The 72,089-nt window shown below is 38.0% G+C and overlaps 2 protein-coding genes and 1 non-coding gene across 4 annotated transcripts; all 3 read left to right on the forward strand.

Moving 5' to 3' along the window:
- The first annotated feature begins 10,027 nt into the window (after positions 1-10,027).
- Positions 10,028-11,644, forward strand: LOC127132194 (peptidyl-prolyl cis-trans isomerase CYP19-3). Of its 2 annotated transcripts, none has more exons than XM_051061088.1 (2): positions 10,028-10,184; positions 10,941-11,644. In XM_051061088.1, exon 2 carries the CDS (start codon positions 10,959-10,961, stop codon positions 11,484-11,486), a length of 528 nt encoding a protein of 175 aa, XP_050917045.1. In that variant the 5' UTR covers positions 10,028-10,184; positions 10,941-10,958; the 3' UTR covers positions 11,487-11,644. The 2 variants fall into 2 exon arrangements, with proteins under 2 accessions (XP_050917045.1, XP_050917046.1); XM_051061089.1 differs by having other exon boundaries at positions 10,032-10,180.
- Positions 11,645-11,741: 97 nt separating this feature from the next.
- LOC127134268 (small nucleolar RNA U19) lies at positions 11,742-11,867 on the forward strand. The gene has a single exon (XR_007808020.1). It is a non-coding gene; the product is annotated as a small nucleolar RNA U19 (small nucleolar RNA).
- Positions 11,868-34,773: 22,906 nt separating this feature from the next.
- On the forward strand, positions 34,774-39,122 carry LOC127132195 (serine/threonine-protein phosphatase PP1 isozyme 3). The gene is made up of 4 exons (XM_051061090.1): positions 34,774-35,248; positions 37,241-37,800; positions 38,178-38,399; positions 38,681-39,122. Exons 1-4 carry the CDS (start codon positions 35,074-35,076, stop codon positions 38,702-38,704), a joined length of 981 nt encoding a protein of 326 aa, XP_050917047.1. The 5' UTR covers positions 34,774-35,073; the 3' UTR covers positions 38,705-39,122.
- Positions 39,123-72,089: the final 32,967 nt, after the last annotated feature.

The raw sequence follows: 72,089 nt of genomic DNA on the forward strand, positions 1-72,089 counted from the left end.
ATTATTCACCATTTCACTTCTTCACTTTTCAAGAACATTTGTGTGAGATAATACAAGTTATTTCTGGCCATTCTCATTGTTCAAACACTATCCTCAAGGACCAACAAGGCTGGTAGAATCTCTCTCTTATCTCTGTAGTAGCTAAGAAGAAGCATTGGACTTTCTCCAATAGGTAAGTGCACTTACACTTGAAACTCTTGTTCAAGTATCATTCTTGAATATTTATTGAAATTAAAATGTAGTACATAATGTGTTTGTTGTATGTTTACTACTGTATGCATTATACCATGCTCACGGATTGAGATTTTATTATTTGGAAATTAAAAGTGCAGTTCTGGTTTTTGTCTTGGCACGCTTTATACATTGAGTTTTAGTATGAGATAATGATACCACTAGATTCCTTGCGAAAAATAGAGTAATTTAGGTTCTTACGGTTTTTAATTTCATGAAAAATTGAGAGAGTTATGGTTGTTTGAAGTTTTGAGAAAAAAATTAAAAGAAACATTCAAGAACACGAGGAAGAAGATGATGAATTGGTGTCATTTTCCAGTTTCTGGAATCGTTTTATTATATATATTAATGTTTGTAACTAAGATAATGGATGTATCACCGCTCCAGCGATTAGAGTGTGTGTGTTAAGACTTTAAATGTGCAAGAGGTCTGGGGTTTGAATCCTGCTTGCCCCAGACCTAGTTTTTATTCATTGTTTTTTTGCTTACTTATTTTTGTTATTTTTCATAACTTCAAAGACTCATAACTTGATGATCCCTAAGCCTTTTTGACCCACTCTTTTTGCTATGTGTTCATAATTTTGTCTATTTTATGATGATGAAAAGAAATTCCAGAATTTATTTATTTTGCACATACTTATACTTATCTAAAGTTGATACCTTTTTAGGATTGTTTTAGGATTTCAAATGACCTTCTTTGGTTGATACTTTAATTTTTCTTGATCACCATGACTTGTATGAATGTTGTGCATTATATATGAACCTTTTTTGATGTTGTTAATATGTGCCTCTTGGTTTTTACCTAATTTTTGACTTACTTTAATGCATGTTTACATGTTTATATGCTTTGAACTTTTGTTAATGTGCCATGAACTTTTGTGTGCTTATTTTTCCATTTATCCATGATTCACATGTCATTATTTCATGTCTTGTTGGACCTTTGTGTGCATGTGTTCCCTTGTGTTTGTCTTTGTTTATGTGTTTACAAATGCTTTAAACTTGTAATAACATGTCTTTGTCTGACTTGTATGCTTACATGTTCAAACTTTTTGTATGATGTTGAACCTTTGATTGTGATCATATTAAATCTTAACATGCATGTCTTAAATACCTTAACTTGTTTTCACGATTAAGTCGATGTTATGTCTAAACCATGTCTTACTTCATACATATACATGTTCATTCATACTTATTATGACATCCATATACATGTTCATGTTTTGTTATGTCATTCATTTTTGTTTCTTCATGATGATATATCCATGTAATTCATATTCATGTTAACTTTATACATCTTTGATTGATGTTATTGTATATTTGTTCATGTTCACATGTTGTACATATGTGTTTACATACCGTGCTTGATATTGTTATGATCATGCTTCCATATATTTGTTGATGTCATGCTTGAACATATTCTTCATTTAATTATCTTTGTGGATGTCATGTTTGAACATCTTCTTCATCCTTGTTTGTCATTGTTGATGTCATGCTTGAACATCTTCTTTACCATTTATTTATCTTTGTTGATGTCATGTTTGAACATTTTCTTTATCATGTGCTTATATTTGCTGATGTCATGTATGAACATCTTCTTCATTTGCTTATCTTTGTGGATGTAATGTTTGAACATCTTCTTTACCATTTGTTTATCTTTGTTGATGTCATGTTTGAACATTTTCTTTATCACGTGCTTATATTTGTTGATGTCATGTATGAACATCTTCTTCATTTGCTCATCTTTGTGGATGTAATGTTTGAACATCTTCTTCATATTTGTTTGTCCTTGTTGATGTCATGCTTGATCATCTTCTTTACCATTTGTTTATCTTTGTTGATGTCATGCTTGAACATCTTCTTTATCATGTGCTTATATTTGTTGATGTCATGCTTGAACATCTTCTTCATCTTGCTTATATCTTGTTTATCTTTTTGCCTAAATCCAAGCGAAAGACCTCTTTATTGACTTCATGTCATAGGTAATTTAGCAATCCCTAGTTTCCCTTTGACCTTGTTAGAGTCATTTTTACTTTCAACTTATATTTAAGTAAGAGTTATTTGGTAACTCTTGTAAGTATGTTTGTTATGAACACTTACTTCCCCCTTTGGAACCTTGATCACTACCAAGTGTTCTTTCACCCTTAGTTAGGTGAACTACGATTGCTTTGATTCCATCCTTATAAGGATACGTAGGCACATGACCGCGAAGTTTTGGCGAGCAAACTTAATAAAACCTTTAGGTCCTTCCCAACAAAACATTTCCAAATAATAGCAAACAAATAATAACATGACACAAATACTTTCAAAAGATTCCTATAGGATACTATAGATACTGATGATGCTAATACCTTCCCTTAGTATAACCAACCCCCGAACTTTAGATCTCTTCGCATTGTTTTTACATTGCACAATTAGGGTTTTATTCGATCTTTTCCCTTTCCCTTGGATAAATTAAAGTTCGGTGGTGAACATTTAATGTTTTGTGATTCAAGTTAATACAATAGCTTGATATCCGATTCTCACCGCGACAACTTCCAAAGTATTGTGCACCAAATATCAAGTTCATTGTGAGTAATCGGTATAAGAATATTTACAACAACCAACTTTGAATAATATGAAGCTCGTAAGGTTATTATATTCACACTCTACTTCAAGAAAATTTGGTGCAACTAATATAACAATGGGAATACAACAAAATGTTGGAAATCCACCACAATCTATGGAGGATTTCAATCAATCTTAATGAACAAGATTGTTATCAACCACACAATGACAATGAAAAGAACCATTGAAAAGTAAAGAAAAGAACCATTGAAAAGAAGAAGAATATTTATTGCGGAGTTTTCTCTCTGCCCACGACCTGCGGAAAACTTCTTTATTCACTTTGCAACTGTAAAATTTTGTGAATATAATATTATGAGTTCTCTCTTCTCTTCAATAAAGAATAAGAGTTATTTTCTCTATTTATAGATTTAGGTTAGCTTACCCCCAAAGCCAAAGTTCAAAACTGTAAAAGGCAAAAATAGTTAACACTACTAAAATAGGCATAAGTCGAAATCATGTGTTAAACAACATGTTTCGGCACTTCGACATACTAATACAACTTAACATACTAGACTATTCGACACATCCTTATTTTATTGGGCAGTCTGCTTCAACATAAGGAATTACAATTCAACACAAAATACATGTATTTTGATGGTAAATATATTAGAGACAAAACATCTTTTTCATAATTAGATAGTACTAGTACATAGATATTGAATGGCACCAGCGGTTTAAATTCAAGTACAGTTAGGTCATTCTTGAGTTGCCCATAAATTTCATGGCATAGCTGAAACAAGTTAAATTGCAAAGCAAATGAGACTCGAGCAATTGCAAGTAATGCCAATTAGTTATAGAAGGAGCAATTTTCATGTAAAAAATATTTAAATAAAATGTATATTGCAAAGATTTAAACATCCATATTTTTTCCTTCATCTTAACAATAGAATACAAAGATTTAAAAACAATGTGTAGCTCTGTGTTATTATTTTTTCCACGCCAAAACTTTTTTTTGCCTAAACTGTGTATAGCTTTATACTATTGTAGCTTTGCACAACTTCAAAACATGTGTAACGTTTGCAAGATTAACAATAGACAAAACTTCCTACAAAATCTGCAATAAAAGAGGAAATATATAAGAAGCCATTGAGTTATAACATGGTGAGTTCTACATTTAAAGTTTATCACAATCCATGCCATATATCAACTAGTTTTGTGTGTATCATGAGTAATGTTACTTAATTAAAATTATGAGTTATACCTTCAAAGCTTACTATAATCCATGTCATATATCAACCATTGTGTTACAAATTGTATTTCTTCAATCAATGTTAACCATTTGTTTGCCATAAAAAACAGTCATAAGTACTATAAGGACAAACTAATGTCTATGCTAATGCAAAAGGTAAAATTAAGCTTTGAAAATTCCACCTATCATAAACCATCCAAAAACAAATACTAATAAAAGTATGCCAAAAGAAAGCTTCTCATTTATTTCTCCCTATCTCATAAGTGAGAGATTGTCTTTCCTTTCTCTTGTTTTTCAATTCCTGCTAACTAAAGAATTATTTTTGGAGCTCAATGACATTGAAACCAAGCACCATCATTTCAAAAACACATTATCTAAACTATACACAATCAAGTACAAACACTAAAAAAAAGGTTCTATCTAATTGAAAGATAGAGAGAAAATGAAAGAGTGGAGATTCAAAATTCAAAGGCTAACTACATAAGAACAAATAATAAAAAATATTGTTTTTATTAAAAGTAAAAATAAATAATAAAAATAAAATCCCTAAATAAAAGTGTTTCAACCCAATTTCACATATTTTTATATTAATATTCTTCCACTAAATTGTATTTTTTTTCATATATATATTTCTGGATTTTCAGTCTATATTATATTGACACCTACAAAAAAAAACATTCAAATGAATCAAATCTTAACACAAATTGATCAAAGCACACATTACAAATATTTAAAAACCTCAAATCACATTACCATGTCATAGTAAATAAATTAGATTTAGAAACTCAGGTTTCATTACGAATTCCAGAGAAAAAGAACAAAGTTATTAATTATTATATGTTAAAAAACCCAAAAGCAACAAAGAAAAACATGTGAGTGCATCTTCCGTTAAATTCCGTTATGACTGTTTTCTATGATGTCAAAACTACGATTCTTTAGTATTTATGTATATTGGACAATATTCTCTTATTCTCTACGTACGTTTCAGCATTAAAAAACATACAAGTCTTTGGAAACATCTTTAAAAAGATTTCATACATTAAACATGCATGAAAAATCAAGTTTCATAAAAATATTGCAGGATAGGTCGACACATCTGTGTCATAGGTCGGCAAGTATATTGTAGTATTAAAGTCTATAGCTTTTGTTTCATATGATGACTCCACAGGTGATACATAGGAGGCACATGACATTGATAGATCGATCAAAAATAATACCTTTAGATGTTTGGGATGGAAAGTCAATTCAACCAGATAAAACACACTCTAACTCCTAAAGTATTTGACCCAACACGCTCTAACTCTGGAAGGAATTCACCATACTTCAAAACAAATGGATGATTAAGTTAGATATGAGAATTCTTATTATAGAGAAATATAAAAGTGTTATGGTTCTATTAAGCAAATATGAATTTTCAAAAACATATTTTTTATTACGACGACTCATTTGTCTTGGATATGCATGTAACCATCCTTTTAGGGAGGTAAATTTGTTTCAAATTGAAATTTATATTATGTTTCATTATTGCTTGTATAATCATAACATTTGATACTCATATATTTGAAGAAAGATTTTCTAATACTTTCTACGAGTCTATGAGTCTACCGTAAATAAGTTAAAATGAAATTATTAAAAAATCTAATTACATTTTAGATTTGTTGAGATATTTGCAATTTCCTTTTGGAAATAAAGAAAACTTTATTAAACTAAATAGAAATATGTACATGGTGGCCCAAAGGTCCAAACCCCAACAAGACCAAGAACTAATCCACAATTAGATTAGCAATATGTTTCCTAAGTCTAGGACTGCACCAACCTCTATAGAATAAAGTATCTATAACTATACCCTCAATGTCTAAATTATTCACATTGTTATCAAAGCTCTTATTATTTCTATGCCTCCAAATTTTATAAATTATCTCAGTCGCTGCATTACGGATAAGGCAAGCTCTTCAGCCCTTCCCCTTACCATTGCAAATCATCCACAAGTTCATCATTTCAACCTTTAGGTTCACGGTGAATGTTCATCCACAAAAGAACTTTCTTCCAAATAATACTCAACTGCGGGCAAGAGAAAAATATGTGTTCTGCTATCTCCACTTGATCGCAGAAATTACACTTGTCGTCTGCCAACATACCAAAATGCTTCAACCGCTCCTTAGTAGCCAACTTGTTATGACAAGCCAACCAAAAGACAAACAGAGCCCTAGGACACGCCATAGTTTTATGAAATAAGTACCTTTAATCAACCTTTGGGAACTCTTCTTTGATTTGCTCATAAACTCTTATACTCTCAGACTTAATTTGCATAAGATTCCAGTCAGTCATACTCTGCATAATTTCTCTTTGTTTCATAATGGATTTAATAATCCACGACAATTGCACAGTCAAAAAAGCCTTTCCTTTGAAATAGTATGTATGCATTCACTTAATCCACTAGTTATCTCTCTTGCCACAAAAATTCCAAAGAAGCTTAGCCAAGTTTGCCTTGTGCCAATCTTCTAGGGATAAAACATTTAAACCACCACTGCTCTTGGAAGTACAAATTTGTTTCCACGCCACATGAGATTTCTTCGATATCTTATCACACATCGTCCAAATGAAAGAACGACAGATGGAATCGATAGTCTAGATCACCTTCTTCAGGAACTAAAGGAATTGCATCAAATATGTAGACATAGACATGGTCATGCTATTAATAAGCTGAAGCCTCCTAGCATAACTTAGGAGTTTCGTGTTCCAATGCTTAATACTCAAGACAATTCTATCAACCAACCCCATGTAGTGATGAATGGATAATTTTTTGCTAGTAAGTGGAACACCAAGGTACCTGAACGGAAGATCCCCATCTATAATCGAAGTAATGCCAAAAATCTCCTCTTTGACATTGCTCTCCACCCCTCCATAATAAGCTCTGCATTTTGTAGGATTTACATACAGACTAGTGGCTTTAGAAAAATAATTCATCTTTTCTATAAGCAACTCAATGGACTTACAATCCCCACGAGCAAATAATAATAATTCACCAACAAAACTAACGTTAACAATCTGGAGCTTCTCACATTTAGCATGGAAGTTGAAATATGAAATCTTACTCAACTTGTACACACTTCTATGAACGTATTCCATCACATCAATAAAGAAAATAGGGGATATAGGATCCCCTTGTATGAGACCCCTCATAACTTTCATCGTTTTAGTATGCAATGTTGAATCTATATGAAACAATTGTGATTGCAACCATTAACCATCTAGTGAATTTGTTTGGAAAGCCTAACCCCTCAAGGATAATCTTCAAAGCGAACCAACCAACAACATCATAAGCTTTCTGAATATCTAATTAAAGCATACATCTTGGAGTTCCACCTTTTCTTCTATATCCATGAATCAAATCATAAGCCAAGAGAATATGGTCATGGATATTCTGCCTAGGGAAAAAAGTTGTTTGGCTTTGATTTATAATGCTAGTCATCATAACACCCATCCTACAAGTCAAAATTTTAGAGATGATCTTGTAAATTGTGGTACAGCAAGAGATGGATCCAAATTCCTTTATTGTTCTTCCTGTATTTCCTTTAGGTACAAGGGTAACCAAGGTGGAATTGATAGCAGGATACATCTTATTATTATTATTAAAGAAATCCATAATAGCTGCAATAACACCATGCTTAACAGTACTCTGAGAGGCCTTGTAGAACTCTGCTCCAAACCCATCAATATCAGGTGCTTTTAAGTCACCAATATCCATAAGGGCCCCGACAATCTCATTATCAGTAACAGGTATCTTTAGCATTCTTCTTTGATCAGTAGATAGCTGAGGTCCCTCCCTCATAGCCATAGTGTTAATCCCATCAAGATACTCATTAGCTTTACCCATAAGATTACCATAAAACTCTAGAATTTCATTCTCAATGTCTTCATGATTGGACATGAGGGTACCATCATCCTTAGTGAGGGTTGTCATATCATCGTGACCGTGTTTATCCTTGACTTGAGCATAGAAATGTCTATTATTGCCATCCCCCAACCTTAACCATTTTATTTTAGATATGTACTTGAGAACTTGCTCTTCAATCTCACTCCATTTAAGGACCTCTTCAGTGCTATTTTTATCTTCTTCAATAAGATCATGATTGTCCCTATCATGCATATCTTGAGTCTCCACCAAGTGAATTTAGCCTTCTTCGAGGAGCAAGATGCCTCTATCAGAGGTTTACTAAGATCTCTGATAGTAGCTTAAACCCTTAGCTGCTTCTTCCACAAGACAACCATAAGTTTCCCATTAAGAGGGCCCCTCCAACTATTGGTCACCTCATCATGGTAGTCTTCTACTTCAGTCACACTATTCACAAATTTGAAATGAGGCCTTCTCTTTTGTCTGTCCATCTCATGACTCTTCACATGAAGTAAAGCATGATCAGAAACACTAAGAGCCAAAATGTTAAGGGTAACATGAATGTACTTTTGAAACCAGTCCACATTAGCCAGAACATGATCAATCCTAGAGTATATAACATTCTCAATATTCTTGTTAGACCAAGTGCACTAATCACCAATACTATCCATCTCAAACAGATTGGTTCTATCCATCATGAAAATAAGGTCTTTATATTCATTTTCATGAACCATGTTTTCCCCCTTTTGTCCATAGTTTTCAAAACATTATTAAAGTCACCAATCAAGAACCAAGGGCCCTGCTGGGACAGGTGAATTTGGTCTATGTCCATCCATAACCTCCTCCCGTGTTCCAACTGATTAAGCCCATATACAAGAGTGAACCAAAATAAGAAGTTTCCACATAAATCATAGATTGTGTAATGGATATACTGCACATTGTTAGCAACTTTCCTAACCTCCATTTTATTATTATTCCACCAAATCCAAAGTCAACCATTATCATGATTATGGTAATTGTCCATAAACATGCCTTTAAGCTTAAATTTGTCTATAATCTTTGCAACCTTATCCTCCTTTACTATTGTTTCAATGATCATGACTATCATATGATTAAGATTTAGAAAACGGGAGCTAACCTATTTAATCTTAACCATTTTATTTAGCCCCCTCGCATTCCAAGACACGATCATGGCACCTTGTTTTGACATACTAAGGATCATTCAAAATCCCTAGCAGTCCAAAACCATCTTGACATTGAATATATGTACCGTCATTAACCACTCCTTTTCCATTGTCTCTTCTACTATTTGTAACCCTGGTCCATTCCTCATTCTCACTGTTTGGTTCATCATCTTTGGTCATTTCATATGGTTTGTCCTCCACCCTACTATGTTGAATGCTCATTTTCAGCCTCCATTCCTTACTAGGTTTCACTTGTTTATCACAATTGTGTCCAACTTTCTCACATTTTGTACAGTATAGAGGTCTCCACTCATATTCAATAGATTGCTTCATACGCTTGCCCTTTGAATCTTTAAGGGTTATCTCCTTCTTCAACTCTTAAGTGATATCAACTTCGACTAAGATACGAGCATACAATACTTCGAGCTTGTTTGTCGTGCATTCATCTATAACAAAGCGGTGTACCAATAACCTTTCCAATCTTGCTTAGACTGCAAACTTCCCATAAGTGTAGAGGCAATTGAGATGACAACATATAAAATATTTTGATATATTATTTTATCAAAAGACTAATTAAAATGTAATATATTTTATATATGAAATACTATTTTATTATATTTAATGACGTTACCATCAAATTCGATATAGTTATTCTCGGTGTTGTTTCTCTCATTCTGGTATGATTTCAATTCATATTCTACCATTCAAAGCAGCAAAATATTTGTCCGGATCATAGGATCTAAATTAAACCATCATTTTGAACATGGACCTTCCATCCAAATTGTTATTTTTTAAAATTCAAACATGGTTTGAATTCTAGAATACATATGCCTCAAAAACACATTCCGTATTCTTAAATTCAAAGGACATTTCTGTCAATTCCAAAAATTTCTAAAAAAGTACTATTAGGGGGTGGGAAAAGAAAACGACTTTGATTTAGGGCCACAAACACATGTTCTATTATAAAAAGCCCAGCCACAGAAATACCAAACCCTAAACCCTAACTTCCTATCTATTTATTTCACTACCGCCCCACTCACATTTCACATCTCCTTCTTCATCGTCATCTTCCTCACTCGTAGGTATCTCATTCATCTCTCATTTTCTGCTCCATTTTATTTTTCTCATAGTTTAAATCTGCACATTTCGAAGACTTGCGAGCTTCAATGATAGCTCTTGAGTTCAAAACATGTGCAAAATCAAGTATCATTTTATCTGAAATCCGATCTTGTTGTTTTCTCATCCTCAGGATCTACTGTGAAATGATAACATTTACTCAATTAATTCAATTGATTTACAATCGCTATCATTTATTTGTTCTTGTGTTCAGGGTTTTACAAATTAGGTTTTCATGAATCTGTCATATAATTGATTCAATTCAATCTGATTAATTTATTAAGTATTAACTGTGCTTAGGACGGTCTTGTGCTGATTAGTTCATACATCAGTGCATAACAAATGCCTAAGCTACATCAATCGTTGCCACTGTGATTTTTGTTGCTGTTTCAATCATTTATATGTGAACAACACTTATTCATGGAGGCATACATTTTTAATCCCCATAATCATTGAAACCCTTTTTAGGTTTTCTGAATTTATAACACTTTCAGGTTTTCTGAATTTGAATTAGTCTGTATTAGTTTTCAGTTTATTTATTTAATAGTTTTCATATACTGTTTATATCTAATTGAACTAATTTACAGTACTAGTATAGTTTATATGTGAAATTTTCATGTACTAGTATAGTTTTGTATTAAGAATTAATAATGCCTAATTTACAGGTTTTTAATCATATCCAATAATGATTATGATATTGATTTTTCACTTTGCTCTATTAGGATAAATTTGTGCCCACCATGTCGAAGAATCCTAAGGTTTTCTTTGATATTCTTATTGGAAAAGCCAAAGCTGGGAGGGTAGTAATGGAGCTTTTTGCTGATGCTACTCCTAAAACAGCTGAAAACTTTAGAGCTCTATGCACCGGTGAAAAGGGAATTGGACAATTAGGGAAGCCTTTGCATTTTAAAGGTTCTGGATTTCATCGGATAATTCCAGATTTTATGTGTCAAGGAGGTGATTTTACAAGAGGGAATGGGACTGGAGGAGAGTCGATTTATGGGTCTAAATTTGCGGATGAGAATTTCAGTTTGAAACATACTGGGCCTGGTATTCTTTCCATGGCAAATTCTGGACCTAATACGAATGGTTCCCAGTTCTTTATTTGTACTGCTAAGACTCAGTGGCTTGATGGAAAGCATGTTGTGTTTGGTAAAGTTGTGGATGGGTATAGTGTGGTTCAGGAGATGGAGAAAGTTGGTTCGCAAAATGGTAGGACCTCAGAACCTGTTGTGATTGAAGATTGTGGACAAGTTAAAACTGAATGATAATTTTGCAACATTGTTATAGTTATGTTGTAACTTTTTCTGTTTTCATTGTAAATTACCTTGCAATAAGTTAAGATGGTTTGTGTTTCAAACCTGCTTATAGGTTTGGAGACAATGCTCTTTTTCTTTTATAAAATGCATTGCTCAGGCCTTTTGTTTGTCTTCGATGTTAGAAGGTGTTTGTTTAGCTTAATAGTTGAATGTGATTTAGTAGTTAATGCCCTTTGAGTAGTTACATAAAAATAATCATTTTTATGTTAACTTAGTTATGGGGCAAATATTAATTGAAATCTAATGTTTATTAGATTTCTTTCAAAGATAGGCTTTATTGAAAGGACTGTTTGTTTTCTAGTATCTGTCCTCAAGTAGCCTTTCACATTTGTAATTTTAGTTAAATGTATTTTATTTTATCTTATGCTTTTATGCTTTTGAATACCCTAAATGTGTGTCTTGGAAAGAAACAGTTTGATCAAGTTAGAAATTAAATAATTGTGTAATCATTCTACAATTTTATTTTTGAAATAATTTAACGTAATGCTGTTTTTTCCAATAAACATGACTAAATTTTGATGATTATGGAAGTCTTGGTCACTGTGATTAATTCTCTCCTACATCGGTGCCTGTTTACTCTTTCTCCTAAAACATAACTGATGCTATTAAAGCATCCCTCTCACTTGTTTAGTTTTTTTCCTAAAACTTTAGTTACCTAAGTATTGGAAAGGTAAAGTGACCAAATTATTGATACTTACTACAGATTCATTCCAAAGTAGTTTAAATCAATGAAGAAAAATCTTTGAAGTTGGTACTTAATATGTTAGGGATGCTAAATCTTTTAGGGAAACCCGTTTCTTACCGAATAAAAGCTAAATGCCTAATTATGTTGTGTAGTACTACTCCCTTTGTGCCATATTATTTGATTCGTACATGATCTGTATATAGATCATGTTGTGTAGTACTTCAGATTCATTCAGATACATTAATTAGTTAATGAATCTAAATAGATGTTATAATATGGGATAGAGGGAAGTAGCAAATTATAAAAGTTTCAACCAAGTCCACCTAAGTATAGAATCAAGTGTTGCAAGTTATCGACCTTACAACCGTGTAAAAGGAGCTTGCTTACCTTTTTAGTGGTGCAGATCTTGTCCTCAGTTTTTTAAATTGGTTTCTGTAAATTCATTGATTGGAATGGTATTATGCATTTTACCATATTATTTTACTTCTCAAGTTTGTGAAGCATGAATTCATGTACCATATTATTTTACTTCTCAAGTTTGTGAAACATGAATTCATGTAAATTGATTAGAAACAAGATTGCATGCTTAGTTGCAAAAAATCGATTTAAAACGGCAAAACGATTGCAACAAAAAAGAGCTTCTTAAGCATGCGTATGTGTGTTCCAGAATGGAAAATTAATAACAGTCTTGAAGCAACTCAAGAGCTTCTTAAGCATACCTCTGACTTTTTGATGATGTCGGTCGAATCTCGCCAACTAAATGCAGCGTCCAGCATCTAAATGGTCATGGTTTCACAATTGTATGTAACTCGCTTGTTGGAACATATGTATTTGACATTCTTGACATCCTTTACGTACTCAAAACAATTCTTTTGCACGGTAGGCCATAAATACTTTGTCGAAATGATAACCACGGTAGGCCATAAATACTTTGTCGAAATGATAACCATTTCATTTTTGTCATTTGATGGGTGCCACAAGCTTCACTATGGACATTTGAAACTGCCAAGATACCTTCAGGGGTCTTTTTGAGTAGTTCGTTCCTTATGATAACATAACTTAGAGACCTGTATTTGATTGGTCGATCCCGTTGGATTTTCTAGATATTCAACTATTGGTCTTCGCCAATAAGTATCTCTAAAATCATTAATGACAAAGATCTCTAAATTTTTAGGATCTGCAGATCCCAATTTTGTCATCAACAAATCTAAAGGAGATAACCTCGTTAATTTTACTCTTCCTCCAACCTCAATTAATTCTTCTAACTTTTCCTTAGTTAATTCATTCGCTTCTTGATTTTCGAGTTAAGGGACATGTTGAATATCAACATAATCGAAACACTTAATTAGTCGGTTTACTATAATAAAGTACATTATCAAATTCTCCTTAATACGCCTATACTCTTTTGTAATTTACTTAACAACCAACTCAGAGTCTCCCCTAATCTTGACTCTTCTTGCTCGCAAAATTCAACAAAATTTTAAGGTCAGCTATCAAAGCCTCATATTCAGGCTCATTATTCGAGCAAGAGTAGTCAATTTTGTACTTAAACTTCTTCAGAATCTTATTAGGAGAAATTACTAAGATTCTAATGTCAGTCCCATTTTCATGGCTAGAACCGTCGAAGTCTAATTTCCAAGGTTCTAGTTCCAAATAATTTTGAGATATCTTGACTGTCGCATGATCTACGATGAAGTCGGCGAGCACATGCCCCTTCATTGCCTTTAAAGGAATATATGTCAGGGAATATTTAGTTAAGGCAAGATCCCATTTTTCAATTTGACTATGCAGAATTGGATTAGATAACATATGCTTAATGATATCGAAATGCGGAGAGACGTAAACATCAATGGGTTTTACATTAAGCTTTAACTTCATACAGGAGAAATACAAAGAAAGACGCATCTTTTCTATGAGACTATACCTAGTTTCTGCGTCATTCAAGACTCGACTAAGGTAATAGGTGGCCCTTTCGACGCCATTATCATCCTCTTGTGCTAACATGCTCTTTATGGTCGAGTATGAGGCAAAAATATACAATCTCATGGACTTATTTTTAACAGAAGGAGACAATATCGGAGGGTGCATCGTGTACTCCTTTATTTCGTCAAAAACCTTTTGATGCTCTTGCTGCCACTTGAACTCTTCCTTTTTCAGGCGAAGTAACAATGTGAGCGCTCGAGTCTTGCCACTAAGGTTTGAAATAAACCTCCTTAAAAAGTTGAACTTCCCCAATAAAGATTGGAGCTCTTTCTTGGTCGAATGAGGTTGAGTCTCCATGATGGCTTTAGTCTTATTTTGGTTTATCTCAATCCCCTTTTTTGGACAACGAAACCAAGTAAATCTCTAGTTTGCACACAAAAAGCGCACTTGAGAGGATTCATCTTCAGCCCGTATTTTCTCATTCTTTCAAATGAATGTAGAAAACGGTAAATAAGATCATTTCCCGACACAGACTTAATGACTATACCCATCAATGTATATTTGCATAAATTGAAGGTGAGAATACTATAGACATGAAGAGGGGGTTGAATTGTGTATGTTGAAATTTACTTCTTTTTCTTAAACCTGTTTATAACCTGAGATGTCAAGTTCAGATTCTGATCCAAGTAAGAGTCTGGATCAGATCAGAGTCTGACTTCAGATTTTGTTGCAAATCGGAATGTAAATGCAAAAGTAAATAGAGAGACATATAATAGATCATGGTTCCTCTCAAACTAAGAGTAGTCTAGTCCCCTTGCATCACAAGAGATTTTTATTATAATCACTTAGATTGTAATTTGCTCAGTCAAACTAGAAAGAGATTTCTACTCAGGCCCTCAAGCAAGAGACTTCATTTCCTGAGCAACCCGTTCAGGACTTCCTGCTTAATCCCATGGAAATAGACTTCTGCTCTTCCCTCAAGCATGAGAGTTTAATGTTCAATCAATCCTTGAAAGAGACTTTTTCTCTGTCCATAAGCATGAGACTTCAATGCTCAATCTATCCAGAAAGAGACTTCTTTGCTCAAGCACCCAACAAGATACTTCTTTACTCAATCTAACAGAAAGAGACTTACTCTGAGCATAACGACTACAATCTTCAAATTCGCTTAACAAAAGAGTCTGGTATTAAACTTGTGTTTATGTGTGTGCTTCTTAGTTAAGCAGATACAAAAAGGTTACATATTGTTGAGCGGAATATAAGTTGATTGCTCCTAAGTGTAAAAGATTGAAGTTTTCAATCTTCTTCTCTTCAAGTACATATTTCCTTCTTTGTTGTGCCTTTCTGTTTTGGTGATCTTTTTGACCATTTTCACGCAACTCTCACACACTTAACCCTTATGGTTATATTTTCCATTTAATGTGAGTTTCTTTTATTTGCATTTTCTATATAAACATAGTCTCTCTCTATCAACCAATATTATGAACTAGTATCACTTCTTTGTGAACACAGTCACATATTCTTCAATCCCATTCATTTTTGGTCAAAGACTTTCAGTGTTTTCAATCTTCTTCTTATATAGATGATGGGAATATATTCGTTGAAGATTGAAACTGCCAATGATACAAGTAGTCGTTGAGGGTCTTTACATAGAACACATGAAGTGTACTTTAAACTCAACTAGCATAAGGACGTTGAGAGGGGCAGAGTAGAGTTCAGTGCAGTTGAAGAGATCAGGGCCTGAAAAAATACTTTATCTTGATTTGACATAAAGTAGTGCACCGTTGTCATGTGTTCTTCTTTAGATAACTTCTGACTGGAGACTTCTTGTAGACGTTTGTTGAAGCTTGATCTGATTCATTGTTATATTTATACTTAACTTATTGAATTCGAGGATTTTTATAGAATTAATTAAAAAAATGATCAAAAGTTAAAGTATGTCTTCAGAACCTAGTTGGAATGATACTTCAGAGTCTTGGATTCAAAGGTTCTAAACTTGCCTTATATCAGAGTCTTGATCAGAACTAATTTGGATGAAGACTTTCAAAGTTGTTGACTTGATATGGACAATAATCCTTTGAAGCATGATCTTCAGAACTGCTAATGACGCTTGTTAGGAAGTTGAAGAGTCATTCCTTATGATAGAGTCTGCTTGCTTCAAATTGCTCCAGTCTTCAGAACCTTTTTTATCATTGAATAAGGTTGGTCATCTGAAAGACTTGAGTTGACTCTTCAGAGTTTGAAGGCTTTAGTTTGATTCTGCATATTCAGAAAAATCTTGCCTCTCTTTAAAGATTCTTCTATGTGATTAACTTGATTTATATCAATGTTAATTTCTTTTGATCATGCACACTAGAATAACCATCAGTAAACTTTATTATTCTTTAAATACTTTGTTATCATCAAAACCTTTTAAGGGCATGAACAAATATTGTTCCAACAATCTCCCTTTTTTGATGATGACAAACAAATGTATTTAAGAATAATGGTTGATGATATAGTTAACACAATCTAACATCAGAGGCTAATGTTTGTAAGCTCCTCTTAAGTTAGACAGCCCATTAAGGTGAGGTTTGTAAACTCCCTCTAAGTATGATAGACCATTAAGACGAGGTTTATAAGCTCTTATTAACTCATTATCTATGTTAATTATATCCTTTGATTTTAATCAACAAATTCTAACATCAGGGTCTGATGTTTGTAAGCTCCCCATGAGTTTGACAGACCATAAGTTGAGGTTTGTGAGTTCTTCCTTTTGTCTGACAGTTCATTAAGGTAAGATTTGTAAACTTTTTATTAACTCTTTGTCTTTGTTTAATTAAAATTAGTTATTTAAGCTTAATAAGATAAACTACTCAAATATATAAATAACACAAAGCTTATAAATCATAAGCCGTTTTGGCAGAAACTGCTTTATTCAAGTTCTGATGCTTCAGTCTCTTCTTAAATACTCTATTCATTTTCTCTCCCTTTGGCATTATCAAAAGATTTGAAAAAAAAGAAGAACAATAAAACTTAAAAAGAAAATTTAAAACAGTTTAAATGCACCGAATTTTGAAAGAGTTGGAAATATTGAAATATTTGAAACAATTTAATAATTATGACAACAAATGAAAAATCTGACACCAATTGAAAATTTGAAACTATTAAAACTTTTTCAAAAACAGAAGATAATTTAACATAATTTAAAGCTTTTTCAAGAATATGAAAGAATTTATTTACTTCTTATGTTAAATCACTACCGTTTCAGTTTTCAAGGAGTAATTATGATCCAGTATGGCATGCTTAATTAGTGATTGGCTTTGAGAATTTCAAGATCAGAATCTTAAACACACAAAGTGTTTGATATTTCGAAATTTTGTTATAAAATCACATGTTCAAGCCAAAACACAAATCCTCATTCACTCAACATACGTCTGTTTCAATATGAACACAACTTTTAAATAATTTACTCCTCATATTATTTCAAAGGCTCCTCTAGTCTCTGATGCAACTTCTAATGAGAAGGTCATACCCTCTGAAGGAATTTGTCCAACCTCTCTTCCTCAGGAACTGAAGCCACAAAAGAAGATTAATAGGAAGAAAAATAAGTCCAAAAGAATAAGAAGATTAAGAGAAGTGTTTCATTTTGGTTCAGATGAAGAAGAGGAATTGGATTTAGAATATGGAAACTTTTTCTATGCTTGGAGACCTAGAGATGATTACGATTAATGTTATAAACATATTTTTGTAATCATTCCCTTATTTCAATGTAGTTCTTTTCCCTTTTTAGGTTTCATACCATCCTTTTAATCTTAGTTTATTCCTTTACTACAAATTGATTTAAGAAATCCAGAATTCATTAAGAAAACAAAACACAACACTCTTAACTTGATATTTCTTTTTCATTTGATTCATTTGATACATCCTATTAACCACATAAATTTATTTGGTTATACAATTAGAGGCTAAGAAAGAATACATCAAATTTACCTAAGAATCTGAACATACAAGTTTTAAGCAAAAATTGAAACAAATGACTCGAAACAAGAAATAAAAACTATGCACAAAAGAGAAACTAAAAATTCTCTAAGAGCAAGTTGCAAAATTGGAAAAGAAAAGGAAATGAATATAATTTTTTTTAAAAAGAATCAAACAAAAGCAGCTTAGAAAGACTGCCGAAGTCTAGTGGAAGAAGAAGAAAGAGATGAAGATGAACTTTCCTTAAGTCCAACATGATCTTCACCAACAACTTTTCAGCCCAAGATTAAATGAAACTTCATCCAGACATACAATTGTTCCTTGTAGAGAGACGTGTTCATCCAGAACCCGTTCAGAAGGAATGAAATACCATTTTCTCTCAAGGAGAGATAATGTTATCTTTGCTCCTCATTAACATACATTAGACATTTTACATTTTATCCTTCAAGATCAGAAAGTCTACTTTTATAAATGTTGTTCTTTCTCTTTCCGTTAAAAAGGATTGTACCATCTTTCTGACTGACAGCCTTACACGACGTTTGATTAAAGATGATAGCATAACCATTATCACTAAGTTGACTAATAAACAATAGGTTATGCATCAGACCATCAACTAAAAGAACATTAGTAATATACAAAAGTTTACTGTTACCAATAGTTCTAGAGCGAATGATCATTCCTTTCTGGTTTCCTCCAAAACCAACGAAGCCTCCAAGCTTAAGTTCCAAATCTTGGAACATAAACCTTATGTCCGTCATGTGTCGCAAGCATCCATTGTCCGGGTACCATGACTGGTGTTTTAGCGGAGTTGTTAAGGATGTCAGCAACATAAATTATTTTATCCTTAGGTACCCACTTTCTGGGTCCTCTCTTGTTAGTTTTCCCAGAGTTTCTTACAACTTTGGATCTTTTAGCAAAAGGATAATCATGAGAGATTTGTGCATGATACTTAGGTTTCAAAACAAAGTTCTTATCCTTTGTATGCTTCTATGTGTGTACAGAAGTATCAAGCCCAATGCCAGGAAGCACGAAATGCACATAGAGAGGTTTTGGTTTTACCTTCTGACTTTCATCAGGTTTTATAAATTTTGTACAACCTAAACCTTTCTTGTCATATTTACTAACTCCATAGATCAAGGAAGACATTTTGCTTCTATCTATGATTTTAGCCAGAAAGTACTAGAATGTTCTGTCATATTTAATGACAAAATAAGTACCAGAAGCTTCTGAGCTTATTTCCTCCTCTAGTTTTGAAATTTTGCTTTTCAAAGTAGTCATTACTTTATAAAGAAAATACGTTTTCATTTAGAGAGGAAATATCTTTCTCAATCTCTCTCCGAGTTTCAGAAGAAAATACTTGGACTTGTTTAAGGTCCTTGTATTTACTCTGAAGACTCTAATACTTTTCCAGCATTTCAGAGAGACATGATTCAATATCAGAACGATATAGGTTAGAAAATACCACTTCAGAATCGGAGTCGAATTCTGATTCTGATAATACCTTGTCTTCTGGTTCTTCAGAACTTGTGGGATCCTCTGTAGTTGCCATAAGTGCAACGTTGGATTTTTCTTCGTCAGAATCTTCTTCTTCAGATTCTGAGTCATCCCAAGTAACCATCAGCCTCTTCATGACTTTAGAGGAATTCATCTTGGGCCTTCTTTCCCTTTTCAGCTTAGGACAATCATTTTTGTAGTGGCATGGCTCCTTCCACTTGAAGCAAATAACTTCATTTCCAGGACCTTGCTTCTTCTGTCCAAACAAAGAATCGAAGCGACCAGGAGTCCTTCTGACGCCTCTGAATTTTCCTTGACCATTTTTCTTGTGTTTCTAGAGTCTGTTGACTCTCTTTGAGATTATTGACAGCTCATCATCATCTTCTGAGTCTTCATCAGATCCTTCTGATTCTTCCTCATCTTGATAGGCTCTTGTCTTCTCAGGCTTGGATTTTATAGCAACTTAAAGAACTAACAAGTTCTTCAAGACTGATCCTGTTGAGATCCTTTGCCAGCTTCAAGGCAGTTACCGTAGGTCTCCATTTTTTGGGAAGACTTCTGATAATTTTCTTGACATGATTAGTTGTAGAGTATCCTTTGTCCAGAACTTTAAGTCCTGCAACAAGCATCTGAAACCTTGAAAACATAATCACAATTGTTTCATCATCTTCCATTTTGAATGCCTCGTATTTCTGGATTAATGCAAATGCCCTTGTCTCCTTTACTTGAGCATTTCCCTCATGAGTCATCCTAAGAGAGTCAAAAATAGATTTGGCAGAATCCCTATTTGTTATCTTCGCATACTCCCTATAAGAGATAACATTAAGCAATAAAGTTTTGGCCTTATGATGATTTTTGAAATTTTTCTTCTGTTGATCAGTCATAGCACTTCTTGCTATAGTATTTCCTTCAGCATTTATTGATTGAACGTAGCCATCGACTACAAGATCCCAAAGTTCAACATCATAACCAAGAAAGAAAATTTACATTCTATCTTTCCAATAGTCAAATTTCTCACCATAAAAGATTGGTGGTTTTGCATTGTAATGATCTCTTTCATTATTATTAAAAACGTTAACAACGACCATTGTTTCTCACACAAACTGGATCGATACTGAACACTATGAGGTGTTGACAAATCTTTTATCAGAATTAGAATCAGAGCTCTACACTAGTTGAAGGTGTGAAAAACATAAGAAAATAGGGTTTGAATTGGGTTTTACAAGCGAAAGCTTTTTCCGAAATAAGAACACCACTAATAAGTTACTAACAAAGAGATAAAAACACAAGTATTGTTATTTTGGTTCGCTTGAAACTCAAAGCTAATCCAGTTCACCCACCAAGGTAATTTTGCCTTATACACAAGGACTTAATCCACAATAATCAACATATTATAATAATCACAAAGAATAGCCTTATTTATCTTCTCAAGGATCCAACTATACCTTAGTCTCCTTAAGGACTCACAAATAACAACCTTCTTTGTCTTCTCAAGGATAACCTCCTTAAGGAATCAAACAAGATGCTTCTATGCAAACGGATTTTACACAAATGAATAACAAACACTTAAAGAAAAACTATATACAAAAGAATGGTAACTTTTTACAAATAAATAGATTTGTCAAAATATTGTATGTGCGACATTTTTCTTCAAGTCTCAAAGTCTTACATATATAACATAAGCATAAGATCGTTGGAGGGTAAAATGGGGAAAAGTCGTTTGAGCAATTTTCCATTGTTAGATGGGAAAGGAGTGATACTGCGTATTGTCCTTCACCCACAAAATCAATGACATGTGTGATGTATAGTATTGTCCTTACCCGCGAAATCAGGTAGTGGAAAGGATGTTCGATTTGTACTATGTACTATTTGATCATGTTCCCATTTTGATCTTATCTTCAAGTTATGGCTTCTGATGAAAGTTGATGAAGCATGAAATGAAGAAACATAAAGATGGATTCAGAAACTTCAGAATCTTTGGTCAGAACTTTGACAACGTCAGTAGTCTGGCTTGAGATCTTCAGAGTCTTCAGAATCTTCAGAGTCTTTAAAATCTTCAGTCAAAACCTTGATAACTTCAATTTTCTGGCTTGAGGTCTTCAGAATCTTTAGCTACATAACACAACTTCAAAGGCATGCCATTCTTCAGAAGTTTAATGATTAGAGTCACGTCCAGAAGCATGAACTGAGAGAATATTGCAGCAGGAACATAATGTCTCCTCAGAAGCTTCTCAGGAGTGAATCATGTTGGTGTAAGCCCTAGAGGCCAATACATTTTGGTACTTGTATCGAATAATAAAAGGCATTCTCTTTATTATGGTTGATTAATAAAGTCCCTGGAATAGATAGTCCGTTTAATGTATTAAGTGTGACTTAATCATGAGAACACATTAAACATAAGGACACTATTCCTAAAGTATCCGTAGTCGAGCTTTAGTGTGAAGTGGGATAACATTAAAGCATTAAGACTATTATGTTTGTAGACTGATGATCACATCTCATGGATCATGGATAAAGAGTTATCAAGTCTTAAACATAGGTATGAATATTAGGAGTAATATTTATACCGGATTGACCCGCTATGAGAATACTATATAGAACGTTATGCAAAGTGTCATAAGTTATTCTCATGGTGATAATAGTGTATTCCACTCTTCGACCTGAAACCACTATGGATCCTAGATGTAGAGTCGAGTGCTTTATTGCTGATCCAACGTTGTCCGTAACTGGATAACCATAAAGACAGTTGATGGGTACTCCACAAAGCATGCTGAGGGACATGAGTGACCTAGATGGAATTTGCCCATCCTGCATAACAGGATAAATGTCTATGGGCCCAATATTGAACTGGACAAGGATGACACGGTCTATGCCTTGTGTTCAATATAGACATAAGGGCAAAAGGGTAATTATACACATAATTATTATCACAGATGGTTTTGTCAGATCACTTGACATTTTCGTGTCTTGGGTAGCAGTGATGTGTTGCTAGATACCGCTCACTGTTTATTATATTAAATGCGTGATTTAATATAATTGCCAACGCCGCGAAAACCTACAGGGTCACACACAAAGGACGGATTGATGAGAGATAGAGTAACTAAGGAATATCGTAAGGTACGGTGCCCTTAAGTGGATTATAGAACATCGTAAGGTACGGTGTACTTGAGCAGAATACGAAATATGGTAAGGTACCATGGGCTTAAGTGATTTTGGGCATATTATAAGATATGGGCCAAAATACACTTAAGTGGGCTTTTAGCTTGAAGCCCACACAAGTGGTTCTATAAATAGAACCCTTGTGCAGAAGCAAAATTTGCGGTTGCATTCTTTTCGTTTTCTCTCTCTCTCTCTCTCTTACTCAAAGCCTTCATTCGTACCAGCTAGCACTGAGATTGAAGGAAACCGTTCGTGTGGGCTGAGTAGAGACGTTGTCATCGTTCAACGTTCGTGATCGTTTAGTGGATCTGCATCAAAGGGTTTGATCGTCACAAGAGATCTGCATCAAAGGGTTTTGATCGTCAGAAGAGATCTTCACCAAAGGTTTCAACCGTCATAAAAGAGGTAAATATTCTATCACTGATCATGACCATTCGTAAGGATCTCTAAAGGAGAAATTTTAATTTCCGCTGCGCTTTGGGTCGCAATTCTCCTTCAGTGGTATCAGAGCCACTTACGAAACCATGAATCGGATAGGTGTTTAATTTCTGTATTAATATGATTAAAAGACAGAATGAATCAATTAATTAAACGGGCAATTAAATTTGGCATCATGAGTGTACGAGTTGGATGATTGATGTTGACTATGCTTCGGAATCCGACATTAGTATGGTGAAGCAGCGATACATCGATCGTCCATAGGTTACACAATTGAGACCGATCAACTTATATATGATATAAGTAATCCTAATGCAAAGTACGGTATATGTGATATACTGTTTCTGTTTCATTCACTCGAACACTAAATGGTTGTTTTCCTTTGAGCGATCAATGATCATTTGCTTCGGAATCCGACATTAGTATGGTGAAGCAATGACCTGTTGATCAATCATACCGAATCAACAATCGAGGTGTGTTTGACGGTATGAAATTGGCGCATTAGGGTTGGTGACGGCGCAAGGGTTGTGCTGTCAAAGAGTTGTGAATTTAGGGTTTTTTGGAAGAGGTCCGTAGACTGTTTCAAAGTCCTATTATTTTGGCTGCGTGAAGCTCGTGTGACGAGCGTGTTGATTGTTTCAAAGTTTGTTACTTTGGCTGCGTGAAGCTCGTATGACGAGCGTAACAGGCGTAACAAACTGGATGCGTGACGGTCGTAACACACCCATGACGGTCGTCACACTCACATTGCCTGTGACGGTCGTCACACACCTGTGACGGTCGTCACACTCCCAGAGTCAAAATTTTGGGGTTCCTGTTTTGTGACTACGCAACGGTTGTGTTCAAGCAAAACAATGTCCATTTCAAATGAATTGTTCATTAAAATTTTGGACAGGGGCGCTGCCCCTCCAACCCCGCAAGGGCGCTGCCCCTTGACCCCGTCCGCTGACCGGGCAGCGGAACCCCCGGCAAACTCTGCGTAGTATGATCGGTCGCCGAAATTTAATTTGGTTTTAATTAATTAAAGGAATTGAGATTAATAATAATAATAATGTGTTTATTATTGTTGCCTTGTTGTGATCAGTTATGGCCTTAGTCTTCCTTTATTTTGTTTTGGGTTTTTAAATACGACCTGCGTGTCGTGCCTCTCCTTTTGATCTCTTAATGTAAATTCTTTTCTCATCTCAATCCCTCGTATGTAAAACGAGTTTCTTCTGTAATGTAATGATATGAAGAAAGAGAAGTATTCAATATCAAAGGAGAATAATGATATGAAGAAAGAGAAGAATTCAAGATCAAAGGAGGACAACCTTGAAGATCTTGCTTGGAGAAGCTTAGAGAAGAATTCAATACTAAAGGAGGACAACCTTGAAGATCTTGCTTGGAGAAGCTTAGATCGTTATTAGGTTAGCTTAGGTTCTCTCATTGGCTTGGGAGAACAATTGCGCTAGGGGCCATAACTGTTTCATTGTGTATGTATGTTGATGCATGTGTATGTATGTTGATGCATGTGAGAGACGATTTATATGATAAACAAGCCGGTGAGATCATAACAATTGCAATTCCCTCAAACTAAAATATTAAGTTTATGCTTTCCAAGTTTCAGCACTCATCAAGACTAGTATCGAATAATGTAGGTTTCGCCAAAGCGAGGTGCATGTTTTATATTGGTATGGTGCGATGGGATAATTGTAATATCCAACTGCTAAAACAATGGGTCAAACTTAACTAAACAAATTATGATGATATTATATGTGTTTGCTTTCCAAGTTTTAGCACTCATCAAGACTAGTATCGGATAATGTAGGTTTCGCCAAAGCGAGGTGCATGTTCTATATTAGTAAGGTGCGATGGGATAATTGTAATATCCAACTGCTAAGACAATGGGTCAAACTTAATTATAATAATATCATATATGTTTTAGAAGCAAGAGTTGGGAATAATCCATATGATGGATTGGAATAAGGAGTTGTTCACCCAACTGAAATTTTCGAGAGTTGTATGAGATACAACTGGAAGGAGTTCCTACCTAAATAACCTAGTTTTGTGTAATCCGCCTACGCGGACTTAGAACGAAGTGAAATATGGATCTCGACCCACTAGAAAATCTTCCAACGGGATTTTCCGAATCAAATGATGAGGGTCATTTGTTTTGAGTAAAATAGTGGGAGCATATTTGATTAAAGGCCTAATTAAATATGTCAATGATACTTATATTTTCTTAATCCTTATGTAGATAACCATGACAGCAAACACCTCTAACAACATCTTGCGATCAATCCTTGACAAGGAAAAATTGTCTGGGACAAATTTTCTGGATTGGCACCGAAACCTGAGGATTGTCCTCAAACATGATAAAAAGCTGTATGTCTTGGAGACACCTGTTCCTGAAGAGGAACCTCCTAGTTCTGCACCTAAGGCAGAAAGAGATGCTTATAAGAAGCATGTCGATGATGCCAATGAAACTGCTTGTCTCATGCTGGCTACCATGAACTCAGAATTGCAAAAGCAACATGAGAACATGTCAGCATTCGATATGATCGAACACCTGAAGTTGCTCTATCAAGAGCAAGCAAGGCATGAGAGGTTTGAAGTTTCAAAAGCCCTTTTCCAAAGCAAGTTAGCAGAGGGAGCCCCTGTAGGTCCCCATGTACTCAAGATGATTGGGTATGTGGAAAACCTTGAGAGATTGGGCTTTCCCCTCGAAAAGGAACTTGCGACTGATTTGATCTTGCAATCGTTGCCAGATAGTTTCAGTCAATTTGTCCTAAATTTCAATATGAATGATATGGACAAATCTCTTCCTGAACTGCTAGCCATGTTAAGAACTGCTGAGCAGAATCTGAAGTCAAAAGGGAAGTCCATTCTGATGATCGGAAATGGAAAGAGGCAGAACAAAAGGCCCACTAAGCAGAGTGATAAGGGGAAGGGCAAGGAAGTTGCAAATCCCAGACCCACTGCTGCTTTGAAGCCTAGTGGAGGCATAGCAAAAGAAGGCACCTGCTTCCATTGCGGTAAGACCGGACACTGGAAGAGAAACTGCCCAAAGTACCTGGAAGATAAGAAGAATGGAGTAGAGACTTCAACTTCAGGTATTTTTGTTATTAATTCATCTACTTATGCATCATGAGTATTAGATACTGGATGCGGTTCTCACACTTGTACAAATGTGCAGGGGCTGAAAGGGAGTAGAGATTTGGCAAAAGGTGAAGTTGACCTACGAGTTGGCAATGGAGCAAAGGTTGCTACTTTAGCCGTAGGATCTTATGTATTGACTTTACCTAGTGGTTTTATAATTCAGTTAGAGAACTGTTATTATGTACCTGCAATTAGCAGGAATATTATTTCCATTTCTTGTTTGGACAAGTTTGGTTTTTCATTTATAATAAAGAACAATTGTTGCTCAATTTATTTGAATGATATATTCTATGCTACTGCACAAATGAGCAATGGAATATATGTCCTTGATCTCATAATGCCAACTTATAACATTAATACTAAAAGGATGAAACCTAATGAGTTAAATCCATGATGAGTCACGTTGATCTTCCAAACTCCATTTGCAGACATGCACTATTGACAACAGCTTACACACTTAACCGTATTCCATCCAAAAGGTTAATAAGACACCATATGAGATATGGAGTGGTAAGAAACCACATATGTCTTACATGAAGATTTGGGGTTGCGAGGTTTATGTGAAACGACAAATTTCAACTAAGCTTGAGCCCAAATCTGACAAATGCTTATTTGTGGGGTATCCTAAAGAAACAAGAGGATATTATTTCTACAATCCTTCTGAGGGCAAAGTGTTTGTCGCTCGAACTTGAGTTTTCCTAGAAAGGGATTTTATTTCCAAAGGAATCAGTGGGAGGAAAGTAGAACTTGAAGAAATTCAAGAATCACAAATTATCGATACACCTATGGAGGAATTGGAGCAGGAAACACAAGTAGTTGTGTAAGAGCAACCTGCTCAAGTAGAACAAGACCAGCGTAGGTCAGGAAGGATACGTCACCTACCTAAGATATATGGATCAAGGTGATGTATTACTCATGGATCAAGATGAGCCTGTGACCTACTCATGGAATCTTCGTTTTGATGAAACAGTGAAACTGTATGGATTTGTTAAGAACGAAGATGAGCCTTGTGTCTACAAGAAGGTTAGTGGGAGCATAATCGTATTCCTGGTATTATATGTGGATGACATATTACTTATTGGAAACGATATCCCTACCCTGCAACAAGTAAACTCTTGGGTAGGGAAATGCTTATCTATGAAGGACCTAGGTGAAGCAGCCTATATATTAGGAATCAGAATCTATAGAGATAGATCATAAAATGCTTGGCCTAAGTCAGAGTACATAGACAAGATGCTGAGACGCTTTAATATGAATGATTCCAATGGTTATGTATTTTGCTGAAATGGTGGCGCTGTGAGCTTGAAAAGTTCAAAGCAAGATACAGTTGTTGATTCTACAATCGAGACCGAGTATATTGCCGCCTCAAGTGTAGCAAAGGAAGCTGTTTGGATCAAAAAGTTCATTAGTGAACTTGGCATAGTCCTTAGCATTGTGGATCCCATTGGTCTCTATTATGATAACAATGGTGCTATCGCACAAGCTAAGGAGCCTAGATCTCACCGACGATCCAAACACATACTTAGACGTTGTGTGAGAATATGCAGAGTACCTACACTTGACAATATAGTTGACCCACTGACAAAGCCTCTTGCGCAGCAGAAGCATGATGGCCATACTAGATCAATGGGCATAAGGGGTATACCTGATTGGCTCTAGTGCTAGTGGGAGATTGTTGGTGTAAGCCCTAGAGGCCAATACATTTTGGTACTTGTATCGAATAATAAAAGGCATTCTCTTTATTATGGTTGATTAATAAAGTCCCTGGAATAGATAGTCCGTTTAATGTATTAAGTGTGACTTAATCATGAGAACACATTAAACATAAGGACACTATTCCTAAAGTATCCGTAGTCGAGCTTTAGTGTGAAGTGGGATAACATTAAAGCATTAAGACTATTATGTTTGTAGACTGATGATCACATCTCATGGATCATGGATAAAGAGTTATCAAGTCTTAAACATAGGTATGAATATTAGGAGTAATATTTATACCGGATTGACCCGCTATGAGAATACTATATAGAACGTTATGCAAAGTGTCATAAGTTATTCTCATGGTGATAATAGTGTATTCCACTCTTCGACCTGAAACCACTATGGATCCTAGATGTAGAGTCGAGTGCTTTATTGCTGATCCAACGTTGTCCGTAACTGGATAACCATAAAGACAGTTGATGGGTACTCCACAAAGCATGCTGAGGGACATGAGTGACCTAGATGGAATTTGCCCATCCTGCATAACAGGATAAATGTCTATGGGCCCAATATTGAACTGGACAAGGATGACACGGTCTATGCCTTGTGTTCAATATAGACATAAGGGCAAAAGGGTAATTATACACATAATTATTATCACAGATGGTTTTGTCAGATCACTTGACATTTTCGTGTCTTGGGTAGCAGTGATGTGTTGCTAGATACCGCTCACTGTTTATTATATTAAATGCGTGATTTAATATAATTGCCAACGCCGCGAAAACCTACAGGGTCACACACAAAGGACGGATTGATGAGAGATAGAGTAACTAAGGAATATCGTAAGGTACGGTGCCCTTAAGTGGATTATAGAACATCGTAAGGTACGGTGTACTTGAGCAGAATACGAAATATGGTAAGGTACCATGGGCTTAAGTGATTTTGGGCATATTATAAGATATGGGCCAAAATACACTTAAGTGGGCTTTTAGCTTGAAGCCCACACAAGTGGTTCTATAAATAGAACCCTTGTGCAGAAGCAAAATTTGCGGTTGCATTCTTTTCGTTTTCTCTCTCTCTCTCTCTCTCTCTTACTCAAAGCCTTCATTCGTACCAGCTAGCACTGAGATTGAAGGAAACCGTTCGTGTGGACTGAGTAGAGACGTTGTCATCGTTCAACGTTCGTGATCGTTTAGTGGATCTGCATCAAAGGGTTTGATCGTCACAAGAGATCTGCATCAAAGGGTTTTGATCGTCAGAAGAGATCTTCACCAAAGGTTTCAACCGTCATAAAAGAGGTAAATATTCTATCACTGATCATGACCATTCGTAAGGATCTCTAAAGGAGAAATTTTAATTTCCGCTGCGCTTTGGGTCGCAATTCTCCTTCAAATCAGCACAGAAGTAGAAAGATCATTGCAGTAACAATAATGAACATCTTTCAGAACTTCTAATAGCTGACGCATAAGCGAATTTGGAACACATAATGCAGAAACTGATGACGTTGCACATCATATATTCAGAATCAGAACTGGTTACTAAAGCTACATAATAACAAACCATTAGGGTACCAAAATTGTTCTCACACAAATACAATATTGTTATCATCAAAACTCAAGGTATATAGGCAAAATCAAATCTTGTTTTAACAATACACACTAGAAAAAACCATTAGGGTACAAAATAGTTCTCTAAGAAACAATGCATTGTTATCATCGAAACTAAAGGTTGGATGCTTAACCAAATATTGATCTTACAAATAAGTAGGGAAATTTTTGGGGTATGACAATTACTACAAACTAGAGAATTCCATACCTAGCCAGATTGTTTGGCTTGAAGAGTTTCAGTATGTTAGTTATGCTGATTTTTACCAAATCCTCGATTTCCACCCATTTTGTGAAATAGTCAATTGCCAATCAAGAATTTTAGTTGTCATAGGGTCAAAGAGATCAAGGATATTCATGCCCCTCTATGAGAAGGGTCATGAGAGGATGTCAACATGTGTAGCTCAGACGGGGGAGCATTGTGAAAATCTCCGTGGTTATATCATTATTCATACTTCTTCACATAATCTTTGGCGTCTCGAACCACATGTGACTAATAATATCCATTCCTAAGAACCTTCTTAGCTAGAGCTCTGGTGCTGAGATGTTTTCTGACAATACCTCTGGAAAAAAATGTCAGGCTCATAGGCCCCGCCTATTTGACCCACAATTTTTGGCGGGTAAAGTCGAGGATTTTGGCTTGGTGCCTTAAGTTGGCCTACACCGTCTAACCCACTTAAAGAACAGGGCTAAAGGGTGTGTGTGTGTGTGTGTATATGTGAGGGGGGGGGGGGGTCCGCAGGATTTGTATTAAACAAGTGGATTATTTTGATGTTTTAGTGTGTTTGTTTTAAGTGTTTAGTGTTGCATTTATGTTGTTTTGTTTATGTTAAAGAATATGACATTGACATTAAGATTTGTTAAAGTTTTATTATGTATGGTTAAAAATATCTTTGTCGGGCCTTTGGCATTTGTTCTATGTCGTCCAAAGGCCTAATAAGACAAGGTCCACTTACCCAACCCGTTCCATTGATCCTAAAGTATAAATAACTTCACAAGGGGTTTTCAGGTACACGATCTTTAATATCTACTCTCACTATGATTATCTTGAATCCTAAACTGAATTTAACATCAAAGTGCTAACCATGCAGATACGCTCCCCCCTTTGGTCAATTATATCGGAGATTATCAATGATGTTTTAAGATCAACATTACTGATTTAAGAGGCATCATGATCGTAACCTCCGATTCGAGGTGTCACATCACTGAATCACCTAGGAAGCTTTACTCTACCATAATTTCTACAATCTTCTCCATTTCTGGTTCCACAACAGAATAATGACGTCGTCTGTCGGAATCGACTTCTGATTCATGTGATTTCCACGAGGTCAAGTCTGACTCTTAGATCTAGAATATGAAGCATCTCTAGATAAAGGATCGAGGTTCCCCAAAGTCAAGGTCTTGGATCTGCGGCATTTAGATTCATATAATTCTGATCCAACTGCTCATGACCATTCCTCCTGATCTTGCAAAACCGTGAGATGATGCCACAAGACATCCTTAGCTATAGACTCATATATGCGGTGTTCTAACCATTAATGAATCTTGATCTCAAACCCCTGGCAAGGATGGTTAGTAGATCTCCTCAGATCCAAATTCAAATTCACGAAGCTAAAATCAATTAAGTTTTGTTTCATCTCCGACCGAGCAACATTCCAGATCCGTCTCCGCTCAAATGTTATCATGACTGGCCCATGTTGGGTGTTTCATCATCGTAAAAGTATCACGTTGGGTGTCTCATCATCGTAATGACCGAAACCTAGTCCTGGACAACTACAAAATGTTTGGGATCACAGAATGATAAGGAAGTTACGAGGTGATGGACATCCCGGAGTGCAAGGTGACTCAAGGGATCAGATGGTCGACTGCATATCAAACCTAGTGGAATAAGTGAAGGAAAAATGGCTCTCTATCGATGCCTGAAGTCCCAAACACCCCCGACTCTGATCCAAAGGAAAGACTAGGAAAAAGACCAAGGTGTAAATCAAGAGAAATGATAATTCGTGTATAACGGGAATGTCGAGCATAACTACCCGAAATATTCTACGTGCAACGAAGCCAAAAGAGCATCAGAGATCTGTCGGTCATCATATACACTACACTTGGATATCATAGTCCCCTAGACGACAACCGAGCAAATCGAGTATCTAGAAGTGAGTAGCTCGAAGACCAGAGGCGTTGGTCCACCTCAACCCGAAAAAGCAACACTTGGGGCATCCATTAGAGGATGACGTCTTCCAAGATGGGGACTCCATCTATCCAGATCAAGCAAAAATCGAGTTACCCGGGTAACACATCTTAGGCGAGCGATCAGTATATCCTTGTGGCTAACCATAATATTTAATTAATGTTTTGAAAATTTATTGCCTAGTTATAATTATTGATATGATAGTGAAATGAAAATTATATATTGCTATTATATTCTTGCTGCTCTACTTTCTGTCTTGTCCTATCTTTTGTGTGCCAAAGTGTGAACGCACGTATCAGTGAACCATGGTACAACCAACATAGTTGATGCCCGAAGTAAATATTCCAGGGGTGCTGTCGGAGATGCTTTGCACGTTCGACTACAACAATCAAATACCCACATCACCAAGTGTGCCTAAAGATTTTAGGGGTGTTGTCGAAGATGCTTTGCACGTCTGACTATAAAAATCAAATCCCCACAATGCCGAGCATGTCTAAAGATTTCAGAGGTGTTGTCGAAGACGCTTTGCACATTCGATTATAAAAATCAATTTCCCAATAGTGCCGAGCACACCTAAAGACCATGGGAGTTGTAGAATACGCTTTGCACGTCCAACTACATCGATCAAATATCCTTTGTCAAAGAACTATATGCATTTATGCATAGCTGACACACCCATTTTTTAGATATAGCCCATCCTAGGGACATGAGTGGTGGAGCTTGGAGATGTCCACCTCGATCCTAGATTTGCCTCGGGGGCAAGGACGAAGATATTTTACCTTTGGTTAGGAAATCATCCTTTATAACACAGAGCGTGATTCAAAGCATGGTCACATCTAACCGATTCCATGCCATGCACCTATAAGTATGATTCAAAGCATAGTCGTATTTAACCATACCCATGCCTTATTCATACGAATATGATTCAAAGTATAACAACATTTAGCCGATTCCATGCGAAATCTTTACAAATGTGATTTAAAGTGTAAATGCTCGTAGCTGAACTAATGTCTCGTCGTTACAAATTCAACGTACAAACATATTAAGTCGGACCAATATATCACCTGTACACATACATTTTAGTCATAGCCACACCCGAACGATAATGCATCTTACCAAAACGAAGCATACATTTTAACGCGACACACTTATGAATAAAGAATCCAAACATGACCTCATAAAGAACTTAAGGTTATTTACACTTTAAGCAAATATTAGTTACCACTCTTTGTAGTAGACAAACTATACTAACTATAGGGCTTAAAAGCAAACCCTGGCTCTTCTGTCTCTCATCCGGCCGAAAATTATGATTTACAAGAGCACAATGTGAAACCAAAAGTACAAACATGTGAAAGGTAATGATACAAATAAATGTAAACATTGTTTATAAGCCAAGGATCAAAATCCTAGAAAAATCTTAGAGGAATAAAACAAAAATAGAAGAAAAAATGGGCCAAAAAGATCCTCAAAGGTTAACTCATGTATCCTATGCGCTCGGACCACCCCCTGTGTTCTCTCTAGGAACAACTTGAAAATGATCTAGTTGGTCGACAGTGACCGAAATTCCAAGATAAAATCATTGTACTTGCTCCAACATCTGATCTCGGACCTGGTGCACAGACTCATAGCCTGCTGAAGGGACTCTCGAGATTTCTACCGTGCAACAACCATGTCTTCCTTAAGGCCTTTCAAAACTTTGGCCCAATCATCCTTCTTCTACCGGAGAGCTTTCCGATCCGCTTCAAACTCATGGCACGTCTTCGCCGCATCTTAAGAAGCCTTCTTCCAACGTTTCTCTCCCTCGGCAAGAGAAGCCTTCAACTTTGTTATATGAGCAACCAAAGTTGACTAAATTGCCTAGGAAGTTTCGCTCCAACATAGTTTCTGCAATCTTCTCCATTTCTAGTTTTGTAAAGGAACAATATTGATTAAAATTTTAGTAAATTATGTAGTAAAATAAACTGTAAAAAAAAGGTTTGGCGGGTCAGTCCGCCAATCCTCTAACTTATTAGTAAACATGGCAATTTTTTCTTTTGAGCTCAGATGCCTAAGTTGGTCTGCCCCGCATGTACCCCGCTTTTGGATTGGCTTAAATGGGATGGGTCACCCACTTTGCCACCCCTAGCTGCATGTTACTTCTTCTCCTTTAAGGCATTTCAACGGAGGGGTTGATAAGCCTCTTCTATATAGAACCATGCCAATCATTGAGTATGAAATTGCCATTCTTTTGACGAGGGCGACTTCAATAAGGTTGGTAGGCATTCTATTGTGCTCAATACATGTCATGACGACTTTGGGAGTTTCAATGCTGAGATTCTTCAGCGTTTCTTGGATGAAGGAATGGTTAATGTCAGAGACTCGAGTGCTAAAGAGCTTAGATAAGACACGTGCCTTGGTATTATGCTCTCCAGGGACGTGTAAGGTTTCATAGGATTTAAACTTCATTAATCTTTCTCTGGTCAGGTTGACATACCATAGTAACAATATGTCTTTAGCCTGAGCCTCTTTTTTTATTTGGGATATTACTAATTGTGAATTTGTTTGTAGCTTGATGTTTTTCGCCTTCATTTCAGCTGCTAACTTGAGACCTGCGATGAACTGCATACACAGTCTGGTTATTAGTAACGTGGAACTCAAAACGCAGAGACATTTCAATCATCAAACATGCTTTATTTTCCCGTATGAGACCGACTTAGCATCTTGTGTTATCGGAAGACCAATATGTGAAGAAGATCCATACATGAGCTAGTTCGAACACGTCTAAAGTCATTTCTGATATGAAATCCAAGAACAATTAAGCCTTTAATATATATATATATATATATATATATATATATATATATATATATATATATATATATATATATATGTATGAGCTAGTTCGAACGACGTCTAAAAATTTCCTTTGAATTTGAAGTTCTTCTAGTGGGCAAATAAGAATTTGTCAATTTTAATTCATTCAAAAACTTATTTCATATAACTGAAATAAAAATTGTCTCTTTCTTTTCTTTACCGAAAGTGAATGTGTCCAATTAAGACCCATTCCAAAACAACGGACCTCTACCACCAAAACGACTGTCACTCCCAACATCCCGTCGTCGTTTTCTCCTCCGTTTCCACGCCTCCTTCACTTCTAGTCTTCCGATTTTGACTTCGAACCTTCGCATCTTCATCTTCATCTTCTTCTTCTTCATCTAATCGAATTGACTGTGTCTGCTATTCGTTAACTTGAAGTCGGCGAAGAAGAAAATGGAGCAATCAGTTGTTGACGACATAATCAGTCGACTGTTAGAAGTTCGAAACCGTCCGGGGAAGCAAGTTCAACTATCGGAGGCCGAGATCCGTCAACTCTGCGTCGTTTCTAGAGACATTTTCATTCAACAACCTTATTTATTAGAACTCGAAGCACCTATCAAAATTTGTGGTATTCTTTTGACCTAATTTTCTTTCTATCAATATTGTTTGATGACTTTGTTGCTTGGTGGAAGATTTTGTAAATTCATGTTTTGGTTTATGGTAGTTTTGTTTTTGTGATTACCGTTTGCATGCTTACTTATGAGTGTGTTAGAAGCTGGATTAGTGCTAGGGTTTAATGGATTAATGTGTTTTGAACTTCATAGGGATTAATTTTGTAGAGTTTTGAATCGAGGAAGCTGCTTTGTTGTTTTCTTTTCTGTTTTCTTATGATAACTGTAGAAGATTATGGTGGTAGAATGTGAATTTGGTTCAAATTTGTCCTTGTAGAATTTATGAATGGGAGTGACTAAGGGTATAGTGTGAGTTTTGTGTATGTTTGGTTTAACTTTTGGAAGAGCCAAAAGCAAAGCAATTCTACTGGTGTAGAATTGATTTTGGAATGATTTTGAAGTGTTTAGTTCGTCTAAAGTAGAATTGATTATGTCTCCAAAATTGATTCTAATTTGAAGCTAGAATTTGTAGTTTTTGAGTTTAAATGTGATTTTTATATTTAAATTTACTGTTCTAATCAATTTTGCATGAAGTTATCCAAACACAAATCACTTTACATTCAATTCACTTTTAATCAAAATCAATTTTACAAAATCATTTCACTCGAAAATCAGTTTTTTGGAATTGATATTGTGTGGGTAAAAAACAATTTTTGATTAACAAGAGGAATGCTAGCAAAAGCTCTTGATTAACTTTACTAAGCTTGTGGTATCAATTTATCTCATCTAGTTTTGCATAACTTCAAACTGCAACAGTAAGCATCAAATAATAAACAAATACCAAAGCAAATTTCTTCTAAGATTAGCTACATGAATCAAATGAAGCTAGTCAAGAATGAATCATATATATAGACAGAGTGACAGACCTTTAAATTCAAATCCTTTTTAATGATTTGACCTATAATTTTGTATCGCATTTGTCTAACAATGACCATGAGAGTATTCTACATAGGGTCTACCCTCTTCACCGGTTCTCCTATGAGTCTTTGCCATACATGTCCAAATCACCTAAGACGAGTATATTTTTTTTCTACGATTGGAGTTGTCCTCTCCTCTTCTTCTTTCTATTGCTTTCACAGTTCATTTCTAATTTGATTTTGTCACGTGACAGCTTATCCATTGTAATTTTTGCATCTCTACAACAATGAGATTATTTTCTTGTTGGCTCTTTAGGAGCTAGTATTTAATTCCATACTTAATTTGCAAATCGTGCAAGTTGCAATTAAGCAGGAAAATTTTCCTTTAAATTAGGGTGGTGCTTTTCTATCACAAATTACTCTAGAAGTATTAATCCATTCCATCCACGGTGGGTGAATCTTATGGTTGACACTTGACACTTGTCCCTCTATTTCCTCATCATTTTGTATGATGGATCTAGATATTTAAACTTTGTGGCTTGTGATAATATTAATATGTTCTCCAATTTTATATGTAAGCTATAATTTGTGTCTCTTTTTTCAAATCGATTCTACATGTCATGTAATCTGTTTAAGCTTAAAGGTTTTTATTTTTCTATTTATTTTTATCACTCTCATAATCCTTGCAAAAAAAAACCTGTCCTTGACTGTATTTATACCCAGAAAATTTCAATTGTTGCTTATGATTGACATCATTAGTTTGCTCAAGTTATTTGCTAGAACTTTTGGACTTTTTCTTTGGTCGACTGATGTTGAAAAGTGTGAAAAGATTTACGTACAAAGATCATGACATCTCTGTTACCAACATCATATTTTAGTTTCAGTAAAAAAAATGACGCATTATCAATTGATTTCAGTCGGTGGCCACAGGCCCCGCACGGTGGAATATAACTTTGCTTTTGCTCTATGATCCATACATTGTACTTCCTGATATTATCAATATTGTATAATACTGTACTATTGTAATTGTACAAAAGGAAAAAAATTTGTTTAATGCAATGATTTCTTAATCTCCTTATATTGATGTTTTAGGTGATGTACATGGTCAATATTCTGATCTCTTGAGGCTTTTTGAGTATGGTGGATTGCCTCCCGAGGCTAACTACTTGTTTTTGGGGGATTATGTGGATCGGGGAAAGCAGAGTTTAGAAACAATTTGCCTTCTTCTTGCTTATAAGATTAGATATCCTGAGAACTTTTTCCTATTGAGAGGAAATCATGAATGTGCTTCTATAAACAGAATTTATGGATTTTATGATGAGTGCAAGAGAAGGTTCAATGTAAGATTATGGAAGACATTTACAGACTGCTTCAATTGCCTTCCTGTGGCAGCTCTTGTTGATGAAAAGATTTTGTGTATGCATGGGGGGATTTCTCCTGACTTGCATAGTTTGGATCAGATTAGAAATCTACAGCGGCCCACTGATGTTCCTGATACAGGTTTGCTTTGTGATCTTCTTTGGTCTGACCCAAGCAAAGATGTTCAAGGATGGGGAATGAATGACAGGGGAGTTTCATATACATTTGGTGCTGATAAGATCACAGAGTTTCTTCAGAAACAGGATCTTGACCTAATTTGCCGTGCTCATCAGGTCAAGCTCCTACCTTTATTGCTTAATGTGTTACCAATTTTTTGGAGGCTGAGTTTGTACAGCCATTTCTAATTTTCTATGACTGAAACTAAAATGAAAACGAAGTATATTTCCAGCAATCTGCTTTAGTCTGTCGATACATTTCCAGTATATTGTAATTACTTTATTTTGTTTCAACTGGAAATTGCACATGCCCTTGTAGATATGATGTAACATAGTTTCATGCATTGATCAGAAAAATCTTCAAAAGCCATTCATTAGGTTTGACATCTGGTGCTTCATTTGTTTGTACATTACGTTGTGTTTATATTGTAGAATATTACACGTCATTCAATTACGTTATTATATATTAACTGTTTTTTTTAATGTATGACCAGGTTGTGGAGGATGGATATGAGTTCTTTGCTAATAGACAACTCGTAACAATATTTTCAGCACCTAATTATTGTGGAGAGTTTGACAATGCCGGTGCTATGATGAGTGTTGATGAGACACTGATGTGCTCTTTCCAAATATTAAAGCCAGCTGATAAAAAAACAAAGATCAATTTTGGAAGTACAACCACTGCTAAGCCTGGAAACTCTCCAGCAAGTGTAAAGGTAGGAAATAGTTTAGTATTTTCTGGCAACACATCCCAACTTAATTAATAATACCTATGCAATTTGCGCACTTCAATAGGTACATATCATATGATGCGCCTGACTTGAAGAAGATATATCTTTTGATATAGGCTTATTTGCATAACATGGATTTTTGGGAATATTAATCTCCATAGCAAATTGCCATTTTTCATGCACAACAGCTTGCTTTTGCATTTTACATTGTTCACACTTCATGCATTTATAACCTAAATTTGTCTCCCTCTCATTGTTCATGGCAGTCTTTCCTTGGTGCAAAAGTATGATATAGACTGTGCTATAAAGATTGATGTAACTACTGGTCAGCTTGGTCCTAGCTCCTAATGGTTGCAAGAAAAATCGAGATCCATTTTGTCCGCTACGATATTTGGAATTGTAAAATCCAAGGGAAAACACGATGATGAACTATGTAAACCACTGTTTTTTTGGATACAAATTCGCATTTTGAGATGGAGAGTCATGTAGTCTCTGTCTTCAGTTGTACACAAAGAGTTGGTATATTTTATGAATTGTAAGCTTCTCAAGCATAGATGAATATGCGTCTGAGAGCAGTTTCTAAGTGCTTATAGGAGTGGCGAATGGATGACACACTCAAGGCAGGTAAAACTGAATATGGTTGATTCACCGTTTTTCCCAATTTACCTGTCATTCGGACGGACTTCTGTATGAAATCTTGTTTTAATCTTTGTTTCTCAATCACAAGATATTCTCCCTGAAGAATTTGAGTGGCTGAAGCAGTGATTAGACACACAATGTCTAACAGAAAAAATGAGTCGGGCTGCAGGCTTTGCTTATGATATGCTATGGGAATTTTGTGTTGAAGCAACGTCTCATAACTAGGTCCACATTTTACAAGAAGAATATGGCGATAAGCGTCTTGCAAGGCATTTGTATGTAGGCTTCCTTGCATTAATAACAAAGTGAAGTGTTTCAAGTTTTGTGGAAGTTTAGGTTTCCATATCCACTTCCAAGGCTCTTGCTAGGTTGGACCTGCAAAATCAAAGGAATGAAAGTCAACCATTGAAATCCACTAGTAACTGAATAAATACCTGTGAAGAAGACTGCAACCAAATCTTAATGTTCTGAGGGACCCCCTTTACACTAAGGTTGAGAAACAATCTTATAACTCACCCCAATGACAATGTTTCCTCCTCGTGAATTGATGAGTAGAAGTATCAATTTGATCACACATCCCATGAGTGATCCTTAAATTGTGCAAAGAGTAAGGGGTTGATCAAATCCTATGGAATTTCTAAAAATGCCCTATTCGCATCGTCTAATTTTTAAAATTTGAACATAAACATTACAATGAAACATCTAGAATAGACAAAAATCCTATCCAGATTTGAAAATTTGGATGCATGACATATTACAAGAGTTGTTCATTTGAAAAAGTCTAGAATGTGCACAAACTTTGTCTGGATTTCAAAATTTGGATAGTCCACTTATTTTAAGAGAATTCAAGTTCATTTGAAATGCACATAATGCACAAGAACCCTATTCGAGTTTCAAAATTTGGACGAACTACATATTAGAAGAATCCTATTCGAGTTTCAAAATTTGGACGAACTACGTAATATTATTAGAAAACTCGAGTTCATCTGAAATGCCTAGAATACACAAAAAGTTATTTGAATTTCAAAATTCCTATCCGGCTGGACTTTGAAATTCGGACCTGTTTTTTCCTCCTAAAATTTGTGTTTTAAATGCAATTATATTCTAATTTTGAAATTTAGATGCACCATAAATGACAAAAATGATATAATATTATCATTAGATGGTGAATTTGGATTTTAAAATCTGAATGATTTTAATAGTATTTTTGAAATACTAAAAATTTGAGGGTATTACTATGGATGCAAAGAGCAATCCTTAGAGTAATTAGGAAGAGCTGAGATTACATATTAGGCTAAAGTCACCCTTTGAGGTCGATTAAGTAGTTTGGTTTTCCAACTTCTTATTTGCTAGTAACAGGATCCAAGAAAAAAACAAAAATCTTTGAAACCCTGTATATTTTCCTAGTTAATAATTGTGGGAAAATGAACGATAAGAGCACATTATCCACTCTATTCTTAGAGATATTAAAAGAAGACATGAATCTGGATTTTTGAATTTTCATCAATCATATGGCTTGTTGAAAATCTTGATCGGAAGCCATTTATTGACTTACATGGACAAATTTCTCATGCAAAAGAAAAAGAGAGACATGTGACGACTTTGTTGTGAATTCGTTAATTTGTTTATTATATTTGAGTTATACGTTTGGGGCTCGTATTAAGGCTCATAAGACTCATAAAATATTTATAAATGTATTTATAGATTGTCCATTAAAGATATTCTCGTATCGGCAATTGAAATTGAACATGATCCTTATATATTATTCATCGAAAAGATTAAACTTCTTATAAATTATGTCAATTTATTTATTTGTTTTCTTTTATTAATACGATTGTAATCGCTATAATAATAACTATTTTTTTTGGTATCAATACGCAACACATTTATTTAAAATCCAAAAAAATATTAATAATAAAGTTTAAATACAGTTTTAATTCCTCTATTTAAAATTTTAAAATTTTTAATCCTCTTTTAAATACTGGCATTTTGGTCTATATTTTATATATATTTTTTAAAAATTTGATCTCCTTTCAAATTTGCATTGTTGACACTGCAATTTCTGACGTGGCGTTGACTTACATGGACAAATTCAAAAAATAATTATTAATATTATTTAATATAATTAATGAATTGAATAATATTTATTAAATAAATAAATAATGTTCCTATGAGTAACAACTTGTTGGAAATAAAAAGAGTTATACAGATTAAATAAGATGAATGAATCAAATTTGCAAAGCTAATATGAAAAAGATGTAGTTAGTAACATACATAAGATTATCACAAGATTCAGACTTGTCATATCATGTTTATTGAAATTGAATATGGAACTTGAACTTGGAGAAGATAGTTTAGTTTTAAAAGCAACATAACTATGATCCCAAGCATTAGGTGAAGTGGAGGAACATTTACTGAAGTTGAATCTGAAACTTGAAATTGGAATAAATGGTTTAGTTTTAGAAACAACAGGACCTTAAAACTGAACCCGACAATGATTGTTTATTCATCGGCTTCTTCTTAAAAGTTATTTTTCAGTTTTGTGCAGAAAATTTATGTGTTAAATAGCAAACCTGAAAATAGATAAGTGAATGAAAGCGGAAGTTAGCTGGTTAAGTATATCTAACTTTAAATCAAGGGGATAAGTTCGAGCCCAGGCTTAGTCTAATTTTTTGTCTACTAACATTATAACTAATTATTTATAATAATTTTAAAATTTCTATTATTTATATAAATAAAATTTCAGAAAGATTTAAATATAATAAATAATAATCTTAAATATATTTTTAATTTACTTTAAATGACGTGGCATAAATTGTGTGACACGGCACCACGTGGTTACTGTCACGTTAGAATTTGTAGTGTCAACTACGCAAATCTAAGGGGGCTAAACAAAATTCAACAAATGTTAAATATAGGGATCAAAAAGCTAGTTTTTTTTAAAGAGAAACTAAAAAGTTAAAAAAATAAAAAAATAGGATCAAAACTACATTTAAGCCTAGTAATTATTAAGAAGTGAAATGTAATTATTAACCACTCTTTGAATCAAGTATCAAACATTCATAATATAAAGATTTTGAAAGTCAATCATCACTACAATTATGACCAATCAGTAATTACGATCACAATTTAATAGCCTCATAATAATTTTTCAACATATCAATATTACATATAACATGAACACTTAAATTAATTACAAATTTGCGTTATTTAGAAGAAAAAAATCAAAGAGGCAAAACAAAAATAAACAGACTTGAAGAAAGAGGAGAGGAAATGAGATTGTCAGAAGAGGAGGCTAACATCAAGAGAGAGATATCAATACAATTATATAAATTGTCAAATTTAAACCGCAACATTCAATGACAAAAGTCTAGAGCTAAGTGGCTGAAGAACGGTGATGAGAATACTACGTACTTTTATGGGTGTATTAACAAAAGAAGATGAATGAATAAAAATTTAAGCTTAGAAGTGGATGGAAGACAGTTGACAGGTGTAAAAGATATTATAAATGCAATTTTTAAGCACTTTCATGGCTATTTATCGACTAAGGGAGTGAGACTCGTTCCAGCCAATATAAATTTTAAAATAATTGATAATGGTGCTAGAGAGGATTTGATTTGTCAGTTTTCAGAAGAGGAAGTTAGGAGAGTGGTGTGGGAATGTGATAGTGACAAAAGTCCAGGTCCCGAGGTTAGTTATGGGTTCGTGAAGAAGTTTTGGGGTGAGATCAAGGATGATTTCTTGAGAGTCGTGGCAAACTTTCATCAAAATGACAAAATTTCTTGAATGTCTTATTCAGGTTTGGGTTTGTTCTACTTCATTTTGATTTTCTTCAATTGGTACCTACACAGAAACAAAAGACAGATTGTTCACAACAGGTTCGGTTTCTTACTCTGTTACATGTTTCTCCTTGTTGGATTCTTCCTCATCCTTGTCTTCATTACTCTTTTCTTCATCGTTATCCTCCTCCTTGTCATTTTCTTCAGCATTCTCTTGGTTCTTTTCATTATTTATGGCATCCTCCTACTGCTATTGGCTTCCTCATTCAACTTCTCTTCATTAGAAATTTCAGGTTCCTTCCCCTTTGGGTCCTCTTCAACCATGATCTCTTCATCCACTTCCTCTTCTTGCTCACTTCAAGATGGTTCATTCATGTCAAATTCCTTCGCTACCTCTTGTTCTGCTTCACTTGTTTTCTTTTTCGGGCTCTTTCACTTCTTTTCTACTTTCTTGGGTTTCTCCTTTTTCTTTGGTGTCTCACTCTCTGGCGCATCAGAAATTGCCTCTAGGACAGACTCAATCATAAAAAAAGATACCTTCTTCTGCTTCTTTACCAGGTTACCTTTAGATTGTTCTTTCTTTTCGGGTTACTTCTCCCAGGTGTTGATTTCTTCAGCAGGTTGATCTCCCAAGATGTGTTATGAAAATATTAGGGGTAGTTTCATCACTACATCCTTGTGGAGACTATATAACCTTTTATGTCAGGTGTTTTGTTCTTTAACAAGCCTACAGAACTCTAGTTGATCCCTCTACATTTGTTGCAGAGTATCCCATAAGAGTTCTTCATTGTTACATGAAGAACTGGCTTCAAATTTCCTTTTTATACCCTTTGCATTCAACAGATTCAAAACAACAGCTTTATCAAACCTAACTTTAGGGTTGCAAATATCATCAGTTGGTTTGTCTGGGACTTCATGTCTCTTACAGAGAGCAGTGTTCAAACTGGGGAAGTATAACATTCCATCTGTCTTCTTTGCACAAACATGAATTTCTTGGAAAATGATCTTAGCAATATTTATGGAGGATGTTGTAGAATATTTTACTGATATATTAAAAAGTGATCGTTACATGTTACATCTACATGCTTTAAATAAGAGAGAATAGAAAACCTAATGGGCTTGGACTAATGGGCCTCATTACTAATAGAAATAATTACTATTTACAATCTAATATTTACAACACTCCCCCTCAAGCTGGTGAATGGATATCTATCATTCCCAGCTTGCAAGTAAGTTGCCTGAATCTTTCTGTTGGTAAGCCTTTTGTTAACACATCTGCCAGCTGATGCCCGGAAGGAACGTAAGATGTAGTTATCAGTTCACTATCCAACTTCTCTTTGATAAAATGTCGGTCAATCTCAATGTGTTTAGTCCTGTCATGCTGAACAAGATTATGAGCAATACTAATAGCCGATTTATTGTCACAAAACAATTTCATAGGATCTTCACATTGTATCTTCAAGTCTTCTAGAATTTGTTTCATCCACAATAGCTCACAAATTCCTAGTGCCATAGCTCTAAATTCTGCCTCGGCGCTTGATCGAGCAACTACACTTTGCTTCTTACTCTTCCAAGCTACAAGGTTACCACACAGAAAAGTACAATAGCCTGACGTAGATCTTCTGTCACTCACTGATCCGACATAATCCGCATCAGTGTAAGTCTCCATAGTTAGATTTCCACCTCTTTTAAACAAAAGTCCTCTCCCTGGAGTTGCTTTAAGATATTGTAGAACGCGATCTACAGCCTGCAAATGTCTCACCCTCGGATCATGCATGAATTGGCTCACCACACTGACTGCATATGCCAAATCTGGTCTAGTGTGTGCCAAGTAAATCAATTTTCCCACTAATCTCTGATATTGACCCTTGTTAACTTTTTCACTTTCCTCCTCAAAGCTTATCCTGTGATTTTGTTCAATGGGAACACTTGCAGGTTTACATCCAAGTTTGCCAGTTTCCTGCAAAAGATCAAGCACATACTTCCTCTGAGAAATAAAGATGCCTTGCTTTGAGTAGGCTACCTCAATTCCCAAGAAATACTTGAGTTGCCCAAGGTCTTTCATCTCAAACTCTGTTGATAATTTCTCTTTGAGGAAATGCCTCTCAATCAAATCATCTCCTGTAATAATAATATCATCAACATAAACAAGAAGTACAGTCAGTTTTCCTCCTTGTGAATGTTTAAAAAATAAAGTGTGGTCTCCTTGACTTTGCTTATAGCCCAAACACATCATTACCTTTGTGAATCTTCCAAACCATGCCCGAGGGGACTGCTTTAGTCCATATAAGGCTTTCTTCAATTTACACACCTTGTTAGCTTCATTTGTTATGCCAACACCTGGTGGAATATCCATATACACTTCTTCCTCTAAGTCTCCATGCAAGAACGCATTTTTAACATCAAACTGTTGCAATTCCCATCCACATGAAGCAGCAAGAGATAGTAAAATTCGAACAGTATTCATCTTTGCCACTGGGGCAAATGTCTCCTCATAATCAATACCATACGTCTGAGTATAACCTTTTGCCACTAGTCTTACTTTGTACCGATCAAGTGTACCATCAGATTTGTATTTTACAGTATAAATCCATCTGCATCCAACTGGACTTTTGTCTCTTTTCCTTTCAATAATCTCCCAAGTACCATTTTTTTCAAGTGCTCTCATTTCCTCATCCATAGCTTGGACCCAATTTCTATTTTGCAATGCTTCTTCAACAGATGATGGGATTTTCACAGAATCAACAGCTGCAATAAAACTTTGATATTGTGTGGAAAGATGTTTAGTGGAGACATATTGAGAGATAGGGTGTCGATATAGGGAGGGACAAGATCTTTTATCCTTCCTCAAAGCAATGGGTAAATCAACTGGATTAGTGTCACAAGTATCAGAAATGGCACAATCATCACTAGAGGAATCATTTTCAGTACTTACCTCCGGTTCAGACGATTGAATTTGTTTCTGGAGAAGGTCAAGTGTACTTCTTCTCTGATACACTAGAGTTGGTGTTGGAGGTGCTGATTCCTGTAAAACAGAAGGCCTTGAAGGACCAGGAACAATTACTGGCTCAGATTCAGGTGTTGAACTAGGACTCAAACTCAAACTATGTGACAACTCGAGTTCAAGAGAGGGAACACTGATAGGTGTTCTAGGGAGGCTAGGACCAAGGATCAGAAACTCGGACTTAGACTCTGACTCTGACTCTAAGTCACTTATGTTCTCCCCCTAAGACTGAGAACGAGTGAAATATGACACATTTTCATGAAAGGTGACATCTTTGGAGACAAAGAATTTTCGACTCGGAGGATGATAACATTTGTACCCTCTTTTGTTGGGTGCATAACCCAGAAAGATACATCTGACAGCACGGGGATCCAATTTGTTGCGATATTGTTTGTGAACATGAACAAAAGCAACACAACAAAAAATGCGAGACTCAAGAGTGTGTAAGATAGGAACAGATGGAAAACGTGAAAGCATAAATTGGGCAGGACTTTTATTACCTAACACTCGAGATGGGACCCGGTTAATCAGATAGGCAGCAGTAAGAATTGCCTCACCCCAATAAGAGGTAGGACCAGACATTTGAAAAAGGAGAGATCTACCAACTTCAAGTAAATGACGATTTTTTCTTTCTGCGACACCGTTTTGTTGTGGGGTGTCAACACATGTGAATTCATGGAGAATGCCATATTTACTAGTGAAGTTGGAAAAGGTATGATTGACATATTCTTTACCATTGTCAGAACGAATTCTTTTTATGCCTTTCCCAAATTGCGTTTGTACCATATTATAAAATTGGATAAATATTTGTGGTACTTAGGATTTAGTATTCATCAAGAAAATCCAAGTTACCCGAGTACAATCTGTTGGTGTAAGCCCTAGAGGCCAATACTTTTTGGTACTTGTATTGAATTATTTATTAATAATAAAAGGCATTTTCTTTATTATGGTTGATTAATAAAGTCCCTGGAATAGATAGTCCGTTTAATGTATTAAGTGTGACTTAATCATGAGAACACATTAAACATAAGGGCACTGTTCTTAAAGTATCCGTAGTCGAGCTTTAATGTGAATTGGGATAACATTAAAGCATTAAGACTATTATGTTTGTAGACTGATGATCACATCTCATGGATCATGGATAAAGAGTTATCAAGTCTTAAACATAGGTATGAATATTAGGAGTAATGTTTATACCGGATTGATCCGCTATGAGAATACTATATAGAAAGTTATGCAAAGTGTCATAAGTTATTCTCATGGTGATAATGGTGTATACCACTCTTCGACCTGAAACCACTATGGACCCTAGATGTAGAGTCAAGTGCTTTATTGCTGATCCAACGTTGTCCGTAACTGGATAACCATAAAGACAGTTGATGGGTACTCCACGAAGCATGCTGAGGGACATGAGTGACCTAGATGGAATTTTCCCATCCTGCATAACAGGATAAATGTCTATGGGCCCAATATTGAACTGGACAAGGATGACATGATCTATGCCTTGTGTTCAATATAGACATAAGGGCAAAAGGGTAATTATACACATAAGTATTATACAGAAGGTTTTGTCAGATCACATGACATTTTCGTGTCTTGGGTAGCAGTGATGTGTTGCTAGATACCGCTCACTGTTTATTATGTTAAATGCGTGATTTAATATAATTGCCAACGTCACGAAAACCTACAGGGTCACACACAAAGGACGGATTGATGAGAGATAGAGTAACTAAGGAATACCGTAAGGTACGGTGCCCTTAAGTGAATTATAGAACATCGTAAGGTACGGTGTACTTGAGTAGAATACGAAATATGGTAAGGTACCATGGGCTTAAGTGAATTTGGGCATATTATAAGATATGGGCCAAAATACACTTAAGTGGGCCTTTTAGCTTGAAGCCCACACAAGTGGTTCTATAAATAGAACCCTTGTGCAGAAGCATATGTTGCGGTTGCATTATTTTCTTTCTCTCTCTCTCTCTCTCTCACTCAAAGCCTTCACTCGTACCAGCTAGCACTGAGATTGAAGGAATCCGTTCGTGTGGACTGAGTAGAGACGTTGTCATCGTTCAACGTTCGTGATTGCTTCGTGGATCTGCATCAAAGGTTTTGATCGTCACAAGAGATCTGCACCAAAGGTTTCAATCGTCACAAGAGGTAAATATTCTATCACTGATCATGACCATTCGTAAGGATCTCTAAAGGAGAAAATTTTAATTTCCACTGCGTTTTGGACCGCAATTCTCCAACAGTGGTATCAGAGCCACTTACGAAACCATGAATCAGATAGCTGTTTAATTTCTGTATTAATATGATTAAAAGACAGAATGAATCAATTAATTAAACGGGTAATTAAATTTGGCATCATGAGTGTATGAGTTGGATGATTGATGTTGACTATGCTTCGGTACCGACATTAGTATGGTGAAGCAGCGATACATCGATCGTCCATAGGTTACGCAATTGAGACCGATCAGCTTATATATGATATAAGTAATCCTAATGCAAAGTACGGTATATGTGATATACTGTTTCTGTTTCGTTCATTCAAACACTAAATGATTGTTTTCCTTTGAGCGATCAATGATCATTTGCTTCGGAATCCGACATTAGTATGGTGAAGCAATGACCTGTTGATCAATCATACTGAATCAATAATCGAGGTGTGTTTGACGGTCTGAAATTGGCGCATTAGGGTTGGTGACGGCGCAAGGGTTGTGCCGTCAAGGAGTTGTGAATTTAGGGTTTTTTGGAACAGGTCTGTAGACTGTTTCAAAGTTCTGTTATTTTGGATGCGTAACGGTCATAACAAGACGCGTGACGTTCATAACAGGCCCATGACGGTCGTAACAAGGACGTGACGGTCGTCACGTGCTTTGTGACGGTCGTCACACTCACAGATCCAAAATTGTAGGCGTTTCTGTTTTGGCCCCGTGACGGTCGTAACATATGCCTGTGACGGTCGTAACATGCTTGTGACGGTCGTCACACTCACAGGGTCAGAATTCTTGGGGTCTCTGCGTAGTGTGATCGGTCGCCGAAATTTAATTTGGTTTTAATTAATTAAAGGAATTAAAAATTAATATTAATAATAATGTGTTTGTTATTATTGCCTTGTGGTGATCAGTTATGGCCTTAGTTGTCCTTTATTTTGTTTTGGGTTTTAAAATACGACCTGCGTGTTGTGCCTCTCCTTTTGATCTCTTAATGTAACTTCTTTTCTCATCTCAAACCCTCGTATGTAAAACGAGTTTCTTCTAGAATGTAATGTTATGAAGAAAGAGAAGAAGACAATGTTATGAAGAAAGAGAAGATTTCAATATCAAAGGAGGACAATCTTGAAGATCTTGCTTGGAGAAGCTTAGAGAATAATGCAATATTAAAGGAGGACAACCTTGAAAATCTTGCTTGGAGAAGCTTAGATCGTTATTAGGTTAGCTTAGGTTCTCTCATTGGCTTGGGAGAACAATTGCGCTAGGGGCCATAACTGTTTCATTGTGTATGTATGTTGATGCATGTGTATGTATGTTGATGCATGTGAGAGACGATTTATATGATAAATAAGCCGGTGAGATCATATAAATTGCAATTCCCTCAAATTAAATATTAAGTTTATGCTTTCCAAGTTTTAACACTCATCAAGACTAGTAATGGATAATGTAGGTTTCGCCTACGCGAGGTGCATGATCTATATATTAGTAAGGTGCGATGGGATAATTGTAATATCCAATTGTTAAAACAATGGGTCAAACTTAACTAAACAAATTATAATAAGATTATATATATGTTTAGAAGCAAGAGTTGGGAATGATCCATATGATGGATTGGAATAAGGAGTTATTCACCCAACTGAAATATTCGAGAGTTGTATGAGATACAATTGGAAGGAGTTCCTACCTAAATAACCTAGTTTTGTGTAATCCGCCTACGCGGACTTAGAACGAAGTGAAATATGGATCTCGACCCACTAGAAAATCTTCCAACGGGATTTTCCGAATCAAATGATGAGGGTCATTTGTTTTGAATAAAATAGTGGGAGCATGTTTAATTAAAGGCCTAATTAAATATGTCAATGATACTTATATTTTCATTAATCCTTATGTAGATAACCATGACAACAAACACCTCTAACAACATATTGCGATCAAACCTTGAGAAAGAAAAATTGTCTGGGACAAATTTTCTGGATTGGTACCGAAACATGAGGATTATCCTCAAACATGATAAAGGGAAAGGCAAGGAAGTTGCTAAACCCAAACCCACTATTGCTGCTTGGAAGTCTAGTGGAAGCATAGAGAAAGAAGGCACCTGCTTCCATTGCGGTAAGACCGCACACTGGAAGAGGAACTGCCCAAAGTACCTGGAAGATAGGAAGAATGGAGTAGAGACTCCAACTTCAGGTATTTTTGTTATTGAAATTAATTTATCTACTTCAGCATCATGGGTATTAGATACCGGATGCGGTTCTCACATTTGTACAAATGTGCAAGAACTAAAAGGGAGTAGAAAATTGGCAAAAGGTGAAGTCGACCTACGAGTTGGTAATGGAGCAAAGGTTGCTGCCTTAGCCGTAGGAACTTATGAATTGACTTTACCTAGTGGTTTAATAATTCAGTTAGAGAACTGTTATTATGTACCAGCAATTAGCAGGAATATTATTTCCGTTTCTTGTTTGGACAAGATTGGTTTTTCATTCATGATAAAGAACAATTGTTGCTCAATTTATTTGAATGATATATTCTATGCTACTGCACAAATGAGCAATGGACTGTATGTCCTTGACCTCGAAATGCCTATATATAACATTAATACTAAAAGGATGAAACCTAACGAGTTAAATCCAACTTACCTTTGGCATTGTCGATTAGGCCACATAAATGAGAAACGCATTTCCAAACTCCATAAAGATGGACTCTTGGACTCTTTTGATTATGAATCATATGAGACATGCAGATCTTATTTAATTGGAAAGATGACAAAGTCTCCATTCACAGGAAAAGGTGAAAGAGCGAATGATCTTTTGGGCCTAATACATACTGATGTATGTGGACCACTGAACATACCAGTCAGAGGAGGTTTTCAATACTTCATCACATTCACTGATGATTTCAGTAGATATGGTTATGTGTATTTAATGAAACACAAATCAGAGTCCTTTGAAAAGTTTAAGGAATTCAAGAATGAAGTACAAAACCAACTAGGTAAGAATATTAAAACTCTTCGATCAGATCGAGGTGGTGAGTATTTAAGCCTAGAGTTTGATGACCATCTGAAAGAGTGTGGGATCCTATCCCAACTTACTCCTCCTGGAACACCCCAATGGAATGGTGTGTCTGAGAGAAGAAATCGAACCCTGTTAGACATGGTCCGATCCATGATGAGTCACGCCGATCTTCCAAACTCCTTTTGGGGACATGCACTATTGACAGCAGCTTACACAGTTAACCGTGTTCCATCCAAAAAGGTTGAGAAGACACCATATGAGATATGGAGTGGTAAGAAACCACATATGTCTTACATGAAGATTTGGGGTTGCGAGGTTTATGTGAAACGACAAATTTCAACTAAGCTTGAGCCCAAATCTGACAAATGCTTATTTGTGGGGTATCCTAAAGAAACAAGAGGGTATTATTTCTACAATCCTTCTGAGGGCAAAGTGTTTGTCGCTCGAACTGGAGTTTTCCTAGAAAAGGCTTTTATTTCCAAAGGAACCAGTGGGAGGAAAGTAGAGCTTGAAGAAATTCAAGAATCACAAAGCATAGATACACCTATGGAGGAATTAGAGCAGGAAACACAAGAAGTTGTGGAAGAGCAACCTGCTCAAGTAGAACAAGACCAGCGTAGGTCAAGCAGGATACGTCAACTACCTGAGAGATATGGATATCTCATAGCTGATCAAGGTGATGTATTACTCATGGATCAAGATGAACCTGTGACCTACCAAGAGGCCATAACTGGTCCCGAGTCTGAGAAGTGGCTAGAAGCCATGAAATCTGAAATGGATTCCATGTACACAAACCATGTTTGGACCTTGGTAGAGCCTCCTGTAGGAGTTAACCCTATAGGATGCAAGTGGGTCTTCAAAAAGAAGACTGACATGGATGGTAAGGTACATACCTATAAGGCAAGACTGGTTGCAAAAGGATATAAACAAATTCATGGGGTTGACTATGATGAAACCTTTTCACCAGTTGCAATGCTTAAATCTGTTCGGATTTTACTTGCTATCGCTGCATATCATGATTATGAAATATGGCAGATGGATGTCAAAACTGCTTTCCTTAATGAAAATCTTCTTGAGGATGTGTACATGACACAGCCTGAAGGATTTGACATACTAGAGGAAGCCCAAAAGATATGTAAGTTACAAAGATCAATCTATGGATTGAAGCAAGCTTCCAGAAGCTGGAATCTTCGTTTTGATGAAACAGTAAAACAATATGGATTCATCAAGAACGAAGATGAGCCTTGTGTCTACAAGATGGTTAGTGGGAGCATGATCGTTTTCCTGGTATTATATGTAGATGACATATTACTCATTGGAAACGATATCCCTACCCTACAACAGGTAAAGTCTTGGTTGGGGAAATGCTTTTCTATGAAGGACCTAGGTGAAGCAGCCTATATATTAGGAATTAGAATCTATAGAGATAGATCACAAAGACTGCTTGGCCTAAGTCAGAGTACATACATAGACAAAGTGTTGAGACGTTTTAATATGCATGATTCCAAGAAAGGATTCATACCTATGCAACATGGCATGTGTCTATCAAAAACACAATCCCCTTTAACTAAGGAAGAAAGGGATCACATGAATAAGATTCCATATGCATCTGCAATAGGATCTATCATGTATGCCATGTTATGTACTCGACCAGATGTCTCGTATGCTTTAAGTGCAACGAGTAGGTACCAATCTGATCCTGGTGATGCTCACTGGGTAGCTGTCAAGAATATCCTTAAGTATTTAAGAAGGACTAAGGACTCATTCTTGATATATGGAGGTCAGGAAGAGTTGGCTGTAATTGGATACACCGATGCTAGCTTCCAGACAGATAAGGATGACTTTAGATCGCAATCTGGTTATGTGTTTTGCTTAAACGGTGGCGCTGTGAGCTGGAAAAGTTCAAAGCAAGATACAGTTGCTGATTCTACAACCGAGGCCGAGTATATTGCTACCTCAAGTGCAACAAAGGAAGCTGTTTGGATCAAAAAGTTCATTAGTGAACTTGGCATAGTTCCTAGCATTGTGGATCCCATTGGTCTCTACTGTGATAACAATGGTGCTATCGCACAAGCCAAGGAGCCTAGATCTCACCAACGATCCAAACACATACTTAGGCGTTATCATATCATTCGAGAGATAATAGATAGAGGAGATGTTAAAATATGTAAAGTACCTACACTTGACAATATAGCTGACCCATTGACAAAGCCTCTTGCGCAACAGAAGCATGATGGCCATACTAGATCAATGGGCATAAGGGGTATGCCTGATTGACTCTAGTGCTAGTGGGAGATTGTTGGTGTAAGCCCTAGAGGCCAATACTTTTTGGTACTTGTATTGAATTATTTATTAATAATAAAAGGCATTTTCTTTATTATGGTTGATTAATAAAGTCCCTGGAATAGATAGTCCGTTTAATGTATTAAGTGTGACTTAATCATGAGAACACATTAAACATAAGGGCACTGTTCTTAAAGTATCCGTAGTCGAGCTTTAATGTGAAGTGGGATAACATTAAAGCATTAAGACTATTATGTTTGTAGACTGTTGATCACATCTCATGGATCATAGATAAAGAGTTATCAAGTCTTAAACATAGGTATGAATATTAGGAGTAATGTTTATACCGGATTGACCGGCTATGAGAATACTATATAGAAAGTTATGCAAAGTGTCATAAGTTATTCTCATGGTGATAATGATGTATACCACTCTTTGACCTGAAACCACCATGGACCCTAGTGTAATACCCCAAAATTTACCCTTCATTTTTTCCAAAAAAAAAAAAAAAAAAAAAAATTAAAATAAATAATTAAAATATAACAAATTTTGGGTCTCCCTCATTCCAAGCCCACAAGTCCACGAAAATCAGCTATAAATATAAGAGTTTCAGTAGGGTTTCAGACACTTGGAAATTCCCTGAGAAATAGACTTGGAGTTCACGTGGAGTTTCAAACCTAGGAACTACTCTGCAGCAACCTTCGGGCAGCCCTGAGAAGTTCATTCCGCCTCGCGCAAACCCTAAACGTTACTTCGCCAATCCGGCCTTGCCTTCCAATTTTAACAGGTCTCTCATCAGGTATGCCTCTGTTCCTATTACTCCATGCCTCGGGTTGAATACTGAATATATGAGGTAACCTCAGGCTTGGCCCACAGGGTTATATTTGTGTATGAATATGTGATTTATGCCTTGACTATTTAACAATTTCGTTTATAAGGTGAATGCCATAGGATCTGGAATCTTTAACATCGTGCAGGTACCAATGGGAAATCCAAATCCCGCAGGTGCTCGCTAGCCGCTTCGCTAGGCGAGCACGCAGCGAAGCTTCGCTAGGCGAAGCAGTCGCGAATGCGACAGTATCTGCTTTTATTCCGTTTTTTTCTAACCTGTTCTTTGTGTTGCCATGGCCTTGTTATCTTTTGATTTCATCCTGTTTGCCTAACCCCTTTTGTTGAGTTTTTGTGAGGGCTCACATATTCTCGCAGGGATACCCTCCGGAGGTTTATTCCGATTTCCCGTACTGATTGGTTTTCTTTGATGGCATCAGCTTGGGAGAATCTCAGGGTCGCTTATCCTTTAATTGCTGTAACTTCGGATCTTGATCCGTGTGGTATTTTACTTCTTCCCTTTTATTTCTACTGTTTCTTAGCTGGAAGACCTCGATAGGAGGCAATGTTTGAGCCCCTTGGTGGCATTTTTTCTATTTCAAGATATATGTTTTGTGTGATGTGATTGTTTCCCCATAGGATGCGAGGCTTCGCATAGTCTCCCGTTTGCATGCCAATTTAGGTAGCACTGTTCCTCCGCCTAGAACTTCCTTTTTGCATGCGCGTTCCTACAACGCAAACAAAACCTAAAACCCAAAGCAACACGTTTACTCCTTCTACTACAGGCGAGTAAGTCTCCAAAGGTCGAGCATCCGGTAGATTGCGTAGTAACGTTGTTCACCCCGTAACATAATCCATAACCCCGTAGTTAGTCGAACTACGGCTTGCTCTGATTCCCATTCCAGATGAGATACGTAGGCATAAGACGCGATGTCTTAGCGAGCACAATTACCCCCAACCCATAGGTCAGCCGAGCTACGAAGACTCTGATTCTCATATTCAGATGAGATACGTATGCAGTGGATGCGACATCCGCGCGAGTCATTTCTCTTAACCTTTTAGTAAACAGCACAAGATAAACTCACACCCTTTAGACAAGAACTACAAAATTGGATCCCGTAGAGTACTACGGATGCGTAGGGGTGCTAATACCTTCCCTTCGCATAACCGACTCCCGAACCCAAGATTTGGTTGCGAGACCTTGTCTTTTTCTTTCCTATTTTCAGGTTTACTTCGAGCGTTTCCTTTCCCTCCTTTGGGATAAATAACGCACGGTGGCGACTCTTCTGTCATTTTCTTTCGCCGGTTGTTTTTTTCGCACACTGTATTTTTCAGGTTGCGACAGCTGGCGACTCTGCTGGGGACTTTAGAAGTTGACCTCTTGCTGGTCCATCTTCCCTAAGCGAGTCCCTCCTAGCTTGTGTGTTTTCTTGTTTATGGAGTGTTCATTCTTTTGTGCAGTTACTTATTTGCCTAATTGCATTCATGTACATATGTTTGCTGTATCTGCTGCTGTTTGTTTGTTTGTTGGGATGGGGTGTTCTACGAGAGATAAGCCCATTACCCAGGCTTGAGTGTACACACAGGTTTTAGAGTGGATGTTCATGAGGCTTGCGTGGCATGTTGCTGCGTTAAGTCGTTCGTGAAGAACCACACCCAGACGAGGTTTCTCTTGGATATACTATGTCCTACGGATGTTCCGTAACGACATAATATTCCCCTAGAAATTGTCGACTCTGGTGACCATTTCCCGAGAACTCAGTCGAGGCCTCTCCTCCGAGACGTGATTATGTTAGCTCTGGTGGGCGCATTCTCGCTGATCAATCCGAGGACCCCGAGACTGGGAACTTGCTTTAGGATGTCCTGTTGAGGGGAGTCAGTGGAGGTCTTTTATTCCGTAATAATGCCAAACCTTCAATGGTAAACGTATTATTCGCGACTGAAGGGCTGAAGTTGACGAACTTCTGTTCTTAGAACCTACCAGTGAGGGGCGGGCTAAATTCAGGAAACCTTAACCTCCAACCAACCCGGTTTTCTGGAGCAGTGCTTTGATCTCGTATTATATTCCTCAGTGGTTTTCTCTTCAGACAGTGCAACCTGACAAATGCTCAAGCAGATACAGCAATCCTGATTGACACGCCGCTGCATTGCATTCACATCATCACATCATTTGCATTCATATCATTTAACACATGTTTATCCATTTCTAGGGGGTTTACATCTTCTTCTTGATTCCGGTCGGGGTTTTTCCTGGTTCTCTTAAGATGGATATTGGCAGAAAGAGACTCGTCGTCTACAAGTTTCCGGTGGTCTGTTTGGAGCCCATCCAACAACTGATGAAGTTAATGGATCCTGGTTCTCTAGAAGGATTCCGAGAGGATTACGGTTTAATTCTAAGTTTCGTCGCGGTTCTTTCCAAAGATCAACATGATGCTCTCTTCACACTACTGCAGTTCTATGACCCTCCATTGAGGTGCTTCACATTCCCGGATGATGTTTTGGTCCCTACTTTGGAGGAGATTGCCAGTTTTCTCAGAATTCCCATCAAGTCACAGTTGCTATTCTACAGCTCGGAGTGTCTGCCCGATCTCAGCATGGTTGCTTCAACCACATATTTGAGGGAATCAGTTTTGAAGGCTAATATGTGTCAGAAGGGAGAAGTTAACGGTTTTCATCTGAGTTTCTTATTGGGAGAAGCAAAGAAGAAGCTTGAAGATGGTGACCAGAGGGGTTTCAATGCTGTGTTGGCTCTTTGTGTGTATGGGATTGTCTTGTTCCCTAATGTCGCCAAATTTATAGACGTAGATGCCATACGCCTCTTCGTGTTGGGAAATCCAGTGCCGACCTTGCTGGGAGATTTCTTTCATTCAGTGCACCACAGGAATAAGAATAGAAAAGGAGGATTGTTGAATTGTTGTGCGCCTTTGTTCTATAAGTGGTTCAGTTCTCACCTACCCAAGTCAGGAGCATTCATTGATGTCAAGGACTCGTTGAGTTGGTCAAAGAGATTGATGGGGTTGAGAGCTGAAGATATTTCTTGGTGGTCTGACCGGAGTTTGCTTCGGGCAGATATTATTCACAGTTGTGGGAACTTCCCGAATGTTCCGTTGGTAGGAAGAAAAGGAGGAATCAACTATAATCCTTCTCTTGCAGTTAGACAGTTTGGATATGCCTTAAGAACTCCGCCGGTGGAAAAGGATGTGGAAGAGTCTCTGTTTTTCCATTCTTCGCCTGATTTGACGGTATCCCGTAAGGCAGCTGAGGCCTGGCTCAAGGTGATCAAGAAAGGAAGAATTGTTCTTGGGAAAGGAGATTGTAGAGCTTACCCTCAGTATGGAGAATGGCTTCAAGGAAGAATCGAAGAGTTTGGTCTACCGTTTCCTATTGAAGAACCCTTGTATTCACCTACTCTCGAGCAGTCAGCAACGGTGAGCCGAGAGGAGTATGACAAGTTGAAGAACACCACGGAAGGACTTCAAATCGAGAACTCGGAGTTAAGGGAGAAATTGCAAGACTGTATGCATCGATTCCATGAGTCAGAATATCAGAAGGAGGAAGCCGTCAAATTGCAAGAGGAAGCCGAAAGGAAATTTGCTGTGGAGGTGAATTTCTTCAGGAAGACAGACGAAGCCTTGAGATCATCCAGTTCTGAGTTGAGGCGAGTCAAGCAGCAGTTAATGGATGCTCATGGTAAATTAGCTGGGTGGCAAGAGCGATGGGATGCATTTTCAACTTCTCGGAAGACAAAGGAGGAAGAGACGGTGGCTGAACTGACTGGTCAGATAGAGAAATTGAAGACTTTGCTGAAGGGGAAGAACCATGAGCTGCTGTGTACCCGATCAACTAATGGTTATATCACAGATCAACTCAATGAGGCTCAAGGATATATCGAAGAACTCAAGACGCTGGCAAGTTTGAAGAAATCCAGACTTGAAGAGGTATTTGGAGAAGATGATGGGAATTACTACGGAGAACACATCAATGAACTGGATAGGATCATTCACAAGAGGAATCTGCTTATCCGGCATTTGACAGAATCTCCAGAGCATCCTGACACGGTGGCGCTACTGGATGAAGTGAGGAACGGTCCTTATGGGTTGCATACAGGAGGCTGATTTCTGATTTGCTTGTTCCTCTCTTTACTTACTGCTTTGGTGTTATGTAGTGATGATCCACAGGCTTGTTGTGGAGATCCTCCTTTGATGTATTTTTGGCTAAGGCCCTTTCCTTGAACTCATTTGTATGATGGTTTCCCTTTATTACATCTTAATCTCAGAAGTTTATCCATGACTCGGCCTTCTTGCACTACCCACCTGATGTGAGACTGGAATCAAGGGGGTAGAATACCTTTTGGAATTGATAAACATGTCATTGCATTTACATATTCATTGTCATATCTTGCATAACAGGTACCGCTGCGGTGTTCTCATATTGTTTGGTGTTCCACTAGCAGGATAGCTGACTCAGGCATTCACCGATACGGTACCCGGAGGAATCAACAGAGAGCAATGGAAGGTGTACAAGCAGAGCTCGCTGAGATGAGGGCCCGCATGACCCAATTCATGGATGTGGTTCAAGGGGTGGCTCAGGGACAACAAGAGCTCAGGCAGATAATACAGGGGAATCCCCCTGCTCAACCAGAGACAGTGACTGATCCTCCAGCTGGAGAGGTTAACGGACCCAGTGGACCAGGGCCTATCCCGATCCCGCACGCCAACCCCGGTCAACAGCCCGTTCATGATGATCAGGACGATCAGTTTCCCCCACTTCAGGAAGACTTTGGCATGGGTCATGGCGTAGACCCCATGTTCAGGAGATTGGAAGAGAGGTTGAAGGCAGTGGAAGGACAGAATCCTTTGGGAGTAGACGTTGCTGACTTAGGGCTGGTCCCAGGTGTGAGAGTGCCACCGAAATTCAAAGTCCCGGTCTTTGACAAGTACAAGGGCAACTCTTGCCCCAAGACTCACGTGCAGGCCTATTTCCGTAAAATGGTTGCATACTCTGATGACGAGAAGCTACTTATGTACTTCTTCCAGGACAGCCTAGCTGGGGCATCCTTGGAATGGTATATGAGGCTGGACAGAGCCCACATCCGTTGCTGGAGGGATTTGGCGGAGGCCTTCGTGAAGCAGTATCAGTATAATGCAGACATGGCTCCGGACAGAACTCAACTTCAGAATCTGTCTCTTAAAAGCAATGAGTGCTTCAGGGAATACGCTCAACGCTGGAGGGAGACAGCTTCCCGTGTTCAGCCCCCTATGTTGGAGAAAGAAATGGCCAACATGTTCATGAATACGTTGCCGGGACCTTATCTGGAGCGTCTGGTGGGGTGCAATGCTTCCAACTTTGCTGATGTGGTCTCTACCGGAGAGAGGGTGGAGAATTACCTGAAGACCTGCAAGATCCAAAGTGGAGGAGGATCTTCGTCAGGGGTAAAAAAGTCGTTCGTTGGAGGGCATAAGCAAAGAGAGGGGGGAGTGAATTCTTTGGCTTCCTATCAGAACAGAGGTGTTAGAAGGAATAATTTTCAGAATTATCATCAACAACCGTACGTTGCGGCGGTGACCATTCCAGCTGCAGTGCCACAACAACAACAACCACCGCAGCGTCAACCAGCTCAGTACCAACAGCAGCAACAACCGGGTAACAGACCCGCTTATCAACAGAGACAAAGGATGATGGATCGGCGTTTCGACACCATTCCAATGTCGTACGCCCAGTTGCTTTCTAGTCTTCAACAACTACAGCTTGTGCAATTACGCACTCTGGCTCCTCCTGTTGGTAGACTTCCGGTGGGTTACGACGCCAACGCTAGGTGTAGTTTCCACTCTGGGGCACCTGGCCACAACATTGAGAACTGCAAAGCTTTTAAGCACGTAGTTCAAGACCTCATAGATTCAAAGGCCATCGACCTTGCACCGGCTCCGAATGTCGTTAACAATCCCATGCCGCAGCATGGTGGTGCGAATGTTAATTTGGTAGAAGGAGAAGCCAAGTCCATTAAGGATGTGTTGAAGTTGAAGACTCCATTGTTGGATATCAAAGGATGCTTGCTGAAGGCCGATGTTTTCCCCGGTTGTGGGAAGGGTTGTTTGGATTGTGCTACTCAGAGTGGAGGTTGTTTGAAGCTACAGCAGGGTATCCAGGCCTTGCTCGACAAGGGTATCCTCCAGGTTGAAGATTTGTCTGTCCGAGAGTCTATGGAAGGGGTCGAGGAAGAAGGGTTTGAAGGTGCTACTGAAGAGTTCCTAGATGTTGTTCCTGCTGATTCTGCAGTCCATGATGATGTATTTACTCTTTCCAATATGGTTGACTCTTTTGTATTTGAACTTGATTCCGATGTTTCGGATGTTTATGCTCCAACAAATGAGGTTTCTGAGTACGACTGTGACATTGCAACTATAACTATTTTCTATCCAACTAATCAGATCAGTGTGCCAGAAGCGCAACCCGCGCCACCAGTGCGACGACCTACTATGACCATCACAACCCCTGGTCCTTTACCCTTCACCAGTGAAAGGGCCATTCCGTGGCATTATGGGGGGAGCGTGTATACGCACGATCATAAGGTGGAACGGCCACTGAAAGTAGAAGAGGGTCAGAAGCCTGAACTTGAAGGTCCCGCAGTGGATAGTGTTGGTGGAATCTGGCGATTCACCAGGAGTGGTAGATTGCTCTCACCACCGGTTACCCAAGCTGATAATGCTGATGCTGTGGCGAAAACCAAAGGCAAGCAAGTCGTGAATGAGGGTACCTCTACACCCCAAGCTGGTTCTGAGCCCACTTTTGCAAAGGACGTGGACGAGTTTCTAAGAATCATAAAGAAAAGCGATTACAAGGTAGTCGATCAGTTGATTCAGACTCCGTCCAAGATATCCATTCTCTCACTCCTATTGTGTTCGGAGGCACACAGGGAGGCACTTCTGAAGGTTCTTAATGCTGCATATGTACCTCAGGAGATCTCAGTGAACCAACTAGAAGGGATCGTTGCCAATGTCCATACAAGCAACGGGTTGGGTTTTACTGATTCTGACTTAACACCAGCTGGACGCAATCATAACAAGGCTCTGCACATCTCATTGGAATGCAGAGACACCATGTTATCTCATGTTCTGGTGGATACAGGTTCCTCTCTCAATGTGCTACCCAAGAGGGCCCTGTCGAGGTTAGAAGTAGAGGGTTTGGTCTTGAAACCTTCAGATCTTATGGTGAGAGCCTTCGATGGTTCTAAGAGATCGGTGTTTGGAGAGGTGGAATTGCCAATTCTGATTGGATCACAAACCTTCAACACTGTCTTCTACGTGATGGATATCAGTCCTTCCTGCAGTTGCCTGCTGGGTCGGCCTTGGATCCATAATGCTGGGGCAGTCTCTTCAACTCTACATCAGAAGATTAAGTTTCCGGTCAACGGACGAATTATCACCGTCTGTGGTGAAGAGGACATCCTGGTCAGTAACCTGTCTACATTCAAGTATGTAGAAGTAGAAGGTGAAATTCATGAGACTCTGTGTCAAGCTTTTGAGTCAGTTCAAATCAAGGATGCAGCTCCGGTGGAAGAGGTTAAAGCGGGTGCCTCTATCTCATCCTTTAAGCAGGCACAGGCCGTGGTGGATTCAGGTGTTGCTCCCGGTTGGGGACGTCTGTTGGAATTACCAGTTAAGGAAGATAAGTTCGGGATTGGATACCAGCCAGCTCTGACTTCTACAACTTCAACACTTCAGGGGCCGATCACTTTCTCCAGTGCTGGCATCATTCAGTATGGTCAAGTCTCTGCTGTCAACGAAGAAGATGGGGATGGTGACTGCGACATCGACAACTGGGTGCGTCCGAGGATCCCGGGTGAAGTCATCAACAATTGGTCTTCTGAAGAGATTATTCAAGTCACTCTTCTTGAAGAGTAATTTTCTTTGTTTATTCATGCATATCCAAGTCTTACGTTCCACCCAGGGCGTAACGACTCATTGTAGGGCCCGTCTATGTGACACTTGCATTTTTTATCATAAATAAAGGACGTCTTTTCGCATTCAAATATTTCGTTCCCTGTCTTTCTATTTTTTGCAGTTTTTCAAAAAAAAAAAAAAAAATGGCAATGTTTTGTTTAGTTTCCACATTTTTTTCACACTCATAAACACATACCATCACTCATGCAGATGCACATCACCGGATCCTATTGATAACGTTTCTGCTACGGCTCGCTTCGACTTTGAAAATCCAATCTTTCAAGCTGAAGAAGAGGATGATGAAGATTGTGAACTCCCTGAAGAACTCACCAGGTTATTAAAACAAGAGGAAAGGGTCATTCAACCGCATCAAGAGTCTGTTGAAGTGATTAATCTCGGCACCGAGGACGCCAAGAGAGAAATCAAGATAGGGGCTGCTTTAGAAGACAATGTGAAGAAAGGGCTGATTGAATTGCTGCAAGAATACGTTGACATCTTCGCCTGGTCTTATCAGGACATGCCTGGGCTGGACACAGACATCGTGGTACACCGCTTGCCTCTCAAAGAAGGTTGTCCTCCGGTCAAGCAGAAGCTCAGAAGAACAAGACCAGAGATGGCTGTCAAGATAAAGGAAGAAGTGCAAAAGCAGTTGGATGCAGGGTTTCTAGCAGTCGCCAATTATCCGCCATGGGTTGCAAACATCGTCCCAGTACCTAAGAAGGATGGAAAGGTACGGATGTGTGTCGACTACCGGGATCTGAACAGAGCTAGCCCTAAAGATGATTTCCCATTACCTCACATCGACGTTTTGGTGGATAATACAGCTCAGTTCTCGGTATTCTCCTTCATGGATGGCTTTTCTGGCTATAACCAAATCAAGATGGCACCAGAAGACATGGAAAAGACAACTTTCATAACCCCATGGGGCACCTTCTGCTACAAGGTGATGCCGTTTGGTCTGAAAAATGCCGGAGCAACATATCAACGAGCTATGGTAACTCTGTTCCATGATATGATTCATCATGAAATCGAGGTTTATGTTGATGATATGATTGCCAAATCTCAGACAGAAGAAGAACATTTGGTGAATTTGCAGAAACTGTTTGAGCGTTTGAGGAAATTCAAGCTGAGGCTTAATCCGAACAAGTGTACTTTCGGGGTGAGATCGGGAAAATTGCTGGGTTTTATTGTTAGCGGAAAAGGGATTGAGGTGGATCCCGACAAAGTAAAAGCGATACAGGAAATGCCTGAGCCAAGAACAGAGAAGCAAGTCCGTAGTTTCTTAGGGAGGTTGAACTACATTGCAAGGTTCATCTCTCACCTAACAACCACGTGTGAGCCAATTTTCAAATTGCTGAGGAAAGATCAGGATATCAGGTGGAATGAAGATTGTCAAAGGGCTTTCGAGAAGATAAAAGAGTATCTACAGAAACCTCCGATCCTTATACCTCCAGTTCCTGGGAGACCTCTGATAATGTACCTATCAGTGACTGAGAACTCGATGGGGTGTGTATTGGGACAGCATGACGAGTCTGGTCGAAAAGAGCATGCCATATACTACCTTAGCAAAAAGTTTACCGACTGTGAAATCAAATATTCGCAGCTTGAGAAAACTTGCTGTGCTTTGGCCTGGGCTGCTCGCCGACTGAGGCAGTATATGTTGAACCATACTACCTTGTTGATTTCTAAGATGGACCCAGTGAAATACATATTCGAGAAGCCAGCTCTCACCGGAAGGGTCGCTCGTTGGCAAATGATTTTAACAGAGTATGATATTCAATACACGTCGCAAAAGGCCATCAAAGGTAGTATTCTGTCAGACTACCTTGCCGAGCAGCCGATTGATGATTATGAGCCGATGAAGTTTGAATTCCCTGATGAAGACATCATGTTCCTCAAGATGAAAGACTGTGAAGAGCCAGTTGTTGGGGAGGGACCTGATCCGAACGAAAAGTGGACTTTGTTGTTTGATGGGGCTGTCAATGCTAGAGGAAGTGGAGTTGGTGCTGTCATTACAACTCCGAAAGGTGCCCACATACCTTTCACCGCTCGTTTGACTTTCGAGTGCACCAATAATGAAGCTGAGTACGAAGCCTGTATCTTGGGCATTGAGCAAGCCATTGATCTGAGAATCAAGACTCTGGACATCTTCGGAGATTCAGCTCTGGTGATTAATCAAGTGAATGGTGATTGGAATACTCTCCAGCCCACTCTGGTCCCCTACAGAGATTACACGAGAAGACTGTTGACTTTCTTCACAACGGTAAAATTGTACCATATACCTCGTGATGAGAACCAGATGGCAGACGCACTTGCTACTCTATCCTCCATGATCAAGGTAATTCGTTGGAACCATGCTCCCAGGATCGATGTGATGCGCCTTGACAGGGCCGCGTATGTGTTTGCTGCTGAACTGGTAGTCGATGACAAGCCCTGGTATCACGATATCAAGTGCTTTCTGAAGAATCAAGAGTACCCTGCAGGGGCATCCAACAATGACAGAAAGACTTTGAGAAGATTGGCAGGCAGTTTCTTCTTGAACAAAGACGATGTGTTGTATAAGAGGAACTTCGACATGGTTTTGCTCAGATGTGTGGACAGACACGAGGCGGACATGTTAATGCAGGAAATTCATGAAGGTTCCTTCGGTACTCATGCCGGTGGACATGCAATGGCTAAGAAATTGTTGAGAGCGGGTTATTATTGGATGACCATGGAATCAGATTGTTTCAAGTATGCTCGGAAGTGTCATAAATGCCAGATTTATGCTGATAAGGTGCATGTACCGCCGAATCCTCTGAATGTGATGTCTTCGTCGTGGCCGTTTGCCATGTGGGGTATTGACATGATTGGAAAGATTGAGCCGGCTGCTTCCAATGGGCATCGCTTCATCCTTGTTGCCATCGACTATTTCACCAAATGGGTCGAAGCAGCGTCATTTGCGAATGTCACCAGACATGTGGTTGCCCGTTTCATCAAGAAAGAAATTATTTGTCGCTATGGGATTCCCGAAAGAATCATTACTGATAATGGTTCTAATCTCAACAACAAAATGATGAAGGAGTTGTGTCAGAACTTCAACATTCAGCATCACAATTCTTCCCCCTATCGTCCTAAGATGAACGGCGCTGTTGAGGCGGCAAATAAGAACATAAAGAAGATTGTGCAGAAGATGGTCGTTACGTACAGAGATTGGCATGAGATGCTACCCTTCGCCTTGCATGGGTACCGCACTTCAGTACGTACATCGACAGGGGCAACCCCTTACTCCCTTGTGTATGGTATGGAAGCGGTCCTACCTGTTGAAGTGGAGATTCCTTCTCTAAGAGTCCTGTTGGATGTCAAGTTAGATGAAGCTGAATGGATTCGGACAAGGTTCAATGAGTTGAGTCTTATCGAAGAGAAGCGAATGGCAGCCATTTGTCATGGGCAGTTGTATCAGAGTCGGATGAAGAGAGCTTTTGATCAGAAGGTGCGTCCTCGTTGTTTCCAAGTCGGAGATTTAGTGTTGAAAAGGATCCTTCCTCCTCAGACAGATCACAGGGGCAAGTGGACTCCTAACTATGATGGACCGTATATTGTCACCAAGGTTTTTGATGGTGGGGCCTTAATGCTTGCAACTATGGAGGGTGAAGACTTCGCTTCCCCTGTGAACTCAGACGCAGTTAAAAAAATACTTCGCATAAAATAGACCCGCTGGACAGTAAAAAGAATAGTCCAGGCAAAAATGGGCATCCCGACGAACCAAGAAAATGGAAAGGTTCGGGCAAAAATTAGGGATCAAAAAATAAAAAAAAAGATTGTACACCCGGTAAGTTGAAAACCTGAAAAGGCAACTTAGGCAAAAATGGGTATCCCGGTGGATCGAAAACCCGAAAAGGGCGATCCAGGCAAAAGTTAGGGATTAAGCGAAGGACTGCGTTCTGAGTAGCTCTGAATCTCATCTCGTGCCAATGACTGGAAATTTTTGAAGGATAGGAAACAGTCCAATCACTCTTTCAGAAAGCTGATCATCTGGAGGATCTTGAAGACGGGCAAGTCATAGCAGAATTGGAACCCAATAGAAATCCACTTCACATTGCCATTAGATTAATTTTTGTTTTATCTATTGTGCGATTACCTCTTTCCAGGGATTGCTTCTTAATGTAAATGCCAATTCAGAGGCCATTCAATCAATAAAATCATGTTATTCAGTATATCTCTGTTTTCATTTTCATTTTACTGTTTTGTTTGCGAAAATGACGTCCGAATTTTTGATAAACATTGCATCATGACACATAAGGGCTTTACAGGTACATGCTCAGTAAACATTTAAAATTGCTGTAAATTTTGAGCGCCTTGGATCGTCTATTCAGAACAGATACCCTCGGGGCATTTCTTTAAAATCCCCTTGCAGATGATCGTGAATATCTTCCCCAGTGAAGTCACCAACAGACAAATTCGGTGTCTTATCCCTGCAGAGCTGATCAGAGTGTTGGATTCTTCAGTCCCCAGCAGGTTCTCACCACCGTATTTCCCCAAGCGGGTGTTTCAGGACATACACTCCCCAGCGGAGTTGACAGTGCCAGACTGTATCTTCCCAGCAGAAGTGGCTGCTCATTAAAGTTCGATGCCAGATCGATAATCCCAATGCCAGATCCATGGGTTCTTTCCTTGAAGCAGAACCTCGGTACCGTATCAGTGTTTGCTCCCCCTGCTGAGTCATCTCTCGCAAATCGTGGTTGCCAGAACCATTGTAGCTTTCCTCAGCAGCAGGCTTCCAGTGCCATTCCTTCCCCGATCAGAGTCTCGGTATGGCCAGAACACCGCATGGCTAGTCGTCTCCCCACAGAGTTCATTGTGGTGTGTATCTCCAGCAGCCTGGCCAGAGCCCAGAGGATGGTAATCATTTCCCCAGCAGATCCCCTTGCCTCGACTTGGCATTCTACCCAGCATTTCGCATCCCTGCATGTAGAATCATATTGCATTACATCATTCCAAATCGCGTAGCATTTCCATTTTCATGGAGCATTACGCCATTGAAAAATTCAAACATACGCATGTAAGCATAAAACATTCTCGGTATCCCAAGTGATAAGCTAGAAGTTGTTTCCAGTACTCAGACTGAAGATTGTTCATGACTTACCTTTGTTATCCCCAGCAAGTGTCATTGGCCCATGCGCCGCCTCTATTATCATTCCCTATTTCTGCCAATGCTGACAGGCATGAAGTTTTCCGGTATCCAGACCGAAGTGGCATTCAGGCCAGTTTTCCGGTATCCAGACCGAAGTGGCATTCAGGCCAGTTTTCCGGTATCCAGACCGAAGTGGCGTTCAGGCCAGTTTTCCGGTATCCAGACCGAAGTGGCATTCAGGCCAGTTTTCCGGTATCCAGACCGAAGTGGCGTTCAGGCCAGTTTTCCGGTATCCAGACCGAAATGGCGTTCAGGCCAGTTTTCCGGTATCCAGACCGAAGTGGCGTTCAGGCCAGTTTTCCGGTATCCAGACCGAAGTGGCGTTCAGGCCAGTTTTCCGGTATCCAGACCGAAGTGGCGTTCAGGCCAGTTTTCCGGTATCCAGACCGAAGTGGCATTCAGGCCAGTTTTCCGGTATCCAGACCGAAGTGGCATTCAGGCCAGTTTTCCGATATTCAGATCGAAGTGGCGTCCAGGCCAGTGTTCCGATGATCAGATCGAAATCCTTTCCAGTATTCAGACTGATGAGCGGCATTCAGGCCATGGTTATTTCTGTGTTACCATTTATTTTGGTATCCAATTTAACATTCTTTTTTCGATATTCAGACTGACTTTCACCGTACCAGACGGATTCTTCTTTCAAGACCACCTCTTTGCCGATTTTGACAGACATTGTTACTTCACTTCACTTCAGTGCAAATTTTTGGGCTTTTATTGTATTCAATCCCTTGATACCTCGAATGCGAAAGTCGCCGCTATCTTCTTTTCGGGTCTCCAGTTGATTGAATAGGGGCAGCTGTAATACCCCAAAATTTACCCTTCATATTTTCCAAAAAAAAATAAAAAAAATAAATTAAAATAAATAATTAAAATATAACAAATTTTGGGTCTCCCTCATTCCAAGCCCACAAGTCCACGAAAATCAGCTATAAATATAAGAGTTTCAGTAGGGTTTCAGACACTTGGAAATTCCCTGAGAAATAGACTTGGAGTTCACGTGGAGTTTCAAACCTAGGAACTACTCTGCAGCAACCTTCGGGCAGCCCTGAGAAGTTCATTCCGCCTCGCGCAAACCCTAAACGTTACTTCGCCAATCCGGCCTTGCCTTCCAATTTTAACAGGTCTCTCATCAGGTATGCCTCTGTTCCTATTACTCCATGCCTCGGGTTGAATACTGAATATATGAGGTAACCTCAGGCTTGGCCCACAGGGTTATATTTGTGTATGAATATGTGATTTATGCCTTGACTATTTAACAATTTCGTTTATAAGGTGAATGCCATAGGATCTGGAATCTTTAACATCGTGCAGGTACCAATGGGAAATCCAAATCCCGCAGGTGCTCGCTAGCCGCTTCGCTAGGCGAGCACGCAGCGAAGCTTCGCTAGGCGAAGCAGTCGCGAATGCGACAGTATCTGCTTTTATTCCGTTTTTTTCTAACCTGTTCTTTGTGTTGCCATGGCCTTGTTATCTTTTGATTTCATCCTGTTTGCCTAACCCCTTTTGTTGAGTTTTTGTGAGGGCTCACATATTCTCGCAGGGATACCCTCCGGAGGTTTATTCCGATTTCCCGTACTGATTGGTTTTCTTTGATGGCATCAGCTTGGGAGAATCTCAGGGTCGCTTATCCTTTAATTGCTGTAACTTCGGATCTTGATCCGTGTGGTATTTTACTTCTTCCCTTTTATTTCTACTATTTCTTAGCTGGAAGACCTCGATAGGAGGCAATGTTTGAGCCCCTTGGTGGCATTTTTTCTATTTCAAGATATATGTTTTGTGTGATGTGATTGTTTCCCCATAGGATGCGAGGCTTCGCATAGTCTCCCGTTTGCATGCCAATTTAGGTAGCACTGTTCCTCCGCCTAGAACTTCCTTTTTGCATGCGCGTTCCTACAACGCAAACAAAACCTAAAACCCAAAGCAACACGTTTACTCCTTCTACTACAGGCGAGTAAGTCTCCAAAGGTCGAGCATCCGGTAGATTGCGTAGTAACGTTGTTCACCCCGTAACATAATCCATAACCCCGTAGTTAGTCGAACTACGGCTTGCTCTGATTCCCATTCCAGATGAGATACGTAGGCATAAGACGCGATGTCTTAGCGAGCACAATTACCCCCAACCCATAGGTCAGCCGAGCTACGAAGACTCTGATTCTCATATTCAGATGAGATACGTATGCAGTGGATGCGACATCCGCGCGAGTCATTTCTCTTAACCTTTTAGTAAACAGCACAAGATAAACTCACACCCTTTAGACAAGAACTACAAAAGTGGATCCCGTAGAGTACTACGGATGCGTAGGGGTGCTAATACCTTCCCTTCGCATAACCGACTCCCGAACCCAAGATTTGGTTGCGAGACCTTGTCTTTTTCTTTCCTATTTTCAGGTTTACTTCGAGCGTTTTCTTTCCCTCCTTTGGGATAAATAACGCACGGTGGCGACTCTTCTGTCATTTTCTTTCGCCGGTTGTTTTTTTCGCACACTGTATTTTTCAGGTTGCGACACCTAGATGTAGAGTCGAGTGCTTTATTGCTGATCCAACGTTGTCCGTAACTGGATAACCATAAAGACAGTTGATGGGTACTCCACGAAGCATGCTGAGGGACATGAGTGACCTAGATGGAATTTGCCCATCCTGCATAACAGGATAAATGTCTATGGGCCCAATATTGAACTGGACAAGGATGACACGGTCTATGCCTTGTGTTCAATATAGACATAAGGGCAAAAGGGTAATTATACACATAAGTATTATACAGAAGGTTTTGTCAGATCACATGACATTTTCGTGTCTTGGGTAGCAGTGATGTGTTGCTAGATACCGCTCACTGTTTATTATGTTAAATGCATGATTTAATATAATTGCCAACGTCACGAAAACCTACAGGGTCACACACAAAGGACGGATTGATGAGAGATAGAGTAACTAAGGAATACCGTAAGGTACGGTGCCCTTAAGTGAATTATAGAACATCGTAAGGTACGGTGTACTTGAGTAGAATACGAAATATGGTAAGGTACCATGGGCTTAAGTGAATTTGGGCATATTATAAGATATGGGCCAAAATACACTTAAGCGGGCCTTTTAGCTTGAAGCCCACACAAGTGGTTCTATAAATAGAACCCTTGTGCAGAAGCATATATTGCGGTTGCATTATTTTCATTTTCTCTCTCTCTCTCTCTCTCACTCAAAGCCTTCACTCGTACCAGCTAGCACTGAGATTGAAGGAATCCGTTCGTGTGGACTGAGTAGAGACGTTGTCATCGTTCAACGTTCGTGATCGCTTCGTGGATCTGCATCAAAGGTTTTGATCGTCACAAGAGATCTGCACCAAAGGTTTCAATCGTCACAAGAGGTAAATATTCTATCACTGATCATGACCATTCGTAAGGATCTCTAAAGGAGAAAATTTTAATTTCCGCTGCGTTTTGGACCGCAATTCTCCAACACAATCATCAATAAATGAGACAAACCATTTTGCACCAAAAATATTAGAGGTAGGGGCAGGTCCCCAAACATCAGAATGAATCAAATCAAAAGGTTCATCACTTTTATTAAAACTGGACGGAAAAGATACACGATTGTGTTTTGCCAACTGACAAACATCACACTTAAAAGACTCAACAGAATGGTGTAAGAACAACGACGGAAACATAGACTTAATTATATAAAATGGAGGGTGACCGAGACGCTTGTGCTGAAGCCAAATTTGTGAGGCTGAAGAGGAAGACTGAGACTGGAAACAGGAGGACAACACCTTTGGATGGTCATCAGAGAAGTAGTATAACCCTTCCTTTTCCTTAGCAATTCCAATCGTCTGCCCCGTGGTAAGGTCCTGAAAAACACAATGGGAGATAGAAAAAATTACTTTACAATTCAGATCACGGGTAAGCTTATGGATGGAAATTAAATTGTGGGAAAGTGTGGGAACATGAAGCACAGATTGCAACTGGAATGGAGGTTGCAAGTCAATATTTCCAGTGCCAACAACACAAGCATGAGAGCCATCAGCAACAGTGATATAAGGAATACTCGAAGGTGTGGTATAAGAGCATAATAATGTGGAATCAAATGTCATATGATTAGTAGCACCAGAGTCAAGAATCCACGCATTCTTAGGAATATTACCACAAACAGTAAGAGATTGGGAACACAAACTCTTACCAGTAACTGCTAGAGACCCAGAACCAGAAGGCTTACTCATGGAGTCAAGCATATAACCTTTTTGAACGACAAAATCCTTAGCATTAAATGGGGCTGGTGGATTTGTGGGAGGTGGAGGTGGAGGTGGAGGTGGTTGATCGTTAATAATCTCAGCCATTGAAAGGACAATCGAGAGAAAACAAACCAAGAAACAGGATGGGTTAGGGTTTCAAAGATGAGTGAACAAAAACAAGAAGCACGATGTGCTACAACACAAAACAACAATGACCCAAACACCCAAAAACAACAACAAACTGCAAACTGCAGTAAAAAAAAGACTCCGCTACAAGGCGGCTAGGGTTTAGGCGGAAGCGAATCCCCCAAAATCGGGAGCTCTTGATACCATGTTGTAGAATATTTTACTGATATATTAAAAAGTGATCGTTACATGTTACATCTACATGCTTTAAATAAGAGAGAATAGAAAACCTAATGGGCTTTGACTAATGGGCCTCATTACTAATAGAAATAATTACTATTTACAATCTAATATTTACAACAGGAACAAGTGGTGATACAGTGGAGAAACATTAACCTTCCTTTGTTAACAAATTCATTGTGGGTTGTAGGCCTTAGAGAATGCTTCAATAATTGATACC

Source organism: Lathyrus oleraceus, chromosome 3 (assembly GCF_024323335.1).
Source record: "Lathyrus oleraceus cultivar Zhongwan6 chromosome 3, CAAS_Psat_ZW6_1.0, whole genome shotgun sequence".
NCBI lineage: Eukaryota > Viridiplantae > Streptophyta > Magnoliopsida > Fabales > Fabaceae > Lathyrus > Lathyrus oleraceus.

Coding starts and splice junctions, on each gene's coding strand:
- LOC127132194 (XM_051061088.1), top strand. CDS start 10,959: ATGTCGAAGAATCCTAAGGTTTTCTTTGATATTCTTATTGGAAAAGCC.
- LOC127132195 (XM_051061090.1), top strand. CDS start 35,074: ATGGAGCAATCAGTTGTTGACGACATAATCAGTCGACTGTTAGAAGTT. Junction 35,249..37,240: donor AGCACCTATCAAAATTTGTG/GTATTCTTTTGA, acceptor TTGATGTTTTAG/GTGATGTACATGGTCAATAT. Junction 38,400..38,680: donor ACTCTCCAGCAAGTGTAAAG/GTAGGAAATAGT, acceptor TGTTCATGGCAG/TCTTTCCTTGGTGCAAAAGT.